Source organism: Neodiprion lecontei, chromosome 4, assembly GCF_021901455.1.
Source record: "Neodiprion lecontei isolate iyNeoLeco1 chromosome 4, iyNeoLeco1.1, whole genome shotgun sequence".
NCBI classification, from domain to species: domain Eukaryota; kingdom Metazoa; phylum Arthropoda; class Insecta; order Hymenoptera; family Diprionidae; genus Neodiprion; species Neodiprion lecontei.
The window spans coordinates 32,668,212-32,740,300 of NC_060263.1; the positions used below are offsets into that span (position 1 = coordinate 32,668,212).

The window sequence follows — 72,089 nt, forward strand, 5'->3', positions numbered from 1 at the left end:
AAAACGCAGCGAAAAGCGCGTGGGATCAACAGGAGAGAAATTGAGAAGAAAAATACACCTGCTGGAAAATGTCGAAAATTCAGGTTTTCGTATTTTGGCTGTAACTTCGGATGCGTTGATCGCAGCGTATTGGGACTGCGTCCAATCGATTTCTCTCGCAAAATTACGTCGAAATAGTGCCTGAAAGAATTGATTTCAGCACTTTTCAAAATCGCGAAAATTTTCGCCCAAAATACAAAGGGGTTAACCTTCCTTTTTTTTTCACCAAAAAATTTTTCGTCTCAGAATTGATTCGTTTGACTCTTTTGCAACCAATTGGACCCCAAGGAACTCAGAAAACGCAGCGAAAAGAGCGTGGGATCAACAGGAGAGAAATTGAGAAGAAAAATACACCTGCTGAAAAATGTCGAAAATTCAGGTTTTCGTATTTTGGCTGTAACTTCGGATGCGTTGATCGCAGCGTATTGGGACTGCGTCCAATCGATTTCTCTCGCAAAATTACGTCGAAATAGTGCCTGAAAGAATTGATTTCAGCACTTTTCAAAATCGCGAAAATTTTCGCCAAAAATACAAAGGGGTTAACCTTCCTTTTTTTTTGACCAAAAAATTTTTCGTCTCAGAATTGATTCGTTTGACTCTTTTGCAACCAATTGGACCCCAAGGAACTCAGAAAACGCAGCAAAAAGAGTGCGGGATCAACAGCAGAGAATTTACGACGGAAATCTTTCAATTCTTGGCTGTAACTTTCGGCCCGCTGCTTTTCACGGCTTGAGGCTATACGCAATTGATATCTCCCGCAAGATCACATCGACGTAGGGTATCAACAAACCAATTCTATCATCTCTCAAAATCGGCAAATGTCAGCCTGAAAAATTTCAACGGCGCAAATTTCCATCTTTTTTTTGCGCTTCTGGAGCCAAAAACTCTCCGTTTCGTCATTTTTTCGAACGATCCTTTGTAGACGAATGGGACCCTAAAGAAATTCGAAAAAGGCCGTCACAATGTGTGGGAAATAAATGCAAAGACAGACGAGCAAATTTTTGATCATTTATTCATTTCAATCCAGGTTGCATCAAGTACTAATGATAGAGTATCATTCATGTTATGTTCTGCGAAAGAGCATTGCACCTGCACGCAGGTCATTACTTGAGTAATACCTCCAATTTACGATAATCACTGCATCACACAATATCCCTCATTTTTAGCATCAGATAATATTCGTTGCACTTTTTCTTTCTGACGTAATATTCAGATTTATTATTCAATATTTAATCATCCTTTTGCATTGCTATGTGACCTCGACTGTAATATATTACAGTTCACTGTATCGTACAAGTTACGTTCCATACTGACACTCGATGGATGGTTGTAGAATTCGCACGCAAACACTATTTACCGGTGCAAATCTAGATATTTAAATTGATGGCATGAAATTTTGTTTCAAACTCACAGACCGATAAAATGTATTAATCATTTTCAATCACACACGCCACAAAATTCACTATCTATGCGGCCTAAAAGTCAAACCCTAATGTTAGGTTACTCGCCACACATTTTTGTCACCAGCTGACATCGAACAGGCGTCACCATCATTTTCAGGATCGATTTCTTCACGCGTGACAGAAGAATGTAAAGACAGTTGCCCCTTATGGGTTTTGGTGTGACAACCGAAAATCGTCGTGTGCTTGCGCCCCCAGAGATGTTCCAACGGTAGAGTTGAGAACTTATTGCAGAACATCAGAGAGTTGACGATTTCGACATAATGCTGGCTGTATTCACTTCTGATCCTACTCCTACTGCATCAAATCTCTCTATCTAATAAAAAAGTTCTGAACAAATGAACTGGTAAAAAAGATTATAATAATAGTCATCCTCGTCCATCTTGCTGTCCTCGTATTTCTCGTTCTCCTCCTCGTCCACCTTCGAACACACCCAACCATCGCCAACAACCTCCAACAACCACTGATAACCACCTCGAGTTATACCTGGAATAGTAATAAATATTTTCAGTACAAGAACACATCAAAAATATTGTGTAAGGATTAATATAATTTTTTTAATGACACGTTATACCAAGAAGATGGAAAAAATTATAAAAAATGAAAGAAATTTTGTTAGCGCATTGATAGCTACTGAATTTAGGCTTGCGCGAATAACGAACTAAAATAATTCATTAAAAACATGACAACTGTCAAAATTTTTAGATAAAATATAAATACAATCGCCATTAAATAGTATAAAAGTGTTTTATTCACCGTGCAAAAATCTTCGTCCTCCTCGTCCACCTTGTTCTCCTCGTCCACCTCGATCAGCCGCAACCACCCCTTACCACGTCCGACCACCGCCAAACACCGTCAACCACCTCCAACGACCACCGCTAACCACCTTGGGTTGTACTCCGAATACTAATAAATGAGCGTTTGTCCCGGAAGTCGAGTTTCACCAGGAAGCGGACCTGGAGCGTAGAAACTACGCGGCGCTTGTTCTGGCAGTCAAGTTTGCACCAGGAAGCGGACCCGGACCGCAGGATCCAGGAGGTAGAGAACCCGGTACTCAAAATTTGCGGAGCGCGATTCTCATACGTCCCCTCTACTGCGCGGTCGTTTCCGGACTGAGAAATTCGGATAACTGATTTTCGTCTATGTAGATCAAGAGAGAAAAAATTTTGGGTGACGTCACTTTCTGAACATCCCAACATCCAAAATTTGGTTTCGAACTTTAATATTATGTATGTATGATGTACGATGTATGATGATTTTAATTTTCACATTTCAGACAAGAAATGCGCACCTTATCTTTCCTGCCGATTCCAGACTCAAGCGGCTAGGCCCTTCGATGGTCAGCCGTTGACTCAAGATATTCTTCAGTTAACGGGTCAACTAATAATAACGCTGCCGTCCTGCTGCAGTTGGATGATAAAAATTTTGCTCGTACCTTTCAAATGTGTGTTAAAATAAACTCGGAGTTTTATGAACCTTCGTGCTTTCCGAGGTTTTTTCTCTCCCTGTGAAAAAAAAATCGCCTACAATCACCTTTTTAGGCCTTCAAATCAGGACACTGCGTTAAATATATACCGTCTCACATACGGAGCATTCATTTCATCTCGATCAAAATTAGCGCATCCGTGATGTATTACACTTACTCTCAACTTTTTTTTATACGAACACTTTTCGAAAACAATTCTGCTTCTCTACCCAACGTAGATACTTCACTTGCCACTAGCTAAAACAGCATTTCGATTCTATGCCTACGAAAATTCAAGATCGAGAGAGCAAATGAAAAGTTGTTGGAATAATTATGAATATTAATGTTATGGAATACATCGAGCGCGTGTCGAATAGAATCCTATTTCGAAATGAATAATTCTTCAATTTTCATATTATAGCCGTATTATTGTAGATAATATAATTTGTCTCCTGGAAAATTATGAAAGTTACAGTATGCATTACGTCTTAAACGTAAATGGATCATCTATATCAATATCGTACATGGACCGCATATCCATATATACTTTTTGGTCTCTGCATCATTATTACATCTGATCCATTATTATTTATGATCTATGTATAAATTCTTCTCTCGGGTACTTATACTTTAATTAAATCACTGATTTGCTATGAATTTCGGAAGAAATTTATTCTCATTATTAATCTCTTGTATCACCGACAAGTTGATAAGTAAACACAGGCAAAGTACTGGCTTGGGCTTACCATTGCGAAGACTGTGTTGCTCGGAAGGTGAATGCAGCCAGCATCATGTCGAAATCGGCAACTCTCTGATGATCTGCAATAAGTTCTCAACTCTGCCGTCGGAACATCTCAAGGGGCGCAAGCGCATGACGATTTTCGGTTGTCACACCAAAGCCCATAAGGGCAGCTGTTTTTATATTCTTCCGTCAACGGCGGTGAGAAGCGTTTCAACTTCCCCGGCGAAAATATTATGACATATTTTCCCCTTTCATGATGAAATTTGATGATTGACAGGTTTTTTACGATTCCAGATTTTAAGAGCTTTCATTCAAACTCTACATCAATACGATCGATGCACGGACAGCCGAAATATACCAGTTTTAATATCGTCCAAATCGTCAATTCGATCAAGAATATTTGTTCTTCGATAATTCTCTAGACTAGATACATGACGTATGCTTGAACTATGTATATGCCATATTAAGCTACTAATAGCTGCGAGAAGCTTACGGAGACAGCACAAGAGGTCGCGTGTCCATTGTTCGCGCTCAGGCAATTTATGCCTGAGATGATGCTTCAACGTCGATTTTTAGGCAGAAGGAACGGTAAGATATAATAATAATTAGAGAATCCGTTGTCTATGGCTGGCTAGACTCAGGTACCTACACGAACTGTTAGGGTCGAGGTATCCAAAAGCAGCTAGCGATAGATAAATAAATAAACTCATATCAAGGACATTAACAGGTCCATCAGTTTCGAGTCAGAAAACAGTGATGTCCTCTCAAACATGACATTCTCAGATTTCAACTTATCAATGTACAGACAAGTCACATCCAAATGATAGGGATCACAATGGAAAATTGAATGCTCAGAAAAAGAACACTCATCACCCGAGACATTTGTACAAACCAGATACAGTATATTACAGTTGAACACAGTATTTCAAAATTTTATTAGCCGATGGCGTAAAACTATCATTTTCTTTTCCAATGTGGATGTTTAGTTATGTAGATACCGTAGTAGTTTAATGAAAAATAATTTGGTTCGTCTTTTTTCGTTCAATTGGCGAATTTGAAAGCAAATTAAACAGATTGGGGAAAGGTACGGTATGACACGACCCATGCAATTGAACGAAAATACAGTCATGTACATCTCAAGTTTATTTATACACATGGGTATTATGTGAAATTTTCACAACTGTGAAATTCAGACAACATAATTAACTTTTGTAATCATTATTTGTAACGGAAGACGAGAAATACGACGTTATCATTTGAAAATGCTCAACTTTATGTACATATAAGATAAGCAGGCATTTCAAGCCATGAAATCCAATGTAATTACTGGTGAATAATGAATTTAATTTGTAGTAATGAAATTGATACAATAGAATATTTGAATTTGACATCAATGTCAAAATAACTTGTTGTTAGTGGAGCATTGCATTTCATTCAGGCAAGACGTCTGTTTGAATAGAAAGTGTTCTTCCTCTTGAGCACAACTGTAAGAATGTCTGTAAGTGTGTTTACATTTTGGAATCTTACGCTTCTGATGCGAAGCCCGTAAGACAGTCAATGACCGTCTAATAATTGAAATGCGGATATGCATTATCATTAATCACGAGGACTTTTCATTGTTGAAGATATAAATTTGATAAATTTGATAAATTTGAAAGACGTCTGTTTATTTCAATAGTCAAGACAGGTGGTAGAAATAGAGATTTTTGCACTAGCTAAGCTACAAAATTTTATTTTATTTCATTTCATCAGTACCTTTTACAAATATGTGGTGTAAATGTAGTTTGACACAGCTAGCTGCCCTAGTTACTGGGTCAACTACAATCCACTGAAATCAATGTAATGAAGTAAACTGTTTAGTCTATATTACAGAGAACAAAAAACAAAAAACTAATCTGTATTGTCATCATCACCATCTAAATATTGTAATAAAATAAATTGATGACATTACAATTTTGGAAAAATTTACATGGATGTCTGCAAATATTCATCGAAAAGGAATACTGCAAGAGATGCATCAGGAGCCGAAAAGAACCGCTTGAGATCATTAACATAACCAGCCAAGGTGTGCACAGTTTTCGCTTGCCGATTGAAGAATCTCTCTTCCAAATAATGAGCAACGGATCCATCTGCCTCGGTATGCTTTGCTGTTTCTGCATGTATTTTCAAAGCTTCGTCTGCCAACTTTTTGTAGTTATCCAAAACATTACTCATACTGTCAAATTCTGACAGATTGTCTTTAATCTGCAAAACCTATTACAAACATAAATATGCAAAATAAAATATGCCACATTATAACAACTTGTGTAACAGTTATTGAAGTAACAATATCACCTTCGTTGAGAAAAATTCGCTCACCTTTTCGTCATCGTCGCTCCAGAACTTAGCTTCATCATTAAAGTTCATGTTTCCACCACGCTGAGTGATAAAGTTGATGAGATCTTTTGCGTCATCCCATGCTTGATCAGACAACTTTCTATAGAAACCTTTGAATCCATCACGATTACTCATGAAATTTCCAAAGTAACTAGACATCAGCAAGTATTTGAAACTTGCCTCAATCTGAACATTGGCATATTGTTCGAGCTCACTATGTATTTTATCAAAGTGTCCATATGTGGCATTACAATTCTTCAATGGAACATCACCTGCAAAATAAGTAACAGAAAATATGAATAATATTTATTAACTATATATTAGGTAATAATAATAATAATAACGCAAATCGAATTTCAGCTCATGATTATTTGTCTTTCTTTACCACAACTGTCAAATAATCGTTGTAGTGACTGAAATTTGTATCTCTGTACAAAGTTAGTTTGAATGAAAGTTATTATAAAATAGTAACGTTACTTGAGTGATGACTTTTGCTACATATCTCATTGACATTTCTGTAACAATAAGTTGCTGAAGCAGCCACCATCAAGGTGGAAAGAACCACGAAAACTTTCATATTAGCTGAAAAATGAAACAATAAAATGTTAATCTCACAATCAAGATGTTACTGTTTATGAAATAATTCGAAAAACCCATTAGGCTAACAGCTTCAATCGTAAAACTTCCCACTATTCCAGTTATTTGTTGAAGTAAAAATTTTTGGCGAGAATTGAAGATTGTTATCCTGGTAAAAAAAACCCTACCGATAGCCCAGCCAATTTTTCTGAAAATTTATTTGGTTCTAAGTTAAGTGAAGTCAAACCAGCAGGCCACAAATCATCTTTAAGCTTTAAATAAAACCAATATCAGAATTGCGTTGCATGCAATATAGAAAAATATATATATATGGGCTTGTAAATATGTAAGTATCTGTATGGACCCTTGCGACATGCTCATACGACATGTGACACAGTCATTCGTTTTTATAGATAAGACTTCGGTCTATCGTTTCTTCACTTATTATCGAACAATAAATTTGTTACGTACATATAAATACACAGGAACAGGCATTGATCCAAAAAAGGCCAGAAATGATTTGCGAGGTTTAGAAACTCGTAGTTACGATATCAAGTAAAGATGTATTTATCAGGGCGCGTACAATAACTTCCCTTTCGCTTCGAGCACAAAGTTGCAAAAAAACTTCTAGGATAAAGTAAGATCGATACAAAAAAAAAATTATAGTTCTAATGAAAGAAATGTCACCAAGTTGATGTTCATTCAAATGCTATTAGAAACTATCTTTGTGAAGAAAGAAGACGAATTATTCAAATGACAAGAAGAAACTAACAGTAGAATATGAACGGCGACCGACCGTTAGTATGCCTCGATTTAAAAGCAACTTGTGACGCCCCTGAAGTTTGGTGATACGTCATGAACTGTAGTATACATGTGTGTGTAAAAATATTCTACTGCGGAATACGAACGGAGGGGCGATTGTGTTGATTGAATGTGATTTAACGTTTTTTTCTGAGTATTTTAGTTCATCGATAATAAAAATAAATGTCAATTCAAATTAATTTTAGTTTTTACATTTCAAACAAAAATTACGCACTCCATCTTTTCTGCCTATTCGAAATTCCAGCGGCGAGGTGCTTCAATGGCCAGCTAATAACTTCGCCATTATGCGACGATTGATGATGGGTAAATTTTTCTTGTACTGTCTAAATGTAAGTTGAAATACACTCGAAATTTCAAAAAGCTTCGTTAGTTATCTCACATTAACAAAAAATAGCCAAAAATCAATGTTTCGCTCAAAGATTATCTTATTTGATAGATTTGAAAATAAAAAATATGTGTACTTTTCCCGATCTTTCATATAGCAGCATTTGAAGAACCCGGTTTCCACTTTGATCCGACATGAAAGATATTTTTTCTCCATTATCTTATTTTATTCTTGACTTTTTTTCGGTGTTACTTAAATATTTAGCTATACAATTATTGATTGCTTTCAGTTTTCAACCATTTGTACACCATAATAGTGCGAAAGGAATAATAATAATCAACTATTTTCGTGTAAATCAATAACAAAAAGCTATGTTACTATTTGTGTACGGTGAGTATCTCATTTTTAAAATATTGATTGGCAATTGTAATTATATTTTATCTAAAATTTTTCAAAGTTGTCATGTATACAATTAATTATTTCGATTCGTTTTTTGCGTAAGCCCAAATTCAGCAGCTATAAATGCGCTAATAAAGTTATTATAATTTCTTAGAATTTCCTCATAATTTTCTTGGTGAAATGTGTCTATAAAAAAGTTATATTAATCCTTACACCATATTTTTGATGTTTCCTAATACTGATAATATTTATTGTACAGCGGTCGTCGTTGGCGGTGGATAGGGGTGGTTGCGGGTGATCGAGGTGGACAACGAGGACGAGGATTTCTGCACAGTAAGTATAACAATTTTATGATATTTAATGGCAATTGTAATTATATTTCATCTAATATTTTTTAAACTTGTCATGTACACAATAAATTATTTCAATTGATTTTTTGCGAAAACACAAATTCAGTAACTATAAAGGCGCTACTGAAATTTATTCTACTATCAATTAATTAATTTATTGTATTAATCCTTACACAATATTTTTGATGTGTTCTTATACAGGAAATATTTATTACTATTGCAGGTGGTTGTCGGTGGTCGTTGGAGGTGGTTGGCGGTCATAGGAAAATGGCTGGAGAAGGAAGAGAAGGCTAAAAAGGAGGACGAAGAGGACGCGAACAAAGACGAGGAGGAGGTCTAGGCCGTCGAGGAGGACGGGGCCGCGGTGGTCGCGGAGAACGATGGAGGTCGGTGGCGCGAGGAGGTAGTTGGGGAGTTCGGCGGTGGACGCGGTGGTCGTCGGAGGCGGTTGTCAGTGGACGTGGTTATGCGTCTTTTCAAGGGTATGATCGAGCTGATCGACATTTCTAAGTCGTAGTCGACAAGTAGTCTCACGTACTCACTTTGTACCGACTCAATCTCAAGATTCCATACCGACACTACTTTGGCTGCTACGAATGTCGGTGCGAGCCCCTTATGTAGAGTCGATAGAGCAGAACCTTCCTACGCTCCCAGGCCCACCTGGGCCCACTTGCCCCCCGAAAACTGGTCACAAAAACTTACCCCGGGGTTTTCGTATTTATATTCTTCAGTCAACGACTGTGGTCTCGTATAATATCTCGAGCTTGAAAATCGTTTTGTAAAAAGAATCGTAGAATCATCGTCCAGTTTCACGATTCGTATATTTTCTATCACTAATCTATCTACTCAGAATATACTGCATAGATCTATTTGCACTTAGAAAATCTCTACTTTTGCCATATCTGTTATATCGGTTCTTTTGCATCATCGAGACGCCCATGTTTACGCACGTACCGCCTACGCAATACAAGTTGCCTTCATGCAGGCGGATTTTATTTATTACTCACAATTAATGTTTGCCTCGTAATCACTGGAACGTGTTTTCACGAAACCATCAAGTACAGTCACTTTCATATCAGACAATATAATAATTCTTCAACTCAATTTTCTACCTGGAAATTTGTTCAATAGATAGTTCGATACATATCCACGAACTTCGGATACCTGGCTGTGATTTTGCGCCCGATAGCTGCAACTTACGTCGCATCGTTGACGCCTGCGCATAAATATTCATATATGGCGACGTTGGCGATAGTAAGACAGCAGTCAACAATGCCAGGATACTATCATGTTGGATGCTGGGGCCTTGCAGCTCGGTTCGATTACTGATGTACCATGGACGCAAGCGGTTTGCGTGTTTAATCTCTGAGTAATTAAATGCGTTGCGGTTGGACCGTGTAAAGTGAATCAGAAGACCGAGGCTCAAATCTGCAATTACACATGATGAGTTCTAATGTGCGGACTTCGAGCAGTTGTGTTTTGATTCTCTCTGCGCAGATTAAGCGAGATACTTGATGCGGGAGTGATGATAAATAATATAAAGTTTCGTAGAGTTTGAATTCTACCAACGAAGCGTTAGCAAGAAATTTGCCATTGACTCTAGCGTCTCCACGTAAAATGCAGCAACAGGGAACTCCAAAGTTCCTTAAATTCCACCAGAGCAGCGTCAGAAGCGTTGCATTTAGTCCACGGGTATTATGTCATAACATTGCGCACCACAAATAATTCATTCCAATTATAAGTAGACTATGCTTATAATTGTCACACAGCTGCTAAGCAGCGTATTAATGCAAATTCAATATTATTATTATTATCAAATCGCCATCAAAAGTAGAAAGCAGAATTTCATCTGTAGACAATACTAATTCATAGGTTTATTCATTCGTTAGACTCTTTTTAATCGTTCAAACATCAAATGCATTCTAATTCTGTTTTCCAGGATAGATATTTGTTCTGCTCTGGTGGATACGATGGCAAAGTCAATCTTTATTCCGCGCTACGTATGGAGCTTCTTATGTGTTACCAGATTACAAGGATGACATTAGCCAAAAATATCAATGCAGTTCGGTTCACTTCTGATGGCTCCAGGGTATGGCTAAAAATTAAAAATACTTTATCTTGGACTAAGATAATCGTTATGGTTGTTATGGTGAACTTGGATAGTTACAATGTTCTAGAAAACTTAGTCCTCCGTGGCTTGTTTTGAGAACCTGTTTCACTGAGTGTATACTTGGAGATGATTTTCTATACAGTTCTGAATCAATCGATACAAGTGTAGCTGCATAGATATCCTATATTATCGTTGGAAATATTTTTGATTCGATACAGAGAATAACAACTAAATCCTCAGTAATAATTTGTAACATTAAACTAAGGCTCGCCTAATGTTCTAGATACTGGCTGCAACAACCGCACGGAGGCTGGTGGTAGTCGATGTTGAAAGAGGTGAACAACTCTTAGCATACGACAACTCCGCTTTCAGTGGCAGAGACAGAACTGGGTTGGCTACCGATCCATCCGGGCCAAACATAGCAGTCGCAGTTTCTGTCAATGGCAAAGGGCTGACTCTGTTGGACCTGAGGATGCCTTTACCTCTAGATTATATTCATGATGTACTTGGTTTCTTTACCATCTACGATATTTTCCTATTTATTCGCACAAAATCAATCTTTAACATGAACAGTCTTTGGAATTACTGACATTTGATGAATATTAATTTCTCAAGTAACTTTAGACTTCTGTCTAGATGTTCCTATATTTTCTTTGTCAGTTATCAATGATTTTTCAAAGGTCAAAGTATTTGGGCTAATGAGAAGGTATTGCTATTAATAGTACAGAATCAAGATAAAAATAACTGTAGTCGATTTGGATGAGTTTTTCTGACGTAAAAATTAATATCAACTCTCAATTTTACTGTTTTTGTTTCAGCTACATGGGTCAGTGATCAGGGATGTGTGCTTCTTACACTCGTCATGGCCTTGGCAGAGTTCTATTCTCACCGGTGGTACCGATGGTACGTGCAAAGTATCATCGCTGGATGGTCGAGTACTGCATGCATTTCAAACTGGCCATACAGTCAATTCAGTCTGTGTCACCCCTGAACGATTCAGTCGAGGTTCTGAAGACGGATTTTACAGTATGTTTAGAAGAAGCAATTGCAATTCGTTATTTTTGTCCACGGCAATTCGATGACTAGTTTTTTGAATTTGCCTGCTCCGATTCACAAAAGCATGCAAATTGTAATGCATTTTACTCATTTCCTGGGTTACTCAATCACGAATACAAAAATGAATCATTTTTCTTCTCTTACCTGAAGAAGAATAAGGAAAATATTTGATTGAAAGGCTTGATCATGAGCGGGGGTGACCTTATTTCGGCATACGTACCAGACACTGGGATACAGGAGCACCTGAAGGAACACAAGGACTTCCCTATATGGAAACTTAGGTACACATCGAACGGAAGTACATTGTATTCCGTGTGTGATGGTGGTATTTTACGAAAATACAGACGATATCCAGATCATCATGAATTCCTTGGCGAAGTCTATCGGCACAAGGGTGACATTCAGGACTTCGATTTGTCTTCTTACGACGAATGTATCCTTATAAAACAAAGAGACGAGTCTCAGCTTGAATTAAATGAACCCATTAAATCTTGATACAATTTCTACAACTGTGCTGTGTCGATCGAATTTTTCGCTTTGGTTTTATATTCGAAATGGGTAGAAAATTCTTTTTGAAAAACTACCGTTACGTCAATCTTGTAGAGTGTGCAATCCTTGACATGCTGTTCAGATATAGTGACCGCATCGAAAGACCGCAGTGTTGGCGTGCTTCTGCTGGGTCCACCTAACCACGGTTTTACCGAATACATGGAGCTTACATGATGATAGAAGCGATCTCAATCCGTCCTGAAATTTCTTTTATTAACGCCTTACACTTTAGCGGTTATTATGGTGCAGTTGGAAATTATGAATGTTGAAACTAGTGAAGATAAGGCAACGATAAGGATCCTAGTATATTCCATTTTTATGAAGGCCTATCTATGCAACGACAATTCGTACATGTAATACATTCGTAACATTATACGTAATGTAACGTAATGTGACCATAAGTGTTACGAACTTTTGTTACATTGCCGCTTTTGTGAATTTGTCCAAAACTCAAACTTGATTTCGTCAATTTCGTACACCTCCAGTAGCATGACCCATTTCTCGAGGGAAGCACCGAAAATTTATTATTTGTTGAATCTGAACACGTAAACTGTGTTAAACTCTTCATAATCACACGACCAATCATATCTCGTTCATGTATTACGAAATTCGTTATTGAATATCAGTATCATTTATATTCAGCGATCAATATTGAAATGCCAAGTTCAGTTTGAATGATTTTGTAGAGCTCGTAGCTGCAGCAATAAATTAAAATTTTTCAATTACACCGATGATTCGCGAATGTCGGAATGATTCATCCAAGTTCAAGAATGAATACCATGTTATGTAACTAGTTTCTTTTTACGTGCTTATTACGATATATCATGGTATAAAATCAGGACAATATATCGGTTATTGTTTATACGTCGAGTATAGCGGACTGTGAAAAACGTTTAATGATTCTTTTTAATTGAAAGAATCATGAGACGCATGAAGTGAAAACGTTTTAAAAAAGGTGAAGGGTTCCTGTTTTATCGATGTGTTCCAATTATATAAATATATCAAACTGTTCAAAAGCATTTTCAGCAGCGTTACAAAAGCGTTATATTTAAGTTTCGATTGCGAAATTACGACCGTTTTGACCTAGTTTTAAATGGTGTTTCTGCAATCTAGCTTTGAAATTTATTACGTGCATGTAAATAGTTATTAATCCACACATGAACAATAATTTTTACGGACAAATTACTCAGTGCTACTTATTTAAATTATTGTAAAGCAGATTTCGTAACTTCACTGCCAGCCGCGGGCACAATCAATGAATCTAATAGTAAGTCTGAATAAACTACGGTTAAAACGTATTTGATCACGATTGTGTGAAACGTCAATACTGTGAACGTGCATGTATTTATGATGAATAGATGCAGATCACACCGAACTGTCGAAATTTACCTAAGAAGTCGTATAAATAGATATTTTATTTTGTTAAAATCATAATAATACTGTTATTAAAATTAAAGATGAAATTTTATAAAAGTATACACACAAACACACACACATATACATATACACGTATTATATACATTATATCTGTTCACAAAAAATAAGACATTGATTCGTACGCAATAAAATGATAACATGGTACGACTGTCGGACGACTTTTGATTACTCGTCTTTATTGCATCCCACCCTTCTCCAATAAAATAATGTGACGGTCCATGCAGAATCACGGTCGATAATCAATTCGTTACATTTCCAGTCTACAGCTGACGTTACCGGTATACATATATTTGATATTATGCAGGTAATCATAACTATTTATTTGTTGAAGTAGATGAGTATGTGTACATAAATATAGCCAGTTATTCATGATCTATAATTAAGTACCTTTTTCGCTAACGCTTATTGAATTCATTGTCCCCGTAATTTTATATTACAGACATTGCGTATATTCGTATGATTGCGAGAGTCTTCTTAGCTGGCTATGCAGATCTGCAATCATTTTTTTGATCATTGTGTGAAATTATTTGCCATTCAATATGTATTAAAAATAAAATAAAAAATCTTTGTTTCTTCTAACGATATTTGTTGCACGTAATTTTTCATATACAATTTTTGCATTATACCCATAAAATTGATTTATAAATTTACCAGGATTATATGAGGTGTCTAGTTCGAGAAGTTTCAAGGAACACGCGCCACCATTGTATAGTGTGACTGGCATGCATGTCGCAGTAGCCGGAAATTAAAATCATTCCAACAAAGGCTCGTTGATTTCGCACATAGGTATTTGAAGCATCAAGTACACATTGAAATCCATCTGATCAAGGTTTCTTTCTGCTCTGTGCATTCTCCGTGGAGTTCATGAAATTCCTAAAAGAGATGCGCGGAAAACCAGGACTTGGTATTGAATATAATTCTCAGTTATTTCATAATTTAAAAAAGTATTTCCACTTAAAAATTCTGTCATCGAAATACGAAAAATAGACATTTGAGATCAAACCGATTCTATCGAAATATTCAGAGTTCTCGATCTGATACTTTTTTCCTCCTACGAGGTGTTCACACAGAAACTTTTATAGTATATCGTAATCGACCCAGCTTTTGAAAATTTATCCAAAAGAATGAATGATGCGATTCCATTTTCAAGTTTAAGATAATTGCTCACTATGGGTAAATAGCAGTTTAAGCCTGGCAGTTTTTTTACTTGAGGTTATTCACCACTGATGTAAATAAAGTTTATCATTACCTCTGCATAATTAGCATATGTGCTAATCGACGTACTAATCGCAGTAAGGAAGTGAACTAGCGGACGCGTTTGTGTGTTCAACTATACGTAGAATGGCGATAGTCATACGGGTATCAACCGGGCAACTTTCGTGCCACCTGCTTCCACCTCCGCCAACATCCCTCTCATTGTCAGTACGTAAGCTATACGGTCAATGTGCTCTGCACAATTCCCAGTTTGAAATTTTACCTCCTATAATATACCGTATTCCCATTTTTATCATCTCTTCGCCTCATTGAAACAAGCCGGTAGTGCTCGACGTTGCAAATTGTGTCCCTGACCGTTTCTAGTGCAGCAGATGCGCATATAAGTTCTCGCAAAGACGGTATGCAAATAAAAACATCTGCTTTTTAATTGACGGCTATGTAAGTAGTGTTCGCTGTTTGTTCCCACTCATCACACCTCTGCAAGACTGTCAGTAATATAAATATACGCCCGAGTCTCGGCACTCGTTTCCAGTTGCGGTCTCGTAAACGGTGACTGATTGCGTGCCGGTTAGCTGCGGTTGATAAGAACGCGAACCCAGGATCTGTGACTCTGGTTGTTATGTGAAAGAGTTTCAGGGCTTGTTAGCAGCCTCGAAATATAAAGCGTTCAATTGACGTCAGTCTATCTTGACCTAAGGTCTTCGTTGTGATTTTGTGCCTTCACCCGATTTGTGCGGATAAGCTGCAACAGCAAAAGCTTCTGAATCACGCTACCACGTGTGAGTATTTTTTGACACCAAGTTTCTAGACTTCTGGCTGGGAATATTAATTTCATCTTCGCGCAAGCTTGAACATCGCATTGAGAAACTTTAACTTCTGGCCTTTGACTGCGAGCGGGACCCAAACATGGTATAATCCACGGGCAACGCAGGGACCATTAATCGGTGTAGGTTGCCTGGTCGTATATTATATAAGCAATGGTACGGTGTAACGCGTGCGACGTAATTGGCGGTTATTACACATTTATTGTAAACCGTGATCGAGGGCACAGCCGGCCGTGGGCGTAAACTACCCCTTGGAGTAATTAGAGAGTAATGAATCAGGCTGATTACGGCCCGAAGATAAGTTGAGGTCACGGGATGACTCGAACACAAGGTTAAGGTGTGATGAGAAAAGTGGAGCGAAGAAGAAAAGAGGGTCGGACTTGCCGCATCTAAGGATTTTAAGGTCTGGTCAAATAATTGCTTAAATTCACCAATATCTTCTCGTAATTTACTGTTGGTAATACATTTACACTTTTCAAGACTCGCGTTCAGCATTTGCGAAAACAGCCGAATAGCTACGTTTTCAATTAACTTCTTTCGCTCCCTCTCGTAGTTAATTAATTAGAAGACTCCAATTATTGTCTCAAAAATGCTATCGTGCGGAATATCGGAACGATTGCACATTACCTTACGAATACCGGAGCGATCACCTATTTACCCGCAAACTGAATGTTGTTACGAATTGTAATCAGCTTCGTAATATTGCCAATTGATTCTCACTTCTCGCGGTTTATCGAACAGCCGATTAGAGCTTTTCATCACCGAAATTGCTGCCCTCGGTGTGAAATTTTTTAATTAAAACATTCTGATTGGTGTATTCTCAGTTAACCCGACGTCAAGTAATGAAATATTATTGATGTAATTGCCATCCGTGTATTCGTCGAGTTATTTTTAATTTGTTAAATTGCAGTTAATAGATTGCCAAACGGACTCGAGTTTACTCAGAATTCAATACAGTCAATAACTTGCAACGTTCTTTCACCTTTGGAGTATTTTCATATCCCAGAAAATATTTACGCTTCATTCATTATTGACGTCTGATGAATTATTTCAGGTTATGCAGTCACTCGCGGAGCAGATGAAAGGAAGAAAGTTCCGCATTCAAAGGCGAGCTCACTGAGGCTGCGAGAAACAGCGATGCAATTTACTTCACTGCCTAGCAGTGCAAGGGAAGCGAACAAGAATACCACAGCGTATCGCGAACACTGTGCATTAGATGCTTGAAGCCGAATTATTCGCAACTGCACATCTATGAATTGCATCGTACGTCATAAAGACGCTGATTTGAGCTTCAAGATGAAGTGCGTCGCTGTGGAGAGCGAACGGGTCTTCGGGGACCTGATCGTTACCCAACAGAACGCCAGATTCGTCCCCCAGGCTTCAATTTATCCTAAGGATGCTCTTCCGGCCTTCAGAAATAAGACGCGTAATCTGGCTCACGAGGTCCTCGAAGCCCCGGACTTCATGGCCATGAACAGAAGGCGGGTCCTTCGCCACCAACGAAGTGTTCCGATACCGGAAGCCATCGACAGGCCTTCCGTTCTGAGGAGATTAAAGTCCGCGGATGGTAGTCCCGATGCCAATGGTGACTGCAATGACCTTGGTAGCGAAAACCCTCCGAAGAAGGAACGCAAGGTTCGTGAACGCTGTTCTTTGATCGGTATTGTAGACTCGCCGCTGATTTCTTGTTAAGTCATGTAGCCAATAGACGATCGTTTCCGTTCCAGACTTATCCAGCCCCTTTGCTACGTGTTCATCGGGATCAGGAGGCGGTCGTGTCGTCCTTAGTGGATAAACTGCTTCTAGACATATACGGACTACCAGGTGGAGACAGAGGCCGGTCTGAGAGCGAATCGACGGCTTCATCGCCCAGATTGCCACCGCAGCATCGATACCTTCAGCGAAAACGACTCTTGGCGAAAAGTAAGGAGTGAAGACACGTGTTTTACGGTTTTTAGATTATCAGCTGACGTCTTCGCGGTCGGCAACAACGTCCATGCAGCGAGCAGCACGAAGTGCATTGTGCTGCTGCAGTGACCTCGTTGACTTCGAGAGAACTTCACAGGCAGCATCAAGTGGCGAACCTTTTCTCCTGTCAAGGAGCTCTTCTTCTACTTCTTCCACACAGCTTCAGAAGTTGCATGTATCGCGAGAGCTGCTTCAGACCCGACGATGTCTAGCTTTAAAGTTGAATGTCTCGTCGATGGTTACAAATTGAAAACGGTTGATATACCGACGCGTGAACTTTCATATCTGGTAACACCGCGTGAAAGAATCGGAGGTATCCAGCTGGTGGATTTAATGTATGGACAAACGGGCGGGACAAAATTGTTTTAAGGGTGCAGGGTATAAATCTAGATGAGAGATATAATGAAAGAGCCTGGGAATCTTATTCATTATTTCAAGCGTAATTGCTGGAGATTCTTCTTCGTCTTGTAAATAATACCGTGTATTTAGAACAAAAATACTCTCTCGCAGGGTAAAAAGAAGAACCATTGTCTTTGTTTCAAGGAAAGGATAAGAGCCGTATTTCTCCAGAGATTTTGATGAATTGCGACGAATACTTTTTTACTTCCCTCGCGTCACCGATTTATTTCAGTTGTTGGAAATTTAGACGTGCTCCATTTATTCGACCATATTTGAACAGGAAAGGTTTTCTTTTTATAGGATACAGATCTTTGTTTGTTGTTTTGCAGCATGAAAATTCTTCAAAATTTCCAGCATCTCTTCCATACGGACTTTTCTTGCACCAATCATTAATCATCTCTGCTCGAAGCCTTTTAATACTTAAAATTTTTACAGGTACGCCGGAACTGCAAGTTCTTGTCGAGACACTCAGTGAACACGTCAATCACGCCGGCGGATTGCTTATTCGTCAGCTTCGTCGCCGGGATCGTAATATCGCCAAACGTGACAAGCAATACGACGTCATTACCGCTCACCTTCAAGCTCTCAGCGAAAAACGCAGTGAGTGCAATTTTCCTTTTAAAAATTGATTGTCTGGGGTTTTCCGATTAAAAAAATTGTAAATTAAACCATACATGATGGTACGATGTGATTTAACATTTTTTTACCATCGATGACGTAACTTATTCAAACCCAAATACATGTGTCCCCCAAATCAGAATGATTTAAATCGAATATAACCAAATAAGCTTTCATACTGACAATGAGTAAGTTCACGCGGCTGCGACCCCTCAGATCGCATGGTCAGCACAAGCTTTCGAAAGGTGGATCCACGTGCCCGCCCAGCGGCTGCTGCTTATTTGTAACGTCGGTGCGCATTTACATACAGATTGTTTTGAACTTAACAAAGCATAATCCTGCTAAAGGCTTACGACGTCATTTGGTTCGACAAATTTCATCTGAGTACGAGTGAAAGGGTGCACCCTAGCTCCACCTCGATATATCACGCGTGTACCTCCCCAAATTGCCACGTGACACACCGGCACGTTGTGTAGCTTCTCTCTGTCATGACTCCATTGTTCCAAAGATATACTCGGATTTTCACTATTCTTCTACCTGAGGAAATACTGAGCCGACCAGGAACTAACAAGTTTGAGAATAGAATCCGTATTTCATTAAACTACCTGACGTACGAATTATGATAATCATACACCGCGCAACGAGTTAGCTCCATTTTAGAGTTTTGAAGTTGTCTCAACGTGCCACGCCGACGGAAGTACAAACCAAGGGGATTGAAATTAGTAACCATGAATGTTTGCACGTTATGCCCTACTAATTCACTAAATTATAAACCATGTCGTCGGTACTCTGCGCACAGTGGGTCGCATGAATCATCACGATTCCCCTTCTCTCGTTGCTACGTAGTCCAACATCGCAAACCCCAAGAGTTTAGGATCTCGTCGCGAACTTGTATTAGGTGGTTACAACTTACGAGCCCATTACTCCAGCATAGATAACTTGAATCCAATTCAGAATTATTAACCGTAAAACGGTAACGTTAATTTTTTTTGACCTATTCCAGTAATGTGGGGTGAAAAAACGGCCCCATCTTGTAAATTTCATATCTCGGGTACATCATATCGTTAAAAGTCCTATAGGGTCTCATTTTCTTAGTTTTTTAGTGGAGAATCACGTGGGCTGAAAGCTTTTTGCATAAGTTCCAAGAAAGTGGTGAAAAATTGATGTGTCTCGAGTCGATAACGTAAGTTGTTCTCTTGCGGTCGGAAATTTAGATTCGCGTGGAGTGTTTTTTCACCCTACGTTACCGTTCTAGGCTTAAACTGCACTTTGACGATGCTGGAAAATCTCTCGAGGAAAGAATTCAACTTTCTATGAATATAACGCACACATGGAAAATTATACAAGAGTTACAGTCTGCATTAGCCTCTAAAAGACCCATTAAATCCTCCCGCAAATGGCACGGTGGACGTTTATAGCAGACAGGATTGTCATTGAGCTTCATGGAGACGTTCACAATCCCGTTGGTGGATCGTGACACAAGCTTCGTCTTATAAAAATATTCAGCACACGTTACAGAAGCAAATACAGGGTGGTGTGACGCAACGGTAACAGCTGGCTTGACAATAGCCACGTTATCGAGAAAAAGCCAACCAGCTATTATGCTAATGACGCGAGTGGTGATAAGCGTTGTGTTACCGGTAGACCTCAATCTCGCACAATAGGCGTGCGTACACTTCATTTCTTGCACACATACGTGTATCCAGATGTTGCATAGAACCTTGGGCGAGGCGTAAGAATCGGGAGTAATTCTGCTAGAAATTGCTTGCAATTAGCTATGAACATTTCCGCGGCGTAATAATGACGTTGAATTTATACCGAGAGCAGGAAGCGGGGTTAATTGCACTCAAGGTGCAGAGTTGCGGAGGATTCGAGGATTTCTGATTCCACCGGCAGTTTGTATTTGAGTGTTGAAACCACCCGATAAATGCTTGATTCATGGACATGACCGGTACTATATGAGGTAAATTATGAGGACGGGCACTCTCCGCACGGTTTTCCATGCGAGATACTTTTAATAATAGCAGCCTTTCTGCGGTACTGATCACGTATTCTATTATCCTACCCGCATGATGGGGACTCGAATCGTTGATTTTCGGCGCAAGGCTTACTTGAAAGAGTTCAATTTATTCGCACAGATTTCGAGATATGCAACCGTAATCAACTCGCAGCGCGGAAGACACTCTCGTATCTGCAAACTGGACGAAGCTAATTGAAAACTATTGGACGATGCTCCATAGTTCATATTTATCGTGGAGGCTTAAACGTGGTCGCGCATCTGCTTTATTGTGCTGAATTCTAAATTTTTACCTTATCAACCGTAACGCGGTGAAATATTCAGGAATCTGTAACGTCGATGTTGTAGCAAATATATGAGGGTTGAAGAAAAGGATATCGAATTTGCAGACTGACAATGAGTCTTCCATCAAATCTGTGGTGTTGTCATAAAAAATATTTTAAGTTGGATTTCCGTCATCCCGGATTGTAAAACTCCGGTTATTGATCCCTTTTGACGCGGTATATTCGCATTCGATCAGGTTCACGTAGCACGCAATTTCACAAAAAGTGTGGTGCTGGAATATCAACAGGCGACTGCAAATCAACCGTGACAGCTTCGCGGTTTATGAAATAACCTTCTTTCGTTACCTTTCCTCTAGACATTGATTCGTAAATTCCTTTATAATCCGGGAAACAATTTTTGCGTCCATCAATATTCGACATTATGATCTGAAAATTACTGAGAGGATTTTGTAGTCAATTCTCTGTCCAAGACGTGGAGACAATTAAGCGTGCACCTGCTTCAACCTTGACTCAAAATCCTACATAGCACAGAATGTAATCTTTCTAGCGCCGCAGTAAATCCCAGGTGCTTTTTATTTTATACCCCAAAATGGTTTAACTGAATTGCCAAATAATTTCTCTGTCACTCAAGTCCCTGTTGAGACCTGCCTGCGACAATAGATATCTTCGTACTACAGCGACTGCTTTTATGACGGTAGAAAAAAAATACCCATCGTGCACGAGACCCTTATTCCCGCTTCTTTTCTGCATCGTTCAGACTCACGTGTTTTACGAACTTGAAGGTTTTGCGAGAAATTCAACCGATCAAGCCTTGTCTTAACCAATTTACTGGCAAAAATTTTTTTACATTAAAATAGCAAAGCAATCAGAGAACTTATTTTGACTGACAGCCAAAGGATAACGATGTTTTCACACACGGAGAATGGCTTCTTTGACTTTACCAAATATGTGAAATTGAATTTATTTCAAATGACAAAACGTTTCTTTCGCTACATTTAATCATCATATTTGGTAAATTAAAGATGTTCTGTTCTGATAGCATTCTGTTTGTTTCTCGACACTCGTACAAGGATTTAATAACTCACACTGATACCTATTTTGTACTCAAAAGTTTTGCAAACAATAGTACGAAGAAATATTGCGAAATGATATTGTTAATGACAGACCTCACAGCCGGGTACTACGAGTACCCAAATTTCCTTTTGCACTAGCTATAAGTCTCACAGTCACCCTTCTCGATAGACTCAAAACAATAATAGTGGGTTCGGGGTCGATTTAACGATCAATAATATGGCCACCAGATATGAAACTGTACTTCAGGGTCTATTTTAACAGTCTTTACATTCAATCAATCAGTAATTATTCAACGCTTGTGTCAACTTGGGTAAATTTCTAACGGTTATCCGTTCAACACGGATCTCGTCGCGAGCAGAACCGGAGTAAGCCCCAGGATGACGTGTACAGGTACCATCTCAACCGAAATCATCGGTCAGTACCTGTACTGTTTTAACCAGGGGCTGCAAGCCGCGCCGGTTTCCCGACACGGAAACCACCCCGAGGTAGCTTAGCTACCCCGGCAAGGCCATCCCACGCGGCTACACCAATTTTGTGTGATTTGTTATTTATTTTCAAGTGTTCTTCTTGATCCGCGGACTGCAATAACCACTTTGGTTTCCCAAAGTGTCAACCACCCCGGGTCAAAACCTCAACCATGAGGCTCCGGGAAGGCCAGCGCGAGAATCCCCAACCGGCTCTACCCAGTTCTGCTTTCGCATCTAATTACTCGATCACCAGTATATTAGAAACACGATCCAACGTCATTTAATAATAAAATCGATCATTATGAGGTTCGATTCGTCGAGTTGATAGCCCCATGTTCACACAGTTCACTGTTTCACTCTCGCACACATAACGAGCTACTGTCAAAAAGACTCACGTGTTAACTCTTCCGAGTTTCGACTAATACTAATCTGGTTTTGGATTCTTCTCCGTATTCTCCTCTCGCTTGCTCTCGCGGGGATTTTGAGAACCTTAGATGGTATTGTCTTGTTGACCACTCGCTGTAGTGTGCGTGAGATTAGCGTATTTGGATTCATTCACACACACACACACACACATCGTAGTATTATAATACATTCTGTCCCTTTACTAATCTCTAGCTGATCTATAGCGGTCGTACACCCCCTCGCCTTACCATACCTCTCTGTTATTACATATGGTTTCAAGTAATGCTCATCCAAACTGTACCGCTATTGAGTACACTTTTTAATCTTTTACACATTCTCAGGTTGAGATCGCGTTAAACATTGGATTATAACTTAATAATCACATGGGGCAATAATGGTCTATAGCAATGGTCGATTACGAAATTATAGGTCATGAAGCACTAGTTACAGCTGTTGTTTTCTGTCTATGCATTGGTATGCGTCGCCAACAGATATTGCTCTTGCCAAAGCTAGGCAAAACGCAGCTGATCTTATAATTATAAACTTCCACAATAGCGCGTGAATGTTGCACTATGGGGGTCAACAGTGGTTTGGGAGGACCGCCTTTGAACTTGTCAAGCCCCGAGAAAATCGAAATCGAAATAAATGAACGAATAAATATCAATTGAACAAATGGACAACATTTTCGCTCACTGATTGGTAGTACTCCCATTGGAATTTCTGATTCTCAGCTTGTATTTTGTTTCGGCGTCGAAATCATTCACGAACCAGTCCGTTTCAGACAGTATTTGTACGGAATTTTTTTTTCTCGACTCATTTGAATCTACGATTCCTTGTGCGAAATTTGTTTTTGTGAAATGAATATGGAATATCTAACATGTGAGATTGTAATTTTAAAACAACCGCATTAATTAAAATATTCTATTCGTCATTTAATTAGCCTGCAAGGTTGTTATCAAGAAAGGGGAAAATCTTACAGACCAATCCACATTTGTACCTATAGCTGAAAACGATCGCCAAAATGGTACTAATCAATTTCGGCTCCTATATTATACAATATATGATTTCACTGAAGGTCTAGTGATGTTAACTGTCTATTTCGTGAATATCTTTTTCAATCGGTTATGTATCGGAGTCATGGTCGAGGCGAAATTTTAACATTAAATAAAAAAAAAAAACGTATATCTTCTTTGCATTACGTTTTAACGTCCTGTGTTTAACAATAAGTGTAATTGCTACATCGGGTTATAGGTTCGATACTGCAGTAAATTGTTCGCGTTGTAGGAGTGTGCGCATCTTGAACCACATGGCTGTTTCAGAAAAGTCGAAGCGTATCGTTTCCACCTGTGAGACTGCGGCTATGAGGGGCCACGCATACATCTCGTGGCTAACAGTAAGGATCAATCGAGGTTCATACACGATCGTACTTGGCGAATATCGACCCATCGACCGCAGGATCGCCACGCAAGATACACCTGCGAAATGGGGGAAGATGTTCAATGAGATAAGTGCGATAAAGAGGCGCCCAAAGTTCCCGGGGTGTCCTTGTTCCCCTAGATGCCAACGGGCACGCGAGCTGGCTTCGTCGTAGTGACTAGAGAGTCGCAGTTGTTGTCGCAAGCGGTGGTGCACTGATCAATAATTATGGTTCGTCGCTTCCACGACGCCCCCGCGCGACGCCCTGAACGACGCGTACATCTTTGAGGCGCTTGCGCGCCTACTTCTACACGAGGTTCAACCAGACTTCCTAAAGCCATGGCACCACTGAATTCGCACCTCTCTCGCCACGTTTCTCCTCGAGCTAAAGACCCCTCACGGGTCTTGTCTCACCCTGTAGCAAATTCGACTGCGCCTTTTGACCCCCCTCACCTGTCCCCCCTTTCAACCTCAGCAAAAATCGGAGATCATCAACAATGCTAACTCAGGCATAAGCTCGACTTCCGCAGATTACTCCAGTGCTAATTTGCTCCAGTGAATGTTTTTTTAATTTCCTCTTTTACCAGAAAATTCCGAGGTTTGAGTGATAAATTTTGTGTTATTCGTCTACGTGGGCATTCTGACGGCCTATAATTTCAGAACCCAGTGAGTCATCGAAACAGCAGACCGCTGATACCCACGTGCTGATAGCTCGTAGCGAGTTTGATTCACGTCGCGAGGGTAGAGTCGCGAAAGCTTGTTCCCTGAATTTTTGAAAGCTTCCATAGCGACGAGGGAAGTCGGGCGCAGACGCCATTCAGAAGGTGCAGAGGGGGTCGAAGCTTGGAAGAAGAACGCGAGCAGGGTGTCCTCAGTGTCTGCCACTAACGGGGCGAGCAAACAGAAGGCACGGCACCCCTGCCGAAAAGGGCGCACGCGCATCCCTTCGAGGCACGTTGCCAGGGTCAGCTGATTCAATGAACTTGCCAGGTTCGGCCAGGAATCGTCGAGTTCGCCGTAGTTCGCCGGAAGAAGAGGGTCAGGCCTTTGTTCGAGGGAGAGAAGAATCTCGAGTGATTCGGTTCAGCCGTATCGCGGCCGTGCGGGATAAAAAATACTCACAAGTCTTTCGTTCTCGTAACCGACCTGCACAGGGATCGTGTTTTACAGAGATGTTCATGCTGCCCAAAGTCAGCAGGGATAACGCGAAACTTTCAGCCAATTCAGTGGAAACGTATTTTCTGTGTGAATCCGTGTACAACGTGCATGATCAGTGTCCTTCCGCATTTAGCCGCCGTTCACTGCTTGTCCAATCGTGGTTCGTCATCTATTCATACATCAAAAGCTTACAAATTACATTTATGATCAAGGTTTCAGTGGGTTTCACCTAATACCGAAGCGGTAAGATCGTTCGGGTAAACTCTAGACTACATTATTCTACGAGTAGCTGACTATAGGGAGTTGAGTTCGTATTTCTCGACACGAAACGTGTCTCTGGCCTCGAGGAATGAAATACTCCCGAGTCACCCTGCCCCTCGTCCTTGCGGCTTTGAATTATTCAATTAGCTATGGACGCTCACAGCAGCGTGAATATTAACGTCTGATAACCATTTTGGTGGAAATAACAGGTTCAAGCGCTTGAAATTTTGCTACATGCACCGTTTTAAAACTTCTCCACCGAGGAGAATGAGATCTTATTGAAGAAACTTGAGTGGGATTGATTGAACGGTATCTAGATGGTCGGTAGATTCAATAAAACTCGTGGTGTATAGTCATCCTACGATTTTGCTGCCTCACAACCGCGCTGTAATTGGAGGAATTTCGGTAAGCAGGGAGCGCGACTTACGGCTTATCTTGAAATGAAAGCGAAACGAGGAGGGCTAGATTACGGGCGGCTGAAAGGATCATGAGAGGTCCGGAAATGCTCTGACTATAGCTGTCGAATGTGGGAAATCACGGTTCAGTAGCACGTGAACCTTGTGAATTAATTCCGAACCACATTACAGCCGAGCACATAAGCGCGCGCCTTCCGTGCCTTAATTGAAATAAATGACCTTCTCGACTTTCTTTTTTCAACTTCTACCGAGTACTAACTACGCGTCCCCGGAGCGCGTGATATTTGAGGAAATGAAAATTTTACCTCTGTCCGAAAGCTTGGTAGCGCCGTGTGAGTGTAGGTGATGGAAAATGGAGCACACCGATGTACGGCCAGTCATTTGATTTGTAGTCTATTTTCATGCACCCGTCGAGTAGCGAGTCTAACGATATTTACCCTTCATCTGTATGCAAACAGGGTGACGCTACGCTGTTTACGCCTGCCTGAGGATAGCCAGGATCCTTTTACCTTCGCCTCGTACTCCAACGGTGACGTAATGCTCGCGCTTGTGATTTTTCTGTAATCATCAATTCACGTCGCGTTCGTGCCTATATGTTGTTCGGCTGGAGATAAGGCCAGTCACAATGTTTTGGAACGGGGCATGGGAATTGACGCAGTGACCAGGTGGTGTCGCAGGCTATTACCTACACCTGTCATTAGCAGATATATTGGATTGACGGAATCGTTTTTCGCTGAAACAAACCTGATTATCGGATTACAAAATCTAATCCACGTATTTTCGGGATGAAATTCACAAGTTCAAAATGAAGCCAAGGAATCCGGAGAACTGTTATCTTGGTGTATGGCTTCGAAATTCGACTTTAAATTCCTGAACTTGAACAGGAACTTGATCGGCTTTGGTACAAAAATACCTGCAGACGTATTATGCCAGTTTTTTAAGGTTCATTCGCAACGAGGACCACCAACTGCAACGCAGTTTATCGGAAATCCATATCACAGAGTTAAATATGCAATATATACTACGGTCGCACTCTATGCTGTCAATTATTGCGTACATACGTAGGATGGTATATACGTGCAGAAATGAAGGGCTGTCATTTCCGTTCGTCGGAAATATTCTATTCATTTCTTTGCTCCGTAAAATCTGACACCTTGACACTATGACTTGTAGATTTGGAATAAGGTGAAAGGTTCCTCGTTCCGCGATTTGGATGACTAAATGTAAATGTAAGATCTACACCGTCATGGAAACATATCAATTGTTTTATTATCTAAAAAAATCAACTCAATTAGCAAATACGACAATTTTTTGATGCAAATAATATCGTTTCATCTCTTCCCTTTTGGTACTCTGAAAGTTAGGTATTAACATTCGATTTCTGTCTCACTTACTTGACCAAACATTTGCCCCCCGGCGCTATAAATGCGTTACTCTGTCCGGATCTCTAGTCAGACATGTGTCATCCTGACGACAGTGGAAACAAGTATGGAATAATGTTCTTCCTGCTTTCATACTCGCAACCAGCTATTCTATCGTTTATACTTTGCCGGCAAACACAACGAACTAAAGAAGAATGTATCAGTAATGTCGGAGTTTGTTTTCCGGTCTTTGTACTGCCTTTCCTTCGGGGGCTGAACCTCATTTCACCCATTGTTTCATTTTACGTACTTTTGCGTTAAATTGCATCTCCGTTTTTTCACGTACATATTTCTGGTCTAAATTATTTTCTTCCATTCTGTGCTGAAGATCGTGATATAAGGAAGAAATTCACACTCCGAATTCTCAAGATCACTACAGAATCGATTCAAATTCCATTTCTGATATGTGAATGCTTGTCAATATATGGCGATGAAAATTTCGACTGAGCGTTACTTCGATCGCGTTACATCGATGGGTCACCGAACAGTTTGAAAATAAATTGACTCTAAGATGCGTGATGTGGAGAAAAGGAACGGTAGCAATGAAATTTCAGAGAGGCTTAAATTTTCACAAGTGAGTGCAACGAATTGTGTCCTGCAACCATGAGACACGAGAACGGTTAAGGTAGAGGTACAGAAATTGTACCTGCATGATGAAGACCCGAAAGATGAAGATGAAGATGAAGGACGGAAGAAGATAAGGGAGGATGAGCGGATTCTTCAACTCCCTGAAAAGCCTCGCGTCAGGAGCTGCGAATGCCGCTAGTGCTGCAAGCAAAGGTAGGGATGAAAAATGGTGTAATAACAATGTCATTGAAAATGTTAATAATTGTGCGTCGATGTACCCAAAACATGTAATACGATCGCACAGGTTACAGCGAACCAGATATAATGCAGGCATGGCACAGCTGCTGTCGCCCCTGCTGTTTACAGTTTGACTTGATTAGCCATTGACGGACTTATCTCTTCTTTTGCGACAACGCACATATATAATTATGGAGCTCCTGACCCTCGAATATAGTATAGATGCTCACACGCTGTCACTTGGCACACGTATCCGGTATAAGCCTGTAATTGAAGCGGTAGAGGTCAGCAACTCGAGCCCTGCTTCAGTAATTTATTAAGACCTAATAGAAGGCACTGTAAAAGCATAAATTTTATGCACATACATACGAGAAAATTTGCGTAAATCTGATGACCATATATATAGGAAACCTTATAACGTATTTAAGTGATTTGCATTCATTGTTTTTCAAAACGATGTAGTGGAAAAATGATTCAAATTTATTTCTTCAGAATTCTGTGTTTGTACCGTGTCCATGAAAACTGTTTAATAACGAATAAATTTACAAACGCATCGAAAACATTCAGATTCGATCAGCTTAAATTACTTGTTTCCATAGAGCAAGAACCTCATTTCAGATCCTCTGAGGCATCCTCACTTGTCTTTCAATTGTAAGAGATTCTATGGTTGAAGTGACTTGAAGGGAAACGACTCTTTCGAACGAAAAAGCTTAGCCACCTTCATTCTGCCCTCCATTCGGGCTATATTTATTTACTCTTGCCGGCGTGTGGGTGCAAGTCACCTCCATCTTTCTGGTAATAAATCGTTTTACGAAGCCATCGGGTGTTCCATAAGAGATTTCAATCAACTGTGAATAAACTTGGCAGAAATTTATCTTACCGACGTCAGAAACACGTGACTAATATTTTACACAATTCTCAAACCACACCGTAAATTAACAACTGATATCCGTGAACTGCATATAGCAGAGTGAAGTATATATTAGGATGGGTTATAATCGTTTTTGAAAGTAAAAAAAAAAATCACTCGTGAACCGTTTCGACGGTAAGAAGATGTGTAATGTAAAAAAGGATCATCGCAGAATTAGAGAGATTTTAATTATAAAAACGTATAAGTACAATGAAAATTAGGAGAAGATAGAAAATTCTTTACAGTTCTAAATATTCAGCTTTTGGCCGACGCTCTGATGGAGAAAGAAGGAGCGGAATTTGATTATCATTGACGTACTGAGCATTATACGAATTTTCACACGTAATCCATTTTATGCATATTGTAATCGGGAAAGCTTGAGTCTTTTACTTTTTATTTAGTTGAGTCGGTGAATATTGATGTGAGCGCTATTCTGAATAAATAATAAATCGTATTTTTGTTGAAGCTTGGATCGATTCTTCAACTTCAAGAGATCTCCAATGGATTGCGTAGGTGGATTTATTTACCTGCTAATCATTATCTCTAATTCAAAAATATTTTATTTTGCGTTTTCTACAGTGTGCTTTGAAAAAGTGAACAGTTTGAAATGCTGAATTTTTTATTCGGAAATGACTTGTGCAAAATAATTATCTATATAGAGAAATTGATTTTTTGGATGTTTAGAGGATGCAGTTTTAAACGCAAAAAATGGTGCTGTTAAAAGATGGTCAAACATGTTTGAGCAAACGTGCTAATTTAAATAATTCAATTCAATATGAGCGGTAACCGCCACACTCATTAAGGTGTAATGGAACTCTGAGTTGAAAAGCCAAGTTGTAACAAAGATTATGCGGATTCCCAGGACGATAAGGTAATTAGATTTTCATTTCTCCCGATTGTGAAATACGAGAATTTATAATTTCATATAAACTACGCATCTGACTAGTTAATTTTTAGTACTTTACATACACCTAATTCCGTATTACGTATGCACAAATATAATATTACTGTAATATCACACTGGTATTTTCTTCGCCGTTTACCACCGATCGATTATAGTAAGCACACGTGTAAGATTCGATAACTTCTTACTTTTATTTAATTAGGAATTAGTCTTACTTCTACCACTCATTGGTCAAACTTGCATGTCTAATTGTAAGTGCTTCACGCACTGCTTTTTCAAATTGGAAGAGGTTCAGCAGAATCCGAACACAATAGATTATATGATATATTTGAAAATTGCGATGCTTTCAGTTCATCGTAGAAAAGACAAATGACAATCCGGAGAAATTTCCGAGCTTGCTGTAAGCTCGATATCAAACGTTACAGTTGTGTTTTATGCTAGATAAGCTTAAAATGCTAAAAGAGCTAACCGTACAATCGAGTATACCCAAAGTATAACGCAATGAAAATGATTTGTGTAACTCTGAGGCGGAGATAATTAAAAACTAATATCAGCACGATTAAGGTTAAGAAATAAAAGTTAAGAAATAGAAAAAAAAAGTGGCAGTGAAAAAGGAACGGTTCATTTCACTGGACTTCTATACGAAAGGTATTATCTTGCACACACCAAGAATCCACACAATGAAGTTACGTCCATACTGCAGCCACCCGGAATCAGAGTTCTCTTCGGCATTTGTTTCTTGCGACAAAATTTCTTCAGAATATTTTGCAGCCATGGCAATATCCTCGAGTCTCTGCTGTTCGTCAGCAAGTTCTTGAAGAATTGATTCGTAGAATTTCTTCCACCCCTCAGCCTCTTTGACAATGTTTGCTTGTTCTTCAGCCAGCTCCTTCGACAGAGGTTCGCGTCCATTTCGATCAGAGACCTTCCAGGACAGCCTGTCCTCCGTGAGTGAGTCGAAAGCCAGATTTCTTCCGTAGTAAATACCAAAGTTGTAAAGGCACTGAGTTAATTCGGACCAGCATGTCTTGTTCCATGGATTGTCTCCAATGTAAATCCACTTCACTCTTGTTACGTTAAAAACGCTCAATGAAACGCATCGCAGTTTATTGAACCGTAAATCGAGGGTGGAGGCCGCCGAGAGTGGGCGGAGAATTGCAACGTCTATACGCGTTAAGTCATTATATCGTAGATCCAGCAGCCCGATATTTGATACGTTGGTGAAACTTCCTTCCTCGATAGATCGGATCATATTATTGGCAAGATCAAGTTTTTCCAAACTCTTCAATCCGGAGAATACGTTCGTTCCAATCGTCGTTAAGGCGTTTCTGGACAAGTTGAGGATTTTTAGATTCAAAAGACCCCTGAATGCAAAGCCTTCGATGTTGTTGACTGAGCAGTTGACGAAACTCAGGGATTTTAGCTGATGAAATTCCGTGAACGTACCTTCTGGGATATCCCGTATATTCGAGTTGACGAATTTGATCCGGTAAGTGTACCTCGGTACTTCAGCGAGATTAGCGAGACTCGCATTACGACAAACGAACATCGATCTTCCGGGACCATTGCTACCGCAAAAATTGGCTAAATTGGACGTCACGAGGGTTACAAGCAAAAGAAGTACGTTTCGCATTCCGTCGCGATTAAGCGGACTAACATAACGAACTAATTTAGAGCCTGCCGGTGGAAGTTAGTTACCCCGGTGGACGGTGATAAATAATTCTTCGCGATTGCCGCGTCATTTCCGGTGCTGGGTACCACCGGATTGGCTCGTGTCACCTTCCTAACATAACACTACGCCACACGCATTTAATTAACATCAACTAACCATACCTTTCACTGTTTATATGACATCGTTTTTTGACCACCGTCTCCACTATTGTTACGCTGTCAATTTTATTCGTGCCGTGGGAAAAGATCATCACCGTCGCTGGACATGGGAATTCGGGCGATATGTGTGCGTACAGAACCTTCGTTCGACTTCTGACGAAAGTTCGGGATTCTAGAAATATCGTCGTTTTTATACTGGTGAAGTTACGCATAAGTCAATTTGTACATATTCGTTCAACGATGAAATTTTCAACCGACACCATACCGCGTTCACATTGGGGAGACGGAAGAGTCTTATGGTTCGAGAAACCGAAATAAATAATTGATCGCGGTCAGATATCGATTCTTAAACTACCCCACTTTCACCCGCTCCTGGCTCTTCCCCCCAAGCGGCATGGCAGCAATTCGAATCCTTTTCGCATGAGAAGCGGGGTTTCGCGTGGGCGAATGACGAGCTGTACTGATGAAATCGTTAACTTCTTCTCGTACCGGCACGGTATTACCAAGAATATTCAAGCCAGAATCAGCTCACCTGCAGTGGATTTCAATTAATTTTAAGTCGTATGTGTTCGTACAATCGCGACAAGTGGTTGAATAACGACACGGACACTAGGTACTGGAGAATATCTACTATTCCACACGTCTGTCGTTGTTGACTCAGAAAATAATCCAATGATTACGTAATGTATGTCGGCGGCTGTTAGATACGTTGACATACGTACGTGAAGCTAATTTTTTTCTACCTTTCAACTTCCGCCAGAGGTTGTCAGGCACATTGACATGCGCGACAAGTTAAGATGGTGGTCGAAAGGTTTCGCAGAACCGATCATCTTGCCAAGGCGTACGTCCATCGGGTCGCACGGGAATTCGTGGGGGGTGAATAAAATCGAATTTTAACAAAGAGACTTCGAACAAGGGTCAAAGCGCGTGGGTGAAACCCTCAACGTAAGTTGAAACGAGGCACGGTTGAAGTCTGTTGGTATCTTGAGACCTAGAACTGCTTCAACCTTCTCGTGTTTCCTAATTGAAAATCTTTGTTTGTCATCTTATGTGCGGAATTGGGACAGATTACTCTCAAAGCCACGAGAGACCAACATTTTAACAAATCGTGATGATGTAGTGAAATATTGATTTTCCAATGTTGCCAATTTTCTTTTTACACTGCTTATGCATTTTCGACCACAAACTACCGTTCTCAATGACGTACGAAGATCGTACATCTATCTTGGAATTTTGGGCTCTGCTCAACAGAAAGAAATTCTTGGACGTGAAAACGTTGCGGAATTTGTATGAAATTTTAGAAGTTCCTTACTCAACTCCGATGACGAACATTTCACTCGGTTCAACGCTTTAAATCTGTCGAAATTTACTCATTTCACTCTGGTAGTGGGGCTTTTGCGAGTTTGACGTGTCTCGTATACGCAAGTACTCTGAAGGTGATTGTTTTCAAAGGTATAGTCCAGATGAGTGCAGCAGATGCATCGGGAAACTGAAATAACATGTGACGACCTCGAAACTTTCCGGCTTATCGACCAAGAGAACGTAATATCACCGACTGGAGAAAGAGAGCTGTAAAGCCGAACGTGTGTGTGTGCGCAGTGTGGCACTCGGCACATGTATGCACATAGTTACGCGATGATATTTTTTCTCCTGACGATATCAATGCTTGGTCTGGTCAACTTTATGGCTTTATTCCTCCTGCGATCAAGGCTTCGAGAGAGAGGGACGCGCACTTTTTTGTGAAGTTAGCGTGATTGGAATCTCAGCAAATAATACATTAAGGCTGACCGAAGTGCTTTAACGATACGATCTACGCGAGTTATCTTATATCCTTAATGCTTATATGCTCCTAGGTGAAGACACGAAGATGAGGTTCAGTGTGGCACCCCAGCCGGGGGAAAGTGGGTTCACCCAATGGCTAGACGCCATGAAGATGGTGGCTCGACTCCCTGGTGGCATTCCGCCGGAATTCAGAAAAAGAGTGAGTACCGCACTGGATGTTAGACATTCTAATGATCCACAATTTCACAACAACTTCGAGTAATAGTGAAAATACATTTGTCCTGATACTGTCCTTTTTTCTATTTCCCATTAATTTCACTACCCCCACGCAGTGCTGGAGAAATGTTTCCACGGTTTTATTTTAAATTAAACTGCTGCAGCGTTAAACTTCGCGAGGCTATAGCCATCGAACTATTAGGGGTTATCGGTGTTGGCGATTTGATTATCGTTCGTAACTGTAGAAGGTTTACTTCGCTAGCGACACTTTGTACTGTCGATATTTGCAAAAGATATTCGAACAGCTTATTTTGCCATTAAAAACATTTTCTCGGACAAGCGAGTTCATCGCCAACACCTGCCGTGAACGAGGTGAACGAGGCGTGCTGGAGAAATATTTTCTAACCTCTTCGCGATCAATCGTTGGCAGACATCGCAGCGTCTATTGAGTTCGGTGATTTCCCCCAGGGAATAGAATTTTGTAGAAAGTCAATAACAATTTGGGACTTATACAAAACTTGAGCGATAAATATAGGAAACACCTCGATCGTTGTTGCCGTACTACATTTTTCACCTGTAATGCGATTGACATTGAGAGTCTTTCTCTTCTAAATCTTTCCAATTTAACACTCTGTTCAAGTAACACTGGAAAAGGTATCATGATTTTGAGATGATGAAAAATTATTCTACACGCAGATGTGTTCAATCAACATAGGATTTCACTATTTGCGATTTTGCAGCGCATCTTACTTTAGAGGATTTTACTAACGGGAGCTTCCCATGTTCACAGTTGTGGCTGACGCTTTCTGAACGACATCTTCAACAGCGTGGAGTTGATTGGCGACAGGCGGAAAAGCTCTGCTTCAACGAGTGGAGCAATCCAGACGATGAGGAGCTCGGTATACAGATCGTCAAGGTGGGTAAACGTTGACCAGTTATCTTCTCGCCTGATCACGTTCTTGAGCTTTCAAGCTACGCACGTTCATCTGCCTGTACAGTTTGCGGATCTCATCACCCTCCGCGGCTCTGACTATGTGCAATACATTTTCGTTTTCATGATTTTGATCACGGGTTACTCGATCAGGTTTTCAATTGACATTCCACAGCTTATTGTAACCTCGTCTGGTTGGAAAACCAACTGTTATCACTGTCTGTCAACGTGATTTCACGCCGCAACATATGTCAAAACCAATAAACCAAATGGCATCGTAGGGATGATTCAGAGGGATAAGGGAATGCCAGTAGGACTCAGATTAAGCGTATCAGATGGTACTGATCAAAGCAACACTCGAGGGAAATGATCTCTATGATTACCCGGGCAAGTAATTGGGCAGGCTTTCTGTACAGTATGAAGCGGTCAACAGCTTTGAAATAGAATCATTGGAGACAGGGGCATCCGCGTCGGACCGTTTCAAAATTACACTTTATAAGAGGACGCACCGACACTTGTGAAGTGTTTGAACGCATCCGGTGTACGGTGCTCAATCTAGTATCGATTGTAGTCTCTGCCAGCTGGCGAACTGCCTGGAAGCCTTCCAATAATCCCATTACCGTCCTGCACATTGGCCTATCTATCCGTTGGCACTCGTTCCCGGCCGCCTACCCGAGGGTGAGGCTCTCCTCCTAGTTCTTGGGGTGTTCACCCCCGGATCCCCGCGTTGCTATCTGCTACGTACCGCCAATTCCTGCAGTTTCTAGTACAACTGCCAATTTAGTTAACGCGCGACACTGAATCCCTTCTCGATAATACGGCGTTTGATTATCGCGTGATTAATTGCCGGCTAAGCAACGCCGCATGCTGCATAACTTTAAGATCAATCCATGCCCGTATTATGCCTGAGGTAGCAGGAACTTGAGCGAATTTATATGCGCGATAATCATCTGCCACCTTGAACGTTGCGTTCAGCGTTACAGCGGTACTAAATACAAGAGGAGCCTGTTGTTTTAGGACGACAAGCCACGAATCTTTCGTGTTTTATGTAGGGAAGCCGTGATCTATCGTTCGGCGGAACGGATTCTATCCTGTTTAATATTCTATGGGTATACTGTGAAGATCGTAAGTTGATTGCTATATTCGTGATATGTAACGTGGTTTGACAAAATTATGGAAATGCGTGACAGGTTGTGCTGAAAAATTATCGGCACCGGGTCTAATCAGCGTCAGATACAAACAATGTAAAATACGGGAAAATGCGTGAGTAATCTGAAATACACGAGTAAGGTAAACTAGAATGTCGCGTTTCGAAAATCCACTCGAGTTATCGGTCAGCGTTAAATTGACTCTCTTATACGATTAAAACACACATGAATACCGGGCCGTCTTCTCTTGAGCTTTGAGCATGGACTCTTCTTTCCGTCACGTGCCGTATCGCCTCTGGTTCTTTAGTCAACCTACCTCAGAGAACTTTGCTACATATACAGGCTAATTGAAAAACCAAATCAGCAGAATTCCTGTCTCAGCGTATCTGAGTCGAAGATTTTTGTCTTGATAGCAGGACAAATATAGACGGCCTCTTCGAGTCTCATCTTCGAATGAGATCTAAGGACGGAAAAACGAAATCTCTATTTTCACCCATCTGTATAGGACCTTCATAGGACAGGCTGCAGTCTGTTCTGTGGCGCAGCAGGACGCGACAATCAGGCAGTGCTTCGACGAGTCCTTCTTGGATTCGCACGCTGGAATAAGTCAGTTGGATACTGCCAGGGACTGAATGTACTGGCTGCTCTGGTACTCCAGGTCATGGACCGTGCGGAGGCGGCTTCGGTCAAGGTCATGATTTATCTGATCGAAGGTGTTCTACCGGAGGGTTACTTTGCAGATAACCTTCGAGGACTCTCCGTAGATATGGCTGTTTTTCGTGACCTTCTTCGTATGCGGTTGCCGAAGCTCTCCCGTCATCTAGAAACATTGCAGAGTGACGCCAAGGATAAAGCGACTGGTAATATTGGTTATCTGATGTACCTTCAGCTTGTCAACATTTTTTATAGTTTAAAGACAGTAGGGCGTAATTGTCATAGTGTACGTCAAGCTTGTTAAATTGGTGTCAAAAGTGGGATATATATACCAAGAAAATGTGTAGCAGTTTAATGAATTTTCAAGTGATCCGTTAAGGGTTCGACGCGAATTCCCCTTATATGTTGACGCCATTATTACCAGCGAGAATTACACATTTTTGAGATGCTATCTGGTATAGCCTAAAACAAGTGCTGAAGCAAGGTATCCGTCATTGTTTTTATGTCTTTTTTCATTCGATATTATTTCAGTTTAATGAATATTTGGAAGAGAGTTATTTTTTATAACAAAGTTAACGTGTATTCAAAAGAGAACTACGTGCATTCTTTTGAAAAAATTAGAACACACGTAATATCATGCATAGCTTTCATTAACATTGTTGTTTTCTAATAGCCATTATAAATTCCAATGAAGTATCGTCACGAATGATGCGATTCCGCAAAAAGCATTCCCTCTGTACGTTTTCTTTATTCAAGACTTATAAAGTCTCACGGAAATCGTTCAACTTACAACGACATGATGAAAAAAATTTCCCTTGAGGCTCACAAAGCTCAAGAGAAAATTTCCTTTTAAGTTATATCCGTAGGTATGTACATAGTCTCCGCTAACATCCTACTTGGAATTTAATATATTTTGCACCCACATGTGTTCAGGATGAATGTATCTTTGACAAGAAAGCGAGGGGCATTAATTGGTGATTTCCTCACGCTGTTTCGATTTAGTGACTAACAGCGAGAAATACTATTCCAGGAAGCAGCTACGAGCCACCCTTAACCAATGTCTTCACGATGCAGTGGTTCCTCACCCTCTTCTGTCATTGCTTACCCCAGGAGGCCGTGCTTCGAGTCTGGGATCTTATCTTTCTGGAGGGTGACGAAGTCTTGCTGCGAACCGCTCTCGCCATCTGGGAAGGACTAGCCGAGTACGTCTGTTGCGGAAAATCTTATGCAATGTCACAATATGATATTTGAGAAATTGACCCTTATTCTTACAATGAATAATAAATTGTTATTTTCAGTCGGATAATGACCGTAACTTCAGCCGATGAATTCTACAGCATAATGGGGGTGCTGACAAGAGAGATGCTGGAATTCACCGACACTAACAATCTCATAAAGGTTATATTGTTACTTCGTCTTAACATCCGTGCTTATTTTTTCAACTTAATACTGCTTCGCTGTGCGTCATTGCATTTCAAGTTTTCCCCTAACTCTATATCGGGTTGAATATTTCATGCAGAAGGTTAAAATCACTTTTATAAAATACTTGTGTCATACCTTCTAGACGTTTAAATTGATTTTACAGTTACGAAGAGTCTGCAATTGAGTCAGAAGGTAGAAAAGCTATCGGGAAAATGAGGAAAGTAAATATAAATAATAACATAAATACAAATAACGATCAGAGTAATTTTCAAGCCCTTCGTTAGACAACAAGTCTGCCTGTAACGCCTGGCTACCTAAAATCGTTCTCATTACCTTCATTTTCATCTAATTTTAATTCTAATCTATTTCACCCGCGTGATTTTGAGTGAAATATGCTTGGCGGCTGTCTCAGCACGCGGAAGAAAAAAGATTCAACTCAGCAAATTGCAGCTGGGAAGGTGAGGAACTTGATTAATATTCCTCATAGAATGATGGGTACCAGGCTCCGGAGACAACTTTGGCGTCAACTATATTGCGCGTCATTAGCATTTATATGTCCCGTATACGGGGTTACTCGGAGAATGCGGAATGAAAAAAATGATGCTATCTTTTCCATTTTTTCCTTCTCTTCCTCTTTTTACCGACAGAAATGACCGCATGAACGAGCTTCTTTTACGGCGTCCGGCCGTCCCTCGCTTCTCCCTTGTTAAATATATTCGCAGCATGAAATGAGGAGGTTGGAGTATGAGCTCAGCTCTCGTTTCATTCTCCGAAGAAAAGTCCGAGACCGGATCGCGTGACTTACAAAAGCATTTAAAACTTTTACCTTAAACGTCAAATTACCCCAGAAAGCACCCCCAATGTTGTAATTCGACTTGGCTCGGCTTACACCTGTACTGATTGGTCTGTGCACGTGACAGGCGATCGTGAGTACGGGGCCGCTGATTGGAGTTACCGCCCTTCGTGAGAAGCATCGGTACAACATCACGCCCTGGGCCCGACGACTTAGCGACGATGACGAAACCGAGACCGAAGAGGACGAACGGCTCGCCGTCGCTGCCGCCATGTTCGGGATGTCGCACAGAAGCAGAAGAGGTACGAGATACTAGTTTTTGTTCACGTTTAGTGATAAGTTCTCATGCATATCACCCGTCAAATTATCAAGCACAACAGTTTGTCTCTTGCAATAACAGAGAGTATGATTACTCGCAGCATGGCGGCTATCTCTCGTCACGATCGGATATAAAAGTAGAGTAGTTCAGAGTTTTGAGTAAACACTTGTACCTGTTAAGTGTAGTCGTTCGAGTGTCGTGACGAGAATTGAAAGCAAATATACCCGCCGTAAAATACCGGAGCGAAACTCTGCGCGTGAAAATCTCGTAATCTGATGAAATGATCTACTAGACGTCGTAAAACGTCGAGTTTGACGACGGTGGAAATGACCGGAAATTAGCTACCGTGCGAGCAAAGCTCTTGCATCGGTAAAAGTTCCAACTCTCTAATGTACTAAGATTCTATACATAGCTGGAATTGTTTCGTGCATTGGAATAATACGCCAAGTTTCAGAACGTGAAACTTCATCGTCAAGCTCACTGCAGACGGTCGCCGCTAGTAACGATCGCGACAGACTTGCATTGGACATCAGCACGCTGAAGCAGCAGTACGCGAAGCTGAGGGAACGGCAACGCCAAGCTCACATAATACTCTCCGGTAACGTTAACAACTGTCCGTTAAACGTAGCCATAATCGTAAACGTTACGTTTCTTCAATGAATGGAAAAACGGTGTATGCATTTTTATGGGGTACTTATGCGTACTGTATATACGAGTCAGACATCTGTACACAGGATTGCCTGATGAATTTTCGCTCCATCCGTAAGGTTGCTTTAAAGGTTACCTTTTACCGTTGCAACTAATGGCTTGGGCGATCAAAGGTGTCCAATTAGCGTTTGCTGCATCTAAATTCCCGAGACTTTAGCACGGGGATACAATTTCACAAACAGCGAGGCGATGTACTTTTCGCACTTCTCTTTTTCAATTTTTTTGCAACAGTCAGGTGCCAAGTGCAGAAAAATAATCATCGTCAGTTCGCCACGGGTTCGGATGAGATATTGGTTCACGGATAATTCTAACCTTACAAGGATCAGGATTTGAGATATAACTAAATTATGTTTCTGAAATAACCTCTCAAAGCCTTCTTTCATTACTCCAACAGCTGCGTGCGCGAGACAGTCTCTCGTCCCTTCGGCCACTTCTCAGGCGATGAACCATTTGTTGGTGGGAAAAAGTGCCTTGGTTAGCGGCAAAGCCCGACAGCTAGGTCCTCTCCATGGTGCGGTGTCACCCAGGGTGAGACTCGGTCCTCCTCACAGTCCTAAGAATCCGAATCGAAAGGACCGGCAAGGCGTCACTCTTCACTGGAAGGACACAAAGAGGCGAAAGGAAAACAAGGACGACACTCCAGGTATGAATTCTATGGTTTTCTCGAATCATAACAAGAGGTTCGCTCAATTGGAAGATCTGGTGGTGGGATTCGATTAATTAAAAATATATACGTGCAATATAACATAAAACGACGAAAAAAGTTTATTGCTGAAATCTTGCCCAGAATCTAATTACTAGAGTTCCTTACTTTGCATAACAGAAGCCTCGGTCTCATGAGCAGTAGAAATTTCAATAACAATATTTCTCGTTTAGTAGAAAAGATTCAGACTATCGAAAATATCGACGGGCTAACTATGAATAACTACGTTAACAAATGTTATAAGAATTTATTTCATGAGCACGATAAAAGATTTTACGTTGTTCTGTTGAGAACCAGAACAGTTAAGATTAGATTGTTGACGAATTCAAAATATTACGACACTGCGTCATTTCTCTGAAAAAACAATAATTTACCAATCTTCACATAACTGATTCAATTACGTCACAGTCAATCGAGTTTCAGTAACCCTAAAATATCATTCATATCGATTCTTTTGATAATTTGACAGATTAACTTTTCCCAATAACAATCATTTCCTGCCGGAATCTACAATTTTCCTATTTGTCAAAGTAATTTCGTCCTGTGCTTTCAATATACAGAATCACCGGCATTCTGCATGTTGTAACATAGAAATGTCTAATATATCAAAGTCGAAGAACAGGAATTTCTTACCTTTTCATCCGAACCTTATCATTAATCATCCGAGCTAAAATAATATTAGATAACAAATTTCCCAACAGTTTTTCGCTTCGTTGATCGAGATGTAAAGTATTACCGACACGAGGAAGGTACCCGACGATCAGCGGTGGTTACGAGTCCTTGTTCCTATGGTCGGTAACAAGGTCGTCGCCGAATGTGACCGTACCAACGGTAGAATTTTGAGAATAAGTACTCATTGATAACGTCCCTTTGAACCATGGTCGTTTTCCGTTGATAACTTTCGCCATTAGTCAGCCTCCGACCACCTGTTCGGTACCAACAGGTATGAGTATTGACGCAGGTGTGGCAAACGGGAGGGTCAACATTCACTTACAGTCTGCAGAGGCGACAGGCGATGGTGGACTTCGGGCTGCTTATCCTTCGAAAAGCTTGGCAATAGTCGAATCGTGATACTAGAAATTATATCGGTGCAACCAGATCTCGGGCGGCTGAATTCCTCGTGAACGAATTTATTCACTACGTGTGTAACGCAATCGCATTGAACGTTTCGTGATCTCGGAATCTACGTATCAAATGACTGCAGGGTAATTATTGATCTGTTTTGCTCCACAGGTGAAGGACCGTCTTGTGGCAACGACGCTGAATCCACAAGCGAGGGGATGTCGGTCGTCACATCAACATCCCCGCGACTTTCTGCTGGCGCAAATGCCGACAGTGACAGCGACAGCACGTCGACGGAACTTTGCGACGAACCAGATCGTCTCAGCGACGTCGACAGCGAGGAACTCACCTCTAATTCCGATTGCTACGTCATGGCGACCGACGACGAGAAGAGTCCTCGCAGGGAAGGAACCGACAATAAGACATCACCCAGCCATCACGATTTCGCGTACGGTCAGCAAAAAGGAGCGCAGAGCTTGAAGCTACCCTCAAACCTCGAGGAGACTTCGATCTCTGAGATAACCGACCAGATCCGCAGACTGTCGACGGATAATGAGAGACTGGGACGTTACAAGCTGGCTGACGAAGCGCCAGATCAGGTTGAACGAGAATCGTTGGACTCCGTGAAAACCGATGATGTGCCAGTGTTTGCCACGGACATCGACTCGATCAATAGTTCGTCGGTTGAGCGAGTGGAAAGGCCATCCGAAACGTTAGGTAGTTTTGATTTTTCAAGCACCATTAGCGGTGGTCCAAATGCTGGTGAGAGTAGCTCAGTATCTGTTGAAAATGAAACTGAAGTTCAGATACTTGACGAATATCAGTTTACTGATCCTAGTTTATTTCCATTGAAAGTGCTTTCTAGTTCTCACCTGGAGTCATCGGACGATCCTGAAGTGTTGGAATTCGATAAAAGGGTAGCTGCAGATACTAGTGCGCGAATAGATAGGCCCGATATGGGAAAGCGCTACGATTTTGCTCCTGAGCTTAAATATTCGAATTTTGACGACGATAATCTAGTTGCCGTAGATTCGGAGGCTAGACATTCCGAAACTGAGCCAGATTTTGGTAACGGTGCTTCGACCGTTCAGCTTGCTTCCTCGCCGGGGATGATTGGCGATAATTTGAACAAAGTAGTTGCCGATTCAAAGCCTTACTCCAGATCCTACGTAATAGGACACGTTCCAATATCTCCGATAAACTTAGAACAGAAGCTTAATTACTCGGCCGAATATCCATCCTCGACAGCTGCCATCAAGATTGTCGAAAGAGAGACGCAAGAGTTTCCAATGAAGATACACGAACCGCAGAACAAGTCCAACGGAGTCTCTGTAAATATTAGTAGCGTAGATTTTACCAGAAATAATGACTTGGTTCGAATCAAACCGGCAACGAGTCCAGCTGCGGTTGTTGGTGTTCGCCTAGAGCTGAGCCAAACCCCGACGACACCGGGCAGTGACAAATCGTGCAGCTCTGGGGAAACCATGGGTCCAGATTCGAAAACCTCCAGCTTAACGACCAGTCCTCGAACTCCAGTGAGCTTCGATTCGCGTGATTTTCACGCGGAGAAGTCAGCCGCCTCTTCTGTGAGCTCGGAGTCAAAAACCCTGACCCTTCGTTCCATCGGTTCCGATGATCAGGATGTTCAGCTGAAAGCAGCGATGCGAATTACATCCTTAGCCAAATCAAGTTCACCGTCCCTGATCAGCTTTGACTCTTTGAAAGGCAAATCGAGCCTGAGTCCGAAGTTGGAGGCGAGTAGCTCCAGCGACTCGTGCAGCCCGGATCGAAAAAAGTCTTCCGAAAGATCGTTTAGCTCCGATCTTCAATCGCCGATCAGTGCCAATTCAATAAAATTTACTTCAAATTGCAAAGGGGGTCGTGGCACCTACTCCGACTCTCCGATCAATCTTTGCTCCGCGACTTCCCCGTTTTACCCAATCGCACGCCCGAATGAAAAGACACCCTCACCGTACAGCACTGCGAAGCAAAAGAACAGCACCACTGATAGTGAGGAGACTTCACCCGAGCAAAAGTCCACGAGTTCAAAAGGATCTGGAAAATTAATAGCTTCCGAATCGAGGAAAGATCGTGTCATTAGAAGCGAAGAGGGAATGGACTTCACCGGCAGTTCAAAGGATGACTTTCGCCATAATCTGGGAAAAGACAGATCGCAGGAAACCGATATCGAATCGTCGCTGGCGGACGATAAATGCAAAATGGAAGAAACAGACACAACGCGTTTCTATGGGATAAACTACTCACAAAGTTATCGGACTGAGTCGCAGCTGGAAGAGAATGAGTCGAGGGATCAATATGCGGATAAGGATACCGTGTCCCCTTTGCCGCGAGAAAAATTTGAAAAACTTGCAATTTTCTACGACAAAAGTAGTAAGAGTTTATTGGAGAGAAATAAAGACAGGACGAACGAGTACGAAGTTGGTCAAGATTACTCGAAGCCTTTTGAGCGCAGCTCTAGCAGCTTAGACAAAAGATTTACGGATTCGAAACTTTCCTCTTCGTCTGATGAGTTCGGAAGGAACAGTCTGAAGAAACGGTCGAGCGATATTTTGGAGGACTTGAGGCATCTCGAGATTAAAAGTACCGGTGATGGGGGATCGGAGAACGGACTCACCAAAAAGGCGAGCGATATTCTACAGGATTTGAAGAGCCTGGAAGCCAGAAGGCAAGACACCTTTAGCGATTCAGCGAACGGATTTTCTAAGGTCCGGTTGATTGACCTTGAGATGAATATTCCGACCGTTTCTAGGAAGCAGTACGTGATCGAACCGAAAATTCAAATTCAGGAAGACAGCGATAGCTTTTTAAATACTCTCGCGCGGGTTTCGGATAATACGAAAACCGATGATGATAAGGAGCCGAAGCTGGGCGTCTGGACGAAAGTTAAGCCGCGTAAGAAAAGTGATAACGGTCGAAGAAGCAGCGACAGAGCGCTGAAAATCATTCAGGAGAACTCGGCGATTCTGCATAGAATTCTTACCTGTCAGGCGAAAAAGCGACTGCCCGATTTGGAGGAAATATCGAAAGAGATAACTATCAGCCCCATCAACGAGGAGATTTCAAAAATATTTAGTCCAATTCTTGAGAAAATCGGCCTCAACGAACACGAAATTAACGAGGAATTGGCCAGAATTAATTTCAAAGACTTGGACCAGCTATCGATGACCAGTGGTTCCGAATTCGATGCCAAGATCAACGACGAGCTCTCAAAACTTTCGCTGATCGATGATACCGAAGAGATCGACAATTTGGATCTGGACGAAGCTTTGTCCAGAGATTATCTGGACACGAGAGAGGCTCTGATCGACAGGCAGATAAACGAGGAACTTTCGAAGCTGCTAGCAAACTACGAAGAACGGCCTTCATCCTCGGGTCTTCCGCGTCAGGAACAAGGCTCTTCTAGCCAAAACATCAGCGAGATGGAGGGACTAGACCTCTCGAGTATCTCGACGAACGTCTTCTCTCACAAGTCGTCGAACGACTCGATCGACACTAAGAGCGAACTCGGCTCGATCCAAGAGGGAGTAATAAAGCCGGAGAAATCCTACGATTATAACGACAAGCCGATTCCATATCCACCGCCGAAATACAACCTTCAGGACCTATCGCCTAAAAGTGACATCGACATTTACCGGGAGTTGGAGAAACTCGACAAGATATCAGCTGGGGAAATATACCCGAGTATGCAACCGGTGTCAGCGCCCGAGGTGATTTCCACCAACCCTTACGCTCCCGATCACGCGCTGACATACGGGGAGAGAATGTCGCCAATCTTGAGTTACACCCCGAAAGCAGAGAAGTCCTTCGACTTGTCGCCATTGAGGAGTCCCTACGACAGCTACAAGCCGTACGACTTCAAGTCGAGAATTTCGCCGAGAAAAACGCCGGGCAATCCGTACTCCGTTCGATCATACGAGAAGCCATCGATGGACTCGAGTTTTGAATTCAGCGACCACAAGTCCGTCGCCTCATCGCACATCTACGATATCTCACCGAAGAGGGCTGTCATTTCAAAGGAAACGCTCGAATTTCGGGTGAGATACGACGACGAGCCACCGCCGAAGATTCGGAGCGATGATTTCACCCTGCGATCTTTTCAGACGGATATAGCTAACCTCGACAAAGGCGCTGCCTACTACGAAACAAACACGGCTGACCCCGCAAAGTATCTACCGCGAGACGAAAGAGGCTCTTCCGAGAAGGATATTGGCGAGTCAACGGTCGACTACGCGTACAACAAGTCGGACCTTTGCCACAGGAAATACCAGGACGTTTCCTCTCAGGAATACTCCTACCATAAAACGTCGGATTACAACAGATCAAGTTCCTACACTTTGCCGTCTTCGATCCGCGAAGACGAAATTGGCACTCATTTGACCGTTCACAGACGCGAGTCGCATTCCCTGTCACCGAGCCACCAGTTTTCGACACGGAAACTACCCGTTCCGGTCAACCCTTACCTCTCGAAGCTTTCCCCCAGTCTGGAAGACGTCACGAAACGACCGGTTTCCCACCCGGAGTTCCTCGACAAAATGAACGTTGCCAAGTACGCGGATCATTCGAGCCAAGGGTCGAATAACTACCGGAAATCTTCTCTGAGCTTGGGAAACATCGGGCATGCTAGCAGAGGCGCCACTCATAGTCTGGAGAAGACGCCGAGCCCAAAGATCCAATTCAGCCCGTTTCCGGTCAGAAACACCGCTAGAAAACCAAGGGAGTTAGGGCTCAAGCTCGGCCTGTACTCGCCAGTCAGTCCTGAGGGTGGCCAGGTGAAACGATCGCACTGATTTTGAGCCCACGGCCGATTTTATTGATTTTGATACTTACTTTTTAACACTGTATTAATCGTTATTCGAAAATGTTTCCTTCCATTTGCGCTACATAGACGATAACTACGTGCTGCTGCAAACTATAGTTTAGCCGAGAAGAAAAATAAATAAACAAATAATAGAGAATGATTGAAAAGTCATTCAACCAGCTATTTTAAACAGACGTCATATTATAACGAATCATCGTTCGAATCTTGTTATGGTTAACAAAGTGAGCCTAAGATTTACTTTTCAAAAAGTACAACTGCAGCTTTGTTATGGACATTCATCTCGCTCGTAGAAAGATTATTTTTGCATACGCGTTTGATTAATAAGTTCAGAATGTACTTGAATGTATAAGTTACAATGGTCCATATTAAGAATCAACGGGACTATAAGTATGCATCCCGATTTACGGTTCGATGATTTGAAAGTGATTAGATAATAATGAAATGTGTAAAAATGTAAGTAAATAAAAATCAGGGATGGATGAGAATATTTTTTCTTTCTTTCATGTAATACGCTAAGCTAACTATATTTACGTAATTATGTTGATTTGCACATTGAATACTACACACGTAACGTTGTAATGAAGTTAGGTAAGACTTATGTATCTGAAAGAAACATCGTGTTTTATACGTTTCCTAGTAATTTGAAACCTATTGTACCGTTTCATTCTAGACAACAACTTTTTTTGGCAGGAATAATATTTGCCAATAACATTTTTTGATAATATGATATTTGTATCGATACTCTCCTTTTGTCATCGTCAAATTTTTGTTCTATTTATCAAAAGTTTCAGAGGTTCACTTTGTTATGATTGGTTAAGAGAAAACATTATTGACAATATACATTTTAGTGTATCTAATAATGAATTTTCCCACTGAAATACGATACAATACCTACCTTATATTTGTAAAATCATTGGGTGATTAATCATGGTGGTGAGAGGTTCGATAAAACAGAATGTTACGGGAGTAGCATGATGAAAATGAGTATTTCTAGTCCTAAATAACAGATAATGTAGAGAATATCGAAAAGCGGATAAGTCCTATAAGGATAATGAGTTATGAGAAATAAGACACGTTTTTAAGTGAATACGTGAAATTGCTGTGCGATGCTCTAGCTTCGTAAGGTTATACTGTAAATAGAATTGTAATGGTCTCGGCTGATAAAAGACTGTATATTAGAAAGGCATAATATTATAAGCAAATTATAAAGAACAGTACACTGAATAAAAATATTGAATAAACATTTATTCCAACGTCGTTTCATTTCTTTCAGACCATCATTTCCCAATCACCCCATCATCTGACTGACATACACGTAAGTGTAAAAAATTTGTACTCCACTGTATTTCCACAATCAGTTCGAGTCTTTTATCTGACCGTGTTTAAAAGACTATCGCGTCTCTTGTGTTGTTAGAAATGATTTAAAATAGCGCTGCGATGTAATGAGCAAATATGGTGACGTAAAAAAACCAAAACTCATATTTTGACGGCAATGGGATATTTTGGACTCACCAAGAAAGCTTTCGCTGGAACAAATCTTACTCGACGCTTCAAAGCCAAGTAGGAATCTCGCTGAACTAACATTTCGGGAATAAATAGGGTAGGTGAACATCAGTTGGCAAAACGACACTTGGGTATTGAATTAGTAATTCGTGGTGTCAGAAATTTGGAGTCCTGCTGATGCGGACTGTCCATCACGCCTATAAGATATCACTCTAGGTACGGGGATAGAAGCAAAAGTTTTAATACCTTACAGTCTTCAAATATCAGCGGTGCCGATTTAGTTACAATTATACGACTTTGGTTCGAAGTGTATACATCAATTCTTTGACACATGTCTATGAAGCGTTCTAGAATCATCGACCTGACCACGAACCTTTCCAATTTCAATTTCAGTTTCTTATTAGTAAATCGTAGGCAGTCTCAGCTTGAAATCACGGTTGGCAAAGTTTAAGATTTAAAAAACATGAGCTTTCCAGTAAATGCAAGGTTTCACGCAATCACTGTTAGCCAAAATGAATTTTTATGAAATTTACCCAGAAAGTTCTTTGAGCGAGCATAAATATTCAGCGTCGAACAAAGATGGAAGGGAATTTAGTTTGGGAGATATAAGCAAATAAATTGAGAATAATGAACTCGAATAAAACAGGAAAAGGGGAAAAAGTTAGTGCGAAGAAATCTTTTACCAGGATTTAAAAGTGGACTGTGAATTTTTTAAGCTAGAGATATTTCATATTCTGTTGATCATTTTCTGCCTTCACAACTTCTTGAATCGATTTTCTTTCTTCTTTTTAGCTGTTAATTTTTCGTACCTTGCAAGCTAAATGTACACCCGTATTTTTTCTGAGTACAAAATTTTATCTTTTCACAAAGAATTCACAGTTAGAATTTCTTTAAAATCGATTACCGCTATAATGGCGATTTCGCTAATAAAGTGATCATTAAAAAACTGATTTCTTCGAAAATCTGAAAGTTCGAAAGATGTGACTGGGTCAGAATGGTTGAGAGTAGCTGAGACATATAGAACAAAAAGCGTACCAGGAGTTGGTGTGACCTATCTGTCGCAGTAAATTTGTTTCTCCGCAGTGTTCTTCGATTACTGCAGGGCTCGATTTTACTTCGTGCCAAGAAACACGCCATTCCATCAAAGAAAATTGTTACATTTTACGACCTATTAGCTGCGTTGCAGAATTCCATGAACGCAAAGCTTTAAAATATCTTGCGAGTTGAACATGACACGTATCTCCATAAATTTACGATACTCTTATACTTATGTCCTTCGCGTACGCTTTATGCATTTGCCGTAAGTATTGCTCACAATAGGCAGTGTATTAGAGTGATTATCCGGTAATTTATCTCTACGCGCATGTATTTATTGCAAGCGACTAATTATTCGTTAAAAGTGAAATACCGATCATGCGACATGGGTGATTAGTTGTTTTTCTACGTCCAGAAAAAGTGTGTGACCGGTAGTCAATTTTGAAAATCGACATCTTATGGGCAGCCATAAAAGCTGCGTAAAAATGCCCACAAGTTTTTCATCGTTATATTCCCTTCTACAGCATTTGGTTCAATACGGCAAACTATCGATTTTGGTTATGCTACTCAAATCTCCTCGAGCATTATATTCACGCGACGAAATTCTGTGTCAAGACTCGAAAAGTGCCAGGATAGTCGTAACTTTTGATTAATTTTATAAAAAAATTTTCAAGTCTGACGTAATATTCTTTTCGCATCATTTAACGAGTAGGTATATAAGTTTAATTTTTCTTTACGTTGGATTATATCGAGTAGGAAAAATGTACCAATGATGCGATCGATATTCTGCTATCAAAGAGAATACTTGATCAACGTCAGGGTAATGTACTCGAGATTGCCGAGTGAAAATTGATTAAAATAAAAAAATGTTATATCTGAATTCGTGGTTAAGATCTACGGGTTAAAACTTGAGCGCGTCCATAAATTTCCTTAAATTCAAACAAGGGGAGCCACTTTGCATGTTCTTCACGACTTAAAAGGACGGGATTAAGTTTCAATCTCAACTCGAAGAAATTCAATCAACCGAGTCATTTTTGTCCCAGCGCGTCGTCACCGTCTACTCAAATCAGTTTCTTAATTTTTTTCCGCCTTCACTTTTGTTTCTTATTTCTATAGCAGCCGGGTGGGGTGGCTGTTTAAACGGATTGTGAATTTGTCCAAGGAGAAAGGGTTTCCCCTCGGAAAAATTGTCGGTACGGAATGAATACATGTAACGCAATACATCAACACGTAAATCTGCATAGTATAATTATTGCAAGCAGAATCGGTACCGTCAGAATATAATCCTAAAACAGCGGTAAAAGATCCATCCGCATATTTTCACGTCGCAAAGAAAAACGAAAACCGAGTCGAGAAAGTACGGCGGAAAGTTTCTCGTTTCGCTGAATCGATTCCCTGACGAGGTGGGACAATGACTCCTTTTACCAGCGAGAGCGAGGGTCGTTTCTCGTGCAAGATGTTTGACCCCGTGCAAGCGGTATAGTTATAAAGTTATCTCAAACAATCAAGTAAGAACCGTCTCCGCACCCGAGAGAAAATTTAATCAAAGTTTTGTACTTAAACGATATATATCCGCTAACCCCTTCCACCCCCCATATCCCCAAGCCTCACCAGCCAAGTGCCATCTATACACGTATACATCCTGACAGTGGTATATAACCTGACAAGCACACCTCACGAGGAAACTGTTCATCGCAGTATCTTTTTCCGTGGAATAAAAAAGATTATCAGTATACAAATGGAGAGTCGCTCAATCATGCCGATCGCAATTTAGTATTTCCTTTCAAGCTTCTCAGTACTAGTGAATTATGTAGTCTTTCGTAGTTGCGCACATATCTTATGAAGAATTTCAAAATTTTGAAATAAAGGAATTGAAGACGTGCCTAATTGTATTTTGTTTGACTGACCTTAAGCTCCAGTTTCTGTTCCAGCACAAGCTTGATAGTTGACCTTATTGGACGGATCACCTGCGTCGCGAATAAGTTGGACCAGCCGAGGTATAAGACGTACCTTTTTTCACTTCGGCCGCGATATCGCTTGGCGTTTTAACTCCGTGAACGGGAACCCGGATCGGTTTGATTGCCTTGCATTAGGATTACGACCTGGCCAAATTGCTTGCCTACATTCTCTGCCTCTGGTCTCGGGTCTGGTTCGCCATACACTGCCGGCAGGAATCCAGGATTATTTTTTACTGCGAAGCCCGTGCTCCTAAAGCATGCAGACTTTACTACCCATGCTATGTTAGGAAGCGGTGAGAAAAACAAAAGAATTTCTTTCGGACGAAGTTTGAAACAAGTGAAAGGCTTGACGTGGGGCTGAGAAAATATCCAGTATTCCTATTAACGGGAAGAATATAACCATTGTGCACTGAGAAGAAGCCCAAAGTGCTCGCGGGACAAACTTCTCGCCAGTCCCTAATCCTGCCCTCCGTTTACTTTATTTAATTACCCTCATCTCGGCGGGCGATGCCAGCATACTGAGACACTCCGCATCCAAAGACGGAGAATACGAATCAAGTCACGCTAATGGATTGGATTAAAAGCTGGAGACAGGTAATGCTACAATTACGTCAGAGGCAAGAAGTTAAGGAGCGGTGAAACGGCTAGGGGCTCTAATCGACGATTGAATAGCTAGCCAAGGAACTTATTTTCACAAATAGTCAATTCAATCGAGCCCTCTTCGGAGTTTGACTGAGTATTTTTAGGCGTTTAAAAAACAAGTCTATTGTACGTACGTAAACAGTGTATTAAAGCGTCTGAATCAATTACTGGCAACTTTACTTACAATTAGCACCTCTTCGAATCGAATCTAAAATATAGTCAGATTGCACGTCTTTCCAACGTTTTAATCGATGGTAAAGCTCTCGTCACAGCTTGTCAATAAAACGCTGTGGTAATGGTTTCGTTTTTCACACTAATCTCACCGTTCTTCACCTGAAGGTTTTTGTTCTTCCAACAGTCTCTCGTAACGCATTCGATATTTAATTTTTTTCTCGATCGTACAGTAATCGTCTAATTATTGGACGAGCAGGAGCTGTTCAGCATTCCTGTTAGATATGAGCGTTAAAGTGAGTGTTGGTGAAATTGCGTAACGCGGTTGCACGGTCGTTGATGATTCTAAATGAAGATTGCCCCATTGGACTGGACCCAGCGAAGTGCGCGGTGTTAGCGAGTCTCAAGCCTCTAATCTGAGCGATACTTGAGTTAAACGAATTCCGTTTCGTTAGCGACGAGATAGCTCTTTGTATGCAAACGACGGCTGAGTTTCATTGAAATTCCATTCTCGTGGGAGCACCCTTAACCTTTTACATTTTACCTTTTATCTTTGAGCTTCTTTCCTTACCCTTTACTTGGCAACTCCAGTCTTATATCTACCTTGGCGTGCCCAGGAGCGGTGGAGTGTCTCACCGAGTTCACAAAGCTAGGAACGGAAGACGATGGATGCTGGAAGGAAGGAAGTTTGCCCGAAGCAAGGCCGTGGTGAGTTAGAATGTCGTGACACCCGCACCGCGGCTCCGTCGCGCCGGCGACTAGTTATGCAGATCGAGTGACGTTTCCTGCATACCTAATCGGAAGCTGCACCTTTATCATCTTTCGTCCGTTATATCATCCGCGAGACTGTGATATCCTCCGAGCTCAAGGAGCGCCGGGCGCACTTTGAAGAACAAACGTTGAAAGGAGAAAGGATGGCGTTTCATCTACTGCAGCGGCATATATCAAAGTTTCGACGGGATTCGCTGGGTCGAAGAGAATCGCACCCTCCCACCGCACGTCACAATCAGTACCTTGTACTCCTCAATGCGGTGCTAAAAGCGAGCAAATTTGGAGTGACAGTCGGGGTGTAGGTCTTCCGTCCCAATGAGCGGTAGTGCTGAGGGAAAGCGAGAGAAGGATGGTGGAAGGCTCTTGCGGCAAATCCGCTACTTCTGTCCTTCTCGCCTAACTGTAACGCATTCTAATCACGAATAGGGGTAAATTGAAGGGCACTACGGGGAGAAAAGATTCATTTCCAACTGTGCAGCGAAGCAGCCCGTTCCAACCGTCCCAACCCTTTTGCATCCCTCGATCCATCCGGACCCGCAAAGAACTCCTTCGACTCAATCTCCATCCATTTCCATTTACAGAGGTACATTGAAAGGAACGCCCTGCGACTTGAATGCGTGGGCTTTCCTAGGCGTCCTGTAGTAACTACGTACAGTACTATCTACCCACCGCCTTATTCCGACCTAGGTAAGCTGCCGCTGGGTCCTCGTGTCGGAGGCTGAATCCCAACGAAGTGCGAAGAGGTGGGAAACTGTAATCCGCCTCAGTCTGCGCCAATCTATAGGCAAGGCGCGGATGAATGAGAGGCGAAAGGGATTTTCCAGATTTCTACCGGGTATAAGAAGATCCCCGATGGGCTGTTCTCTCTTATGGTCAGACGGCCTGGCGAATGGCTTGCAGATACGTGCTCCCGCGCGAATAGCAGAAATTGGAAAGTGATATAGTGGCGTAAAAGTCCCATTTCGAATGTTCAACGTTCTGAGCAAAAATAACTTTACCCCACTAGCGCCTACTGAATTGATCTTTACAAGATTCTAGAATTCGACAAGTACCAGTCTGAGCACGTCTTTTGATTATTGTAATATCGGTATCGTGTCAGACCAACAACCCTTCGTATCCAATTTTAAAAGACACGATCAGGATCAGAGTGCGTCGAGGAGAACGGTGTAAGCTATACGGTAGTTTTGGAGCGATTTGTATAGCTTTACGGATTTTTAGATTTGCGTGTTGAGTTTTGGAACGGACAATAAGCTTTAATTGCAACAGATGCAAATCCCCATTGGGTTGCTCTGGTGAAAATGTAAAGATATTTGCATTTACTGAGGGAATCCTGTGCGTCTTAGGATGCTGTCTGGTATTATAGCACCTGACATGTCAAACTTTTTGTGCAAGCGTTAACTATCGGTCACTTCGTAGGTTTAATTTTTAATTGTGAACCAAGTAACAGCATTCTTTTTCAGCGGACCAATCGTCGCACTGCGTTGCTACTTTTGAAACAACCGTCCCGTCATGATCAAAGTGAGAAATGATACTCGTAAATACCAGCAGAGAAATAAAGAAACTGCACTGAATTCAGAATTACAGTCGTCAACATCCGGTTATCTTGGAAACGTAATAAAAGATTCATTTCTATCTCTGCTCTCGCTGTTGTGAGTTTATAATTCTTCAATTTTACGCAGCATGAGAACTGCCACCGGCACAAAAATAAAATTCTGTGCTCCTCGAAGCGAAGGCGCAGCGGTATATATCGACCCTCGTTCTCTGTGAGGCCATAATTGAATTAGTTGCTCCGTAAAAAGACGGCGCGGTAGTAATAAAAAAATTAATAAACAAATCAAAGAGAAAAAAGAATAAACGGTAAGTGTAACGCAGGCGTAGATGAATAAGGAGGGAAGGAGAAGAGGCGGAGAAAAACACGCGGCAGTTCCGTGCATGGCGGCGAAATTCACCGCTGTAAATATGTGGCGTCATCCGTATACCAGCGAAGGCAACTTCATCCCCTCCAAGCCTGTGTGCATCACCTGCGCACTCGCCCATCGGGTGTACAAATATTACTTCAACAGCTCAAATATTTATTCCAGATCTAGATGGCATAAATATGCCCTATCTTTCGCTTTGATCTGCCAACAACGCGTAGGCAGTGCCAGAGTGTCACGTCTGGATTACACGGGTTAGCCCTTCGTTCTATGACCTATTATACCTGGGCACAAGGAGTTTTCGAGTCTTGCTGAAGCACACTTTCCGACTGCTCGCTTTGCATTGGCAAATTTCTGTTTAATCCATGCTCGTGGTTGGGCAAATTTCAGGTCCCCGGTGTTCGAAATCCGACGAAAATCTAACTCTTCAATGAGATCGCCTAGTGCAGCGTGAACACGCGAGAGGGGTGAAAACGTCGGGTTAAATATACGTACACCTACGTAGGTACGCGGTAAATGTATGCAGTGGGGTGTGTCATGTTTTTCCTTTGCCAATCCATTTCCGCAGATACAGAAGTCATTGGAAGATAAAATGCGGCTCTCGCACCGCAGAGCGCCGAGCCTGAGCCATTAATTATTTTCCCTCCTACCGTGTAGAGTGTGTATGCTTCGCGCCATATATCTGTGGCAATAAGATAAAGCTGCAGTCATATATACCGTATAATTCCGGCATGCTGGTGTAGTGAATATAATATCTCGAACGGATCTGTACCTATTCATACACGAGTTCTCCCCGGCGAATGGATATGTAGTTATGTACGAGTTCGGGCTCGGCGTACCGTAGGTTTCACTCTTGCATGTCCCCTGCGTATGCAGCATGTGTATAATCTGTGTAAGTACATCGATACAACAAGTGTTGAACGCTCACGAAAAGGGCTTTCAACCGCATACGCGGGGATTAAAAATCCTAGGCAGATACATGTGTGTAGATGAAGATAGGAGACCGAATGATTTAGCGCACGGTACGAGTTGCGCCGGTCTCGATCGGATCGCACGTCGAGAGTTCGGTCGGAGCTGCGACCACGGCTCATTTGTACCGGGACAACGTCGTCTTGTCCGCTCTTTCGACGATAATATAAGTACTGGTGCACGTCCCGCTTTACGGCGACAGGGCCACGAGTTACGCGATCCGGGATCGTCAATCGTCGAGCTGCGATCGCTGCGATCGCCGTGATCGCAAACTTTTCGGACGCAATAAACCACCTTCGGAGTCAATATAATTCCTTCGCCGAGTTTCAGGGCCAACTTCGCCGATCGGCTGTGTAAGATATGCCGATCGAGAAAACAGATATTCGGACGAGAGAGAGAGCGAGAGAGAGAGAGAGAGAGATAGAGAGAATGAAAAAAAGAGAGCCGGGAGAAGATTTATTCGAGCGTAAAAGCGCATTTAAATGCGTACGGCGTAACATAAACAGCTTCCTTTGCCGCGTTCCCCTCACCGCTGTATCTGCTGCAGTGTCCTGATGCATTCTGTGGCACTATCACCGGGAGGGTCGCTCCTTGTTGCACCGGCATTAACATAACTTGTTCTCATAACCATGTATGTGATTACTAGGGCTCCATGCGGGGAAGGAACTGCATTCGACAACGCTGCTTCATTCTTACTTTTGCGGTAATTCGAGTATGCATCGCTCATATTTTTTGCGAACGCGATCACACCAGAATCGGGCCAAGTGTTGTTGCACTTGTGCGGAAAATTCGTAATTCCACTCGATCCGATTTAGAGTTAGTTCTTGCTTTGCGTATAGAAGCAAGAAGATTGAAATACGTATATATTGATTTAAAATAATTAGATAGTAAAAACTAATACAAACTTGAATTCTAGTAACACAGTTGTCTCGCAGCTTGCCGTTTGCTTGGCAACTACGAAAGCTGCTGATTTCGGCCAAACGTCCGATGTGAACGCAGGTGGTTTTACGAAAATTGAAATTGAGCAATTACCGGGATCCGATGAAGGCATCGGGAAGAAATGGTGAATTGTCGAGTTCCTGCCAGGTTCGAGATTATACCTGCAGGGTTTTAATGCACCTCGAAGACGCCGGCAGCCCGTGGTGGACGATTCCATCCGGCGATGGTGCAGCAGCCTGCGTCAGAGATCTAATATATTCTGCATAATTCGAACAGTAAATTCATGCATTCCAGGTATATGAGGTACACGGGGCACAAGGCACAAGGTACGAGGTACACGTACAAGGTAGAAATGGGTTGGACTGCTCCAACACCGGCGGTGTACCCAGTTGGTAGTTGCTATGGTTATCTATTGCGTGGGAGGGCTTGTTACGAGTCTGCATAATTCCGGAGCAAACCGGAGCCGGAAGCTTTAATATTTGATACGGTTAAATAAGAAAGCGAAATATAAAACTGTGGTGGAAGGATAGCCAGGCTCTGGGGATTGAGCCGATTTCGTTATTTTCCCGGAGTCGAGCGAGACTTAGGTATGGTCCCTTTGCTGGCCCGAGATATCCAAGAATTTCCAACCATTCATCCGGCAATTAAAACAAACGGTTCGTTCGAGTTCTCGCCAAGACGAAAAGCTCATTTTCTCCTAAGAAAATCGCCCCTCAAGCGCGCCAAGATGGAAAGAGTTTATTTTGTTAATTAGCTCCGAGTGCTAACAGGGCCTGTATAACTTCGGTTACTCCAATTACCTCGGACCATTCAAGCTTGGAACACAACCAGGACCGAGTTACCTAATGACGGATTAATTGGAAATGACTGGCGTTAAAGCCTCACCATTTTCATATCTGAGAAAATTATTTTCTGCCACGTCTATTAGGGTATAACCTTTATACACTCTTTCACAGGTATGATTTCAAGTTGTATATTCGATATCCTTGAAAATGGAAACTCGAATGCGTAACCATACCGTCAGAACTCACTCAGCATCGGATTATGTAAATTTTTTTCAATCGATACATATGATTCAGACTTCTATTTTAGGTACTACGATCGTGTACCATGCCATCACCGCAGACTGTATTTTCCTCCTAGCGATGAGCCGCAAGGTTAAGAACGCAAGAGGACATCACTGTTGAACAAAGGAAGTGTAACGATCCTTTGATATAATGATGAGAATTAATCAGCCGAGACTTGTACGGTAGCAATACCAGTGACGATAAAATTCGTCTCATACTACGCTCAGTCTAAACGAGCAATTAATTTTATGTACCATTCAGCTCCTTTCCAATTCCTACTAGTTATAGCTATACTATTTTCTTATCGAACATACAAAAACGTCCAAATAATTGTTAGACGTTGCCCTTGGCTTTAATCGAAACGTAAGATTTGACCGTGGAGTACTGCCCAATTGTAGTCTGGTTTACGTGCGAGGGTGAATTATTTTCTGGGTTGACATGTTTTTTTACTTACCTATTGTCAGTTCCATTCTCAGCTGGGTTCCTCCCTTCACGAGCCTGATATATACGATACAGTCACTCGATTGCGTTCGGTATTGGTTTGTTTCATGTTTATCCTTTGCGAACTTTTTTTCATCAGTTGTTTGCATTCAACGTTGAAATCTGAAAGCTGCGGTCCCATTTCGGCATCGTCGTGAGCTTTTCGATACTGCGAAACAAATTTTCTACGGTTTTTTATTTCTAAAAACGAACACTTACTCCAAATATATTCCGTCAGAAATTTCGACAGAAGACAGCTCTCGCTGCTTACCTGCGGCTATGAAACCGTCCGCGTCACGACGATGCCCCATTGCACGTCTGCATCGTTCACTGTGAGGGATTTCCGGTTTCGGCCACTGATGGCTGCCTGCTGGCTTCTTATCATCGCGAACACTTGAAACTCGGTGAGTATATCCATATAGGTAGATAAATGGGTGTAGATTTACCCCGTCGGTGCAAGGGTCGTACCTGGTCAGGAGAGGTCACGCCCCTCAAAGTATCCTGGGGCATTGCAAAAGCTTGAGAGCATCCATGAGACTTTTGTCATTCGTGCTTTGCTAGAGGTATACATGTGTAAGTGGAGACGCGGATATACCTACGTGTCGTTGGAAACTTGAATAATTATGACTGGCTCGTTGAAACGTGGTTCGTACAGTGTTCGTTATGGAGATAGAAACAGAAGTTCTGCCCCAGCAGAAGCGCATCCTGGAAATGTTAGTGTACTAATGAAATGTTTTAATACGCTGAGGCATGTACAAAACTTGTCACACTTATAAAGAACTGAAAATCGAATTAAATGTAGCTACATACTGAAAGAGATAACTCATTTGAACGTATAAAACTTAATAAGCTACATCTCAAGACTCCATTTGTACTTCAACAAAATTACCAAGCATAATAACCACCTTCTCCGTTTGTTGAGTTAGGTTGACGGGGCTTACTTGAGATTGGACGCTTTGCAAGGAGATAAATAACTGAATAATAAATTCATAAAGATAATAGTTATAACATTTATGAAAATTTCAGAGCGAACAAATTGCAAACATACACGCGTAGGTATTATAGCTCATTAATATCATATGCGTCATAAAAAAGTTCTGCGACTTTTACGGTAAAAACTTTAAAAACGTGGCAAAAAAAATTGATTGTATGAAATCATTCATCGGCTGGTAGTTTGCAGAATCGTTTCGCAATGAACAAACAACTTGAGCATTCGTACCCATAGCTCTGTCTCACTTGTGTGCGGGTATGAGCAATCGATTACGTTAAAACGGAAATTTTGAATGGAAAATATTGAAAGAACAGACAGCCGGTGGGAGAATGTAATATACATATATGTGTATACACAACGTATAAAATTCATTCCAGAATAGAATACAGCCCGTGACATCCCATCCCCTTGCACACAGTCTGCTGGTGATGGATTGAATTGTCGTGGGCAGAGTTTTTAATCAATTTGAATACACAGAATTCTTATCGAATATGCAGTAGACGGTTCGGCACGATGTTGGAAAAGAACTGGTAAACAACCGAGATAAACGACAGTTAGACAGAGCATATATAAGAATGCTTTTATTTTTTTCAAAACAAAAATTCATTTATCCCAAATGATACGATTTCGAAAATGATTTCAGCAACAAGAGCACAAATTAGGATTTCACATTGAAATCGTTAAAGTAGGTTACTTTCAATTTTTTCTATCAGAAGACGATTGAAAAAAAATCAAAATAACGAATCTGGACTGGACTGGACGAAACTGGACATTGTATTCCAGGAAGTTTTGAGTGAGTAGTGCGCGGTTGTAGATAAATTTCCAGGAAACTTCCGGTGAGATTGTTCGTCATGAAATTTCCATTATGAAATTTGAAAAATAGCAAGGGAAACAGGCACAGCAGTTTCGAAAACAGATGTACAATTCCTCAGTAATTAGGACTCTCCGAAATTGAAAAAGCACATCCAGAGCATTGTAGCATCGATTGATCGAAATATAAGAATTTCTTACTTTTCAGCTGTGTTTTTTGAACCGACTCAAGACTATTCGCAAATGTTTTCCAGCATAGCCATTTGTGAGTATGTAACCTATTTGTATACTGAGACGATTATGTTATAATTTATTAGTATTGCGCGGAGTAAGAGTTTTGTTTTAACATTTAAAAAAATTCCAAAATCCTGAGTTATAATTGAGTTCAACACGATTCGGTTCAGCGGATGAGTAAATACTGAGAAACTAGGTGCTTACGTTATGGAGACTCGAAAACGGGCGTGTTGAACGAGGTAGAATTTAACGAGAGTGGGTGGTTGAAGCTTTACACCTCCCTAATTTTCACCTGAGAGTCGCTGCAGACATTTGTTGGGTTGAAAAGAGATTTCTGATTATCCACCACGCGCTGCTGTAGAAGCGCCTGTAACGAATCCAATTAGGGCTTAGTTTAATTCGTAATAATCCAATTTATTATGGCGAGAGGATGTTTGCCGAGTCCTCAAAGGCGGCCGCGTTCAAAAATTTAAACAGAACGAACGAATAAACGAACGAACGAACTCTGCAAACCAAGGAGGCGGACGTCGAGGAAATTACAAAATTAGCTGATCCAGTTCAGCGGGCGGGGTGCTGAAATGGCTGAGCTCGAGGAGGATAAAAAAAAGTGCTGTACGTGCCGTTTAACGTTCTCGTGTACAGTGAGTAATTGGCAACGGTGTAAGACGACCTACGAGTAGTAAAAGACGCATTCTTGGCTAACGAACGCCTCCGGCAGCTTCACCGGAAGTTCCCGAGCCTCCGAGCAGGCGGGTATTTTCCTCAATGGAAGCAGAAACTTTGAGAGTCGTTCAAGGGGTCGAGCAGCCATCTTGGATGGTTATTAAGGTGCAATGGATACGGGGCTGTTTCCTCAAGGCGAAGATAGCGTCGATTCCCTTCTCACTCATTGTCAGAACGAAACCAAAAACGTACCAAATATGTACGCGGTACGCGACAGTTGAAAATTAGACTGTGAATAATGAATGGACGTACGAAGTTTAAAATTTTCAAGTAATATGGAGGATGGAAAAGTCTTTTGTTCCTAACCCCTCGTTAAGATTTACAGGAGTGGAAAAAACCGACTGCATTGTTTCTAAAGGGAGTTCTTGAGAAATTGAATTTTTCCTAACAACGGACACTGTTGAAGCGGTACACTTTGGGTTCCGAGAATGTGTCATTGCAAATAGTAATCATACAGACCACTCGCAGGTTCTTGTCTTTTTACTGTCTGATTGGTCAAAAGAACGTCATCATAACCGATGTCTTATTAGTAATGATACAGTACTACTAGCTTATTGTTAGAAAAACAGTAATGTTGAAATCATATGCCTCTTCAAACATGCCTGAGTAACAGGTTAATGTTTGGCACTATAATTCACCAATTTTCTAAGTACCGCCATTGTTCATTCGAGTCCCTGAAGACAGTTGGCCGATTAAAAAATTGGAGGTAGTTTTTGTAGATAAATTCAAATACGACGATAGTATTTAACAATGATATATGTTGATAACAAATAATGAAAGGTGATGCACATGATGATTACGGTTATGTCTTGCTTAGATGCGTTTGGAATTGTATCGCGAGAATATTTGTAGATTCGTGTTATAACTTACGGACTGCATGCTTTCTGGATACGGATTTGTTAGCAACTGATTAGGATGGAATAATTTCCAGGAATGCGGAGTTGAGAGAGAGGTAGAGGAACAACAGTGTTAGTTATGTCTGCAAGGACAGGACGGCTGTAGACGATCCGAAAGTGTGACGAAGGGAAAACACATGGAAATGATAAGTTTGCGAGGGTGTGGCAAAGTATTTGGGGTAGTGGGTTCCTGGAAAGTTACGTGCTTTCGGGTCGGTATAACAACTATACAAAACCACGAACGGAACAGATATATTCAATGAATAATACGTTCAATATAACAATAAATGATATAATTTGTATTCATCATTTTCTGTTATTGGGATCACGATAGAGATCTGCGATGGTTTTCGAACGTCGGTGCTTTGGAAATTTTCGTAAATAATTCCTGGAGGTAAGCCCACAGTTTGATTATCAAACATTCGTATAACGAACAGGATATCTTGTTATATCCTCCTCATGCTTGCAACAGAGCTTACTTTATAAAGCATCTACATATAACGTGTGGGCATCTACTTGTCTTACGAGTCACGCAACAGTGAATTTTTATCCGTTTATAAGAATGTGGCATAAAATACGAGAATTCTGAAATCATGGAATTGTTGGCAGTCGTTCAACGCCCGTACGCATGAAAATAGCGTGTGCAGCATATCTTCGCATATACCTATACATATGTAAAAAAAACGTATTTCTTTAATTTGAATTTTGTCGCGCTCCGCGCGAGTAGAGTAGGAACCGCTTTATATGGTGGCAGAACCACATGTACAAGTAAAGATATCATGTGTGATAACAGTTTGGATAGAAAATAAGTTATAACCATTGAAAAAAAAAGAAATTGGCTATTTAAACAAAATACTTAGAAGTCGTTTCTTTGTTTTCGGTCAAGAGTTTCTGTATATGATGTAGACGGGACTTATAATTAGTAAACCTTTGATTTTAGAGCAACACAATGGAGTTTGACGTATTTTGTCAATCCTAAATCAATATAGAACCCTCATAACTATACATGTATATTCTACTGCAAGTACAGCGGTGATATACACACGCCTTGTCCAACAAGAGGAAGCACTTTGCACAAAAGAGCATTGCGTGAAGGATTCCACAGAACGCAATCGACTAAGGTACACCTGATTGAAATTGATTCACGAAATTCCGATAGAATCAAACACATATAGGCGATAAAAACAATAACTTCGCCAAATACCTTATACAGACGCGAGGCGCGGCAGCAGTAATTGTAATTTGTGCTTAACCTCTTTCGCCTTTTTTCTTTCCAAAGTGAAATTAAGTCTGGTTCATTAACCCAGTTAAAGCTGATAAAGCCAGTGGGTGTTGCAGAGATGGTGTAGCAATGTTATAGCGCAGGTGACGAGCTTTGTCCGACACTGCAGGATAGTTTATATCTGAACGAAAGATCTATTTTCAATCAAACTTTCTTACCACGTACATACCTCGTTGCCGAGTTAAGCTTTTGTACGACCCAAAGCTCGCGGTTCATTTTTCCCTCAATCATCGAACGACTTCGGCTGATTTGGTAAGAATAATACATTTTGCATGTTCAAAATTTATATCCACGCGATTTTAAAAAATTCCATCGCTCAGAAATGGAAACGACGACAGGTTATGCGGATCGCGGTAAATGAATTTCTTTTTTGCTCCGGGATATAAGAAGTTTATTCAATAAACCCGTTAATAAGATATGATTTACGTCTAGCTCATATACTCCGAACCCGGTTAATCTGCGTGGGCGTATGTTACAGAAGTTCGTCCTATTTTTTGCAATTTCTTCGAGTTTCGTAACGCGTACAACGACTCGGCTACTCCTGAAGCAGCCATAGGGTTGGGGATCGCGAAGAAATTATTTATAGCCAACAGCTGGCACGACCTTGCGTAAAAAATTTACCTCGGCAAAATACTTGATATCAATTAATCTCGACCAAGTTGAGAGCGAGAGAAACTGTACATCAGTACGAAAACGGTATTTTCTGCAGTGAAATTCGGAAAGTTACGCCGCCAATTTTAGGTGCGCGTTATACACACAATATTCTATTGTTTTCGTATCTGTGGGAAAACGGTTTATATAATATACAAAGCGAAATGGACCCATAAAGTTTTACCGAGAGTTTGCCGTGATTTATATACAAACACTTCTACTCCTCGCTGACTTTTGTCGCACAATTCGTTAGCAATACTAAGTTATTAGTCATTGGGAAGCTCGCAGAGTGAAGCTTGAGGCGCATGGCTTGTCAGAAAACTCATTAAGGAGTTTATTATATCAAAGACTGAACGGAGTTGGTTGCGAACCGAGAGAGGATCGAGTAGTTCGAAGCTGGAAGGGTGTCGCCGTCTGCGTCAAGCGTTACGTCCCAGGAATTGCTCTGTCCCTATAAATTGTTTTGCCGGCTTCCCTCATCCTGGTATTTTACTCTTTGGATTCACTCTTTAGCTGTAGTTCAAGTTGAGTTTAGCTGCGGAAAGCTTTCCTGCAGGTATAAAATAACAATAAATGAGAATTAGAAGGGGAATAACAAAGATAAGGCAGAAGAAAAAGTAAGGGGAAAAGAAATTGGGTATATCCTTGAATAGGCCACCCCGTCTACGTGTACATCGTAATTCGCGAGAAGTTGGTGTTGCTCAAGTGTTGTTTTTCTTTTTTCTCCTTTTCTTTCTTCTTCTTTTTTTTTTCATTTTCTTGCCACCGAAGAGTTTCAATTCCAACGCAAAATAAGTTTTCTACTTCTACGGAAAGTCAGACAAACCCATTTACGAGGGAGAAATGGTCCGTTTTAAACGCAGCAGAAAACGAAGTAGAAATGGGGGAACACTGGGTCGCGACTCACAGGTTGAAAACGGAATTTATAAAACTCGAACTGTGCGCACGCGAGTTTTTTGCTCATGCTGTTCCTAATTATTCGCATTAAGGTGATATTTGTGGCTAGGATCACGCAAACTCGTCTAATCCACCTTTCGTAGATCATTGTCTTTTTCGATTCATTTTCCCACTCTCTCTTCCTTTCACATATCACTAGCTGCCTCGTTCAGCGAAATTGCTGCCCAACTGAAAGAGACTAGATATCCGCTTTTCATTACGGCTAGAGGTTTCCTTTTTTGTATACTCTTCCTATTTCTTTTTTACCTTACTCTCTCAACGCGCGGTAGTTTGGAAACACCGTTTAACGCCGAAATAATGATTTATTTTGGTAAACGGTCCGGCGGCAATTAGAACACGCACTCAGGCTTTTCACGATCCGACTTTATTATGTTGTGTAAAACCTAAGCGTGACGTGTAAATTGTTCCGCCAATCTGGATTTGGATTACTTGAAAGTTTACTTTACTGCTCAAGAGTTGCGTATTTTTCATTCCCCGTTAGCGAAATACCGTTCAAGACGACAGTGATGTTGCGTTAAATTGGATGATGATGAATAACGGAAAAGAAAATTTGAAATCAAGTAAAAATCGAAGTGTAAACCTTATTGACGATCCGCCGATGTGGAACCTTCACTCGAGACGCGTCGAATCAATAACAAAGCAATTTACTCAAGTATGCAAATTCACACAATTGACGAATTATTTCCCGAACTCATAATTCATTTGATTCGGGGGCGAAGAATGGAATTTGAACAATATATAATATCACCGCTTATTCGCGGGCGACAAGCTTTGCCCACGCGAAACTTCTCGCAGTACTTTTTCACGTCCTTCTTTTTCTCCCCGTTACTTTCTTCATTTCTTCTTCCCACCGCATTTTTCATTTCCACTGATTGTAAGTGCGGTATGGCGGCATATCATTTCTCACGGCAGTTTAAACTTTCATCAAAGTTGAATATAGCATCTACCTAGACACGTGTGAGTAAGCATGCATGAACAAGCACAAGCGTCGCGGTCTGTACCCTACATTTCAACATAATATTCTCAGCACGAGGCTCACGCTGCTTTACCAGCAAATGAGGGTAATATCATCGACAAAGCGAGTGGCTGTGCCATGAAAATTTTTGCCTTTTGGTTTACTTGCCCTCCTTCACTGTATGAAGTAGTATATACATATTCGCGCTAGCGACGAAGAAATTCACGGGAGACGTGACACGTTCGCCAAACGAGGCTTCTGTAATGATCCCAATTTGAATCAACGTAATACCCGATCTGCGAATTTGACGCCTATTCTACAGTCGGGATGATTGGTAAAATATCAGCTCGAACTTGACGTCTTCTGTGAACGAAAATACTTGCAACCTGCATGGGAACGAGAGAGGGAATTTTTCGATTATTTGGCTTCTGATCGATATGTAATAAAAGCGAACCCACGACTGGAGTGTAGGTATATGTGCGTGTATATACCCGTGCGTATGTATGCGACGATAATGTTAATTCATTATACAGTACCGCAGCTCTCTGACCCCAGTTTTCCTCGTGCCGATAACGTACCTCATACACGGTAATATCAGACTCTTACCCCGCGAATTCGTTCCACGGTTCTATGCTTCTATTTCTGTCTTTCATTCTAGGAGCAAGAGCTGCCTTTGCCTCATCCTTTTGCCGTTTCGCCCTCCCATCGCCGTTCTTATTATACCACACAATTCCCGGGGGCTCGGATTATAGAATTGTAGATAAAATGGTTTTCTCCTCATTACCGGAGCTGGAATCAGGTAGGTTCTTCGCTCTCGTATCTCCTTCCACGTTTCACTCGAGCCGTGAAAGGGGCTTAAAAGAGATATAGTCAAGATTTTTCAAGCTCTTTGAAATTTACGGTCCGATTTGATTACATATGCATTGTACCGTAGCCGCGGAGAACCCGGCAAACCCGGCGCAATATTATCGACCAATTTCTCTTCTACGTTTTTGAAAATTCACTTTTCGTTTCATTATATTGCCAAACTAGTGACTCGCTGTTCATTCAGGATACCAAGAATACTAAATAAAAAACACTGGTTCCAACAGAAATTTCACGAATCTAAGGTAAGTGTGTCAGTTATTGACAAACTTAGACCTAATTATTGACCCGTTTATCTTCCGATATTACAAATTGTCGTCGAAAGCTGTGAATTTCTCGATGACTAAAACCAATCGCTGGAGGGTTAGACACTGCAAATTCATTTTTTGGTAACCTTGTAACTAAGGATCAAACACATACAACCTAAAAGGTCAATAATTGGGACAGAGTCGATAACTGGTACACCTGCCTTATCTTTAGCGTCATTGATCTAGTTGAAAGGAAGTATAATATTGCGACGGGGACTGGCATTCCCCCAAAGTGACGTTGCTGATGAATGAGTCAAGTGTGAAGCAGTTTAGGGAAAGTTGCGATGTCTTGCCTCTTGGAGAATGAGCGGAATAATTTTGAGGGTAGTGGAAGGAGTCACTCTCCCGTTAGCTATCCCCTATGCAGAGCTCATGCAGGAAACGGATGCGTGCTCGCGTGAAGACATCCACCTGGCAGAGAGCGTGGATGGTGGGTAGATACTAGATACGTAGATAGTTCAGAGAGTCCTCGCGAGTCTCCGAGTCTAGGCGAGGGAGCACATAATCCCAGAACAAACTTCTCAAAGCGAATGTGCTCCGTGTACTTCGGCGGTTACCGAAGACGTTCGAGACGAGGGATAAACTTTTCGCCTTTAACTTCCTCGTAATATCACCTTCCGCTCTCTAACGCTCACCGGACATCCTTCGTCCCCCTTCACCCCCATCGTGCGGATACGTGATATTAATATTTTACGACTTCGCAAAGTTCCTTATACTTTTACTGCTTCACGGTGGACCTAACTCACCAGGATTTTCATACACCTTCGGGTCTTCGGGATCTGGTCGGAATTCCGGATGGTAAAAAAAGTGTGGACTGAGAAGCGAGACTTCGAGTGCTTGATAATCTTGACCCCTTTACAAAATCCGCATGATGAAAAACCCCCGCGTGATCGTTACCAAAACGGCGGTTCAGGAAAGCGATAACCTCGACGGCCAGGACTCCGGGGAGGTCGTAGCTCTCCGTTGAGCAGACGTAGGGAAGGAGGGGCGGCTGCCACCTCCTGGAGATATCGCTCCACGGGGACCCTCTTTCACCCCTTCGCCCCTTTTGCAAGAAGCCCTGATCCTCCTCGTTGCATTTCCTTGCCGATGCACGGTTCGAGTCATGCAATCCTTATTCAAATACTTCCCGAAGCGCACGTGTGTGCGCGCGCTCCCATCGCACCGCTGCAATCTCCCTTCTCCTCGAGATTCCAGTGACAGAAGTAGGTCAGTCGGCATGTCTGAATCCAGCACGCGCTCGGCAACTCAGCTGTTAACTACGTCATAAAGCCGTCAAGGGGCCCCATTGGACAGCGGATTGGTGAGGGTTAAACAAGCTGCTACCTGCACTGTTCCGCCACTGGTAGACTATCAAAGGGTACCGACAGTCATTTTCGCTTCGGGAATCGATTCTGGCATCAGGTGAAACGGATCGACTCGGACGGGTGACAGCGTCACTCACGTTTCAAACTCATTGTATCGTTATCTGTGCAGGCCTATTATGCGGATAGTTACGGTTGAGGATGAAACGTCGATAGGACGATAATGTCGGTTGTATACATGCACAATCTTCGTGGGTTTCCTCGTGAAGAAAGAGCCTCCTAAAACAACCCAGTGCCTATAAAAGTCTTAACGCTACCGTTTGAGCAGCCTAGAAAGGTAGAAGTGGTCCCGGGGGGCTCTGCGCTAATTTAAGTAGAAACCTCCTTCATCCTGAGGTACCCGCGGCAAGTCGGTCATACATGCTACGGAATAAACCACTCGCCCATTTGTACCATGCCGAAATTAATCACCGCCTTGAAACGACCCGAATAAACTGGCCTGTCGTAAATCGGATACTACTTATTTTGGTATAACGCGGTTCTTTACGACATGGAATGAGAGATACTGGATTTAATCAATCGTCATGTAATCGATCATCTTCCCGACAATGAGATACGAGGACTTCTTTGACGCACGTTTTCGCATTCACTCCGTTACTTTCCTGAACCTTGGTAGTTTCAACTCATAACCTTGTACGACCCTTGCTTCCACTCAATATTTCATGCTAACCATTCGGCACGGTAACCTGCATTCTTGCATACAACAACGAATTTGAAAAATGCACGTGTATGAAAAGGTGTACAAAATTTAGAAACAGTAACTTTTTCATAGGCGTAAAAGTATAGTATATGAATGCACTCGCGGTCGGGTTCGCTGCAAGTCACGTGAATATAATGCCGGTCTCGAGGTCCAGAGCTAGTTACAGTTATCTCCCTAGCTCGGAATAGTTGCGAAGTCTGAAGCGAACTCTGAAGGAGGACTCTCGACGGACGGAAACTTGAGAGACGAGCATCATCGAGCAGCACACGGCGAGTATTCGGTGTAAACTTTGCACCACGATACCGGAAACTGTAAAGTAGTTTAATTGGGATCACATGAGTTTCCTCGAGATTTCTTTTTTTCTTCTTCGTTCCACCGCTTTGAGCGCCAGGTTTTATTGTCTAGCGCGCAGCCTTCCTTGAAGTTTAATAACAAAGTTCGAAGACTCTTTGCCCCCGAAGTTTCGGACGTACGTGAGCCCCAAGAGAGTACATATTTAAAGCCGCATGGCAGCCTGCACGTGCAGCAGCGTCGATAGTGATCCTATGGCGGAATTATGCAGTTTCTTTCAAAGAATGCCAATTAGCTTCAGTTTCCCTAAGCTGTATTGATTCTAGTTTAAATAAATTACAACAGAGTGACCGAGACACACGCGTGAGCCGTCACACCGTCATTCCATGCAGTGACATGCGACTATCACAGGCCTGTACGGTATAAGGTACAAGGTATATAAGGTATAAGGTATTAACGTGGGACGCGTATATCGGCAAGAGCCTTGTTCATTCGTGTAAGGCATATCTCTATATGTACGCTCGCACGTCAAATATTATCTGTTCAATGTTGGCGGCATTCGCAACTGGGGCTGCACGGTGAATCGGTGTATAATAATCCCACAGACCGTAGGTGGGTAGGTGGGTAGGTACAGGGGGTTCTTCGCTGCAGCGGAGAAGCGTTCGATAACATAAGCCACCCTTGTCGACGGGGGTCGGGCGTCTCTTCGTCTGCACCGGCGACAGCGATAAGCGCGTGTCACAATAAACTTGCGTGTGACAAAGGCTGATTTGAATAAAGGAACGTTGCAGAATTCTAGCTTTAATTAGCAGTAATTCATCCTTTTCAAACGTTGACAATAGTTCCTCGTCACGAATCAGGGAACTCACCGTTGACTCGCAGCGATGTAATGGGGTGAATCACCCGCTGAATGTACGGTCGCGACGTTGTACTTACGCAATTTGTTAAACCCGTCTGTGCGACTTTCAGATTTGCCAGAGTCGCCGCGCGTTTATTACAACTCGCGTAAATTTCATTGCGTGCCAAATGTAATACACACATTTGACGATTGTTACGCACGAATGACGCCCCTCTTTCAACCCCGTACGCCTCTCGTATCTCCCTCTTTTTCGCAGCTTATACTCCCACGCGATGTTCTTCATTAATTTCAACTTTGTACGCGTGGAAAAATACTATCAAATTGAGATAATCTTAATCTTTTCGATTAGAGCTCCAGAATTTGAGGGGTCGCTACCCCTTCGTGGTTTCAGACACCGGTGCTTTTTTGCAGCTATATACCACTCGACGTGTGAAATCTGATCGTCTCGCTATTACACCACACATATAACTCCGTGCATGCATTCGATCTCTCTCTCCCTCCTACGGGTGAATCAAGTATCAACCTCCGTTTTGGATATTGTGATTTGCAAAATGCAACACATTATATGCGTGGGTATACCTACAAGAATCGAACGAACACGATACAAACAATGAAATTGAAGAACTGAATGTTACAACACTCTGCCGAGTGGTGCGAAATAATTCAGTTCGCTTAAAATGAGTCATGTTGCACGATATGCAATTTTGTTAACGACGGATTTAACGATTTTGTACTGACGCCACGAGGGAGAAATGTGTTGTGAATTCTTTATTTATACCGTGGATATTAGCGCGCTTATGAAAATTTGTGACATAATCGAGCGAATATAACATGCATTCGTAACGTTGTAGGTTGTATGTCCATACATGCGTAAAGGTATGGGAAAAAAATTATTCCTCAAAAAAAAAAGTGCTTAACTGTAATCGCGTTGTATAGATATCTAGTTGAGGATCGAGCTCGAGCAACGACTCGTCCTCCACAAATCATGTAGTTTTTGGAAGACAAGTGGCCCTTACGCGATAAGAAAGAACTTCCGACAATTTATGGATGAAAAAGTTTTCGCCAGCGACGTTTATTACACGTACCTTATACACTTTTTCCCTGTATTCATTCGCTGCGTTTGAATAAATGACTGTGATCCACCCTGCAGTGAATCCCCAAATCTCCGATGAATCTCCAGTGTCGCAAAGAGAATCGGTCCCTCCTGTCTGTCCAGTTTATATCTAGGGACAACAGGAGGATAAAAACTTTACGGATAGAGAGCTATATCGTTCAATCCGTAAATAGTTACGCTGTTGTGATAAGCAACTGATCATGTACCACCAGTCTTCAATTATTGCCATCGGATACCCGACAGTTAGTATTATGTACTTTGTAAGCAACAGAGGTATAACTACCGCAGGCGTGGAAGTGAGTAAAGGCATGCGATTCAAGATCCGAGACTACAAGTGTTGCGTGTGTGAAGTAGTGGATGCTTATAAATTGTAGTTATGGCCATACTGCCTACCTTTTCCCCTCATTTTATTACTCCGCCACTACATGAAGGTACCTAAGTCGTTTGTGCAGAAATGCAATTGCAACTTTCCTGTGGTTCGAGATAGAGCTCGATTGGTAGTGCTGCTGGCAGCGTTGGACATGGAGGGAGAGTCCTTGCGGAGATCCCCAGGGACCGAGGGACGACAGGACGCCCACCGCGGCACTGGCCAATTAAATATATAGCTGGACGCAATTTATCGACTAATAAATAAGCCGGTATCTTGTCACAGCGATAACCGAACTCGGTATTGCTATGCAAGCGAGTCGTCTCGCAAAGGCATGTTATATCACAGAATTCAGAGTCAATTACAGACTCCTGCTCCATTCACGAAATAGCATTCTTGTTTTCAAGGAAAATAGTCAAGCGTTTTTCGTACATTCCCCCAATTTCGTATTCAGTTGCGACCTCCAACGAAAGTCTAGTCCAAAAGCTGCAAACAGGATCGTCACGGTGAACCATGAGCGATGAAGATGACGGATAAACGTAACTTTTTACCACACGGCATGTCGACGGAGACGTCCGTCTATCAGGAAGGAAGAAG

At 41.6% G+C, this 72,089-nt stretch overlaps 4 protein-coding genes across 11 annotated transcripts; 2 read left to right on the plus strand and 2 right to left on the minus strand.

The window, feature by feature from the left end:
• Positions 1–5,422: 5,422 nt before the first annotated feature.
• Positions 5,423–6,705, minus strand: LOC124293975 (ferritin light chain, oocyte isoform-like). The gene is made up of 3 exons (XM_046737147.1): positions 6,560–6,705; positions 6,065–6,354; positions 5,423–5,959 (listed from the first exon to the last, which is right to left on the minus strand). The coding sequence occupies exons 1-3, from the start codon at positions 6,657–6,659 to the stop codon at positions 5,672–5,674; spliced, it is 678 nt and encodes a 225-aa protein (XP_046593103.1). The 5' UTR covers positions 6,660–6,705; the 3' UTR covers positions 5,423–5,671.
• Positions 6,706–9,792: 3,087 nt separating this feature from the next.
• Positions 9,793–13,850, plus strand: LOC107218959. 2 transcript variants are annotated; one of them, XM_015657007.2, is made up of 6 exons: positions 9,793–10,246; positions 10,494–10,643; positions 10,948–11,166; positions 11,483–11,567; positions 11,899–12,153; positions 12,352–13,850. In XM_015657007.2, the coding sequence occupies exons 1-6, from the start codon at positions 10,172–10,174 to the stop codon at positions 12,441–12,443; spliced, it is 876 nt and encodes a 291-aa protein (XP_015512493.1). In that variant the 5' UTR covers positions 9,793–10,171; the 3' UTR covers positions 12,444–13,850. The 2 variants fall into 2 exon arrangements, with proteins under 2 accessions (XP_015512493.1, XP_015512492.1); XM_015657006.2 differs by having other exon boundaries at positions 9,795–10,246; positions 11,483–11,690.
• A 1,593-nt stretch (positions 13,851–15,443) lies between these two features.
• Positions 15,444–47,922, plus strand: LOC107218956. 7 transcript variants are annotated; one of them, XM_046736660.1, is made up of 13 exons: positions 15,444–15,700; positions 16,800–17,380; positions 17,473–17,668; positions 18,548–18,712; positions 33,951–34,078; positions 34,886–35,011; positions 36,680–37,034; positions 37,859–38,030; positions 38,127–38,226; positions 39,171–39,345; positions 39,811–39,960; positions 40,465–40,713; positions 42,007–47,922. In XM_046736660.1, exons 2-13 carry the CDS (start codon positions 16,997–16,999, stop codon positions 46,641–46,643), a joined length of 6,837 nt encoding a protein of 2,278 aa, XP_046592616.1. In that variant the 5' UTR covers positions 15,444–15,700; positions 16,800–16,996; the 3' UTR covers positions 46,644–47,922. The 7 variants fall into 7 exon arrangements, with proteins under 7 accessions (XP_046592616.1, XP_015512489.2, XP_046592617.1 ...); XM_015657003.2 differs by having other exon boundaries at positions 39,817–39,960; XM_046736661.1 differs by lacking the exon at positions 15,444–15,700 and having other exon boundaries at positions 17,245–17,380; positions 17,454–17,668.
• LOC107218958 (leucine-rich repeat and immunoglobulin-like domain-containing nogo receptor-interacting protein 1) lies at positions 28,845–32,238 on the minus strand. The gene has a single exon (XM_046736666.1). The coding sequence runs from the start codon at positions 31,898–31,900 to the stop codon at positions 30,905–30,907; it is 996 nt and encodes a 331-aa protein (XP_046592622.1). The 5' UTR covers positions 31,901–32,238; the 3' UTR covers positions 28,845–30,904.
• Positions 47,923–72,089: the final 24,167 nt, after the last annotated feature.

Bases quoted from the DNA above. Each gene is read 5' to 3' on its own strand.
- LOC124293975 (XM_046737147.1), bottom strand. From the start codon at position 6,659: ATGAAAGTTTTCGTGGTTCTTTCCACCTTGATGGTGGCTGCTTCAGCA. The intron at 6,355-6,559 runs GTAACGTTACTA...CTTATTTTGCAG, and splicing joins TAGCAAAAGTCATCACTCAA to GTGATGTTCCATTGAAGAAT. The intron at 5,960-6,064 runs GTGAGCGAATTT...TGTTTGTAATAG, and splicing joins GGAGCGACGATGACGAAAAG to GTTTTGCAGATTAAAGACAA.
- LOC107218959 (XM_015657006.2), top strand. From the start codon at position 10,172: ATGCAGCAACAGGGAACTCCAAAGTTCCTTAAATTCCACCAGAGCAGC. The intron at 11,167-11,482 runs GTACTTGGTTTC...TTTTTGTTTCAG, and splicing joins CTCTAGATTATATTCATGAT to CTACATGGGTCAGTGATCAG. The intron at 11,691-11,898 runs GTATGTTTAGAA...TTTGATTGAAAG, and splicing joins TTCTGAAGACGGATTTTACA to GCTTGATCATGAGCGGGGGT.
- LOC107218956 (XM_046736660.1), top strand. From the start codon at position 16,997: ATGAATTGCATCGTACGTCATAAAGACGCTGATTTGAGCTTCAAGATG. The intron at 17,669-18,547 runs GTAAGGAGTGAA...AAATTTTTACAG, and splicing joins AAAACGACTCTTGGCGAAAA to GTACGCCGGAACTGCAAGTT. The intron at 35,012-36,679 runs GTGGGTAAACGT...CCATCTGTATAG, and splicing joins TCGGTATACAGATCGTCAAG to GACCTTCATAGGACAGGCTG.
- LOC107218958 (XM_046736666.1), bottom strand. From the start codon at position 31,900: ATGCGAAACGTACTTCTTTTGCTTGTAACCCTCGTGACGTCCAATTTA.